A 72,089-nucleotide genomic window follows, 5' to 3' on the forward strand; every position below is an offset into this window, starting at 1 on the left:
ATTGGGTAGCCCAACTAAGTGAGGTCTCATACTGGATTAGAGGCCTGTAACAGGACCTAGATTAGATGTCCCCATAATTGGGTCAAATTGGCCCTTCGCATCAAGCTCACCCAAATGTTGAATTGGTCCTTTCCTCTTTTGCTGACTCTTGGTAAGAACGGCTAGGATACATTCTACCCAATTTATCAGAGGATCTCGAGGACCTTGATTTATTTCCTCCATTTTTTCTTGATTTTGGATTTGCTGATCTCGATTATTGAAATTGAACGGAGCATTACATTGCTAATAAGTATGCTCCAACTGCTTGCAATTTCCACAAACTAATGCATAATCATCACTACCTTTGGAATTGGGACATTCATTTGCATAATGACCAATCTGTTTGGAACGAAAATAACAAAGTGGTCTTCTTGCACCCCCATCAAGCATATTGGATGTCTCCACCGGTATATACCTACTAGGCTTGTTCCATGTAGGGTTAGAAAATGATCTTGATTATTCTGTTTGTACGGAGGGTACTTGGTTTGATGATGCCGATGGAGCATATTGCTGATACCTGTACTGCTCCTTCCCGTAGTTCTGGGGTTTGATGCAGACTCCTAATTAAAATTGGAACTTTAAAAATTATTGAATGTTTAATTTTGTCAATTAGATCGATTTCTATTCCATCCATATGTATTTCTCATTTGAACTTGATTGACTTTCTACTGAGTCGATGGGATCATGGTTTGATTACTAAATTGTTGTTGCCTTTGTAAATGCCAACAGTTTTGGGTAGGGTACTTTCCTCCACAAAATGTACATTGAACACCCATTTGTCTAGGTGATGGCCATTCCGTATCAAAATAAACTTGTCCCTTACAATTATTACACCATACATTAGATCTCGTATTAGAAGGCTTATGTCATTTCTCCTTATCTTTAGCCAAATTCACGGACAATTCTTCCATCTTCTTTGTTAGATTTAATAATAAGGCTTCATTTGGATCTTTAACAGTTGCATTTGTAAACAACTCTGATTATTGATAGGTTGGCGATGTAAAATAACGTGTCATCATTATTGGCGCTATTGCTTGGAGTGGTGTAGCATTAATTGGTTGTTGCAACATAACATTCTTCACATTGGAGGCAACCATTTGTGGATAATTATCCATTGACACATTTCTTGGTTGTATTTGTTGGCTTTCTGAACTTGGAATCATCGTGGCCCCTACTATTAATAATTGGTCATAATGACATTCTTTCTACATCTTTGCTTGTGCTAATGGTGCCTCTACTGTAGCTGATCAAGCCTCTTTTATAAACATTTTGAATTCTGGTGGATGTAAACCGTTAATTAATATCGACAATATAAACGCATCTTGCATTTGCTTATTTGACCATTTACAAAGTATATCTGCGATCCGGCCATAATAGGACTCTACGGATTCCTCGACAAACATCGTGCTATTCATAAAACTTTCTCGAAGTCGATCTTCAAATCCAATTGGTCTAAAATGGATTAAGAAAGCATTCTTCAAGGCCTCTCAATTGGGAAATCTATCCACTGGTTGCTGAATATACCATTCAAAAGCTGTATCTTTTAAAGTTACTGGCAACTATGTCAATCAAATATCTTCAGTTCTATCATTATTAGTAACGCAAGCTGTCAAGAATTGAGATATATGATGATGAAGATTAGAGCCCGATCAACTACTAAAAATAGGTAATGGTGCCACACTTGTAGTTTGGTCTCCTACTACTCTCATTTGTACTACAATTGGTACTTCTGGCACTCCTACGGCCATTGGTATTATCACTGATCTCCTTACTATTTGAATATGAATTTTTCTTCCTTTGATTTTTCTTGGACCTACAATTCCTTTTTTGTTGTTCTCGTAGGATATTTCTTATGCGTAATCGCTCTTGTCTTTTTTTTGCTTGTCAATTAATTCTTTTATATTCCTCTTTTTTGTGATTATCACTCATAATCTTTTATTCTTCTTTATAAAATCAATACTACCTTGAATTATAACTCATCTATTTGTGATCCTAAAACTAGTTCTTTTCACGTTCTCATTCAACATGTAATTCCATCTTCCATACTATCAATTTCTAACATTTCATATTGTTATCATTTCTCCGATAGCGGTGCCAAAATATTGTTCTCGTTGCATTCAAGCTTCAGTAGACCAAAGCAATTGAACTAATAGAGGTGGGTTTGAACACGGGAAAAGACTGGTTATATGAATTGGGTCTGTTAGTGTCACAATTGACTGTACTCTGGCTATCTGAAATCAATTATCAAACTACAAAATACCAAGGCTTATTACTTTCATCTTAATTCAACCCATAATCCATTCTACGATTATCAATTCAACAATACTTTTTTCAATCACAATTCTTCATAAGCAAATAATAAAGAAAACAAAGAGGTAGCACCAAGCTTATCCCGGCTTACGACTCTCAGTTTGGCTCTCGGCTTACTTTTCTTCAATCTATTTATCCTACCAAAAGATAATCTGTCAGCCAACGGATTCCAAGGTTATGACTCTTTGAATTCTTAACTATTTATTCCACTAACAACCTACTGCTACCAGCTAAACTGCCTAGCTATCAGTCTAATTCTTAAGGTTGTGAATAACCAACCTGTAACTTACCACAAAGTTTCTTTACCTATTCTACAGGCAATAATATATTATGTTAGATAGTTTATCCCTAAAACTAGACTTAAAAGATAAAGTAGAAGATAAGGCAAATATCACTACTATTAATAGTATCATTAGTTGTACCAAAGAGATAAAATAGAAGGAAGTTATGCAATGGGATACTTATTTCAAGATGGTTAGCGATTGATTGAAGGTGGATGATATACAATATCAAAATTAGACTCTTAATGAAGGCTTGCTCTATTTCAAGAAGCAAATTTATGTACCAAAAAATGCTAAACTCCAAACATACATACTTTAGGAGGAATATGATATCCCAATATTTCGACATCTAGGATGAGAGAAGACCTTAGAATGGATCTCAAGGACGTGATTTTAGACAAGTTTGGATTGTAATATTTGAGCCTTTGTACGCTCTTGAAAATCATGTCAATGTAACAAAGCATGCAATGCAACATCTCTTAGACTATTGCAGCCAATTTTGCTAATTATGACATGTTGAGAGCAGGTGACTATGGATCTCATTACGTGTTTGTTGTAGATGCCTCATAATCATATTGCGATTGTCATCTTTGAGGATTGACTCTTGAAGCAACTTCACTTTGTCGCATGGTGCCAATGCTTGCACAAGTCTTCTTTGATACCATCTTTTGTCAAGATAGATTATCTTGTGTCATCATTTCAGATTGGAATCCATGCTTCACTAGAAGTTTTTGGTAAGCCTTATTCAAACTAATATGTATATGACTTGCTATATCTACAATCTTCTATCCTCAAACAGGTAGACAAATAAAATGTGCAAATTAAACCTTGGATAATATGCTATAGGTATTTGTGGCGATTCATCACAATGATTGGAATGAATACTTGACACCTTTGGAGTTTTCATATAATGATAGTATTCAAGGAAGTACCAGTCATTCATCATTTTTCTTTAATATTAGTCAGTATTTGATTATGCCACCAAATCTTGATTGTCCCATTGTTACCAACAACCCAACAACAATAGAATTTATACAACAACTTATAATAGCCTTACAAGAAGCATGACACCGCCTCTTTAGTATACAAAATTGACAAAAGCAGTATGCATTTAACCATTGGCAAGACAAGATCTTTTGAGACGGTGATCAAGTCTTACTCTCCAACGCCAACTTGCCACTTGCTACATCAATCCAAATTCGTAAACTCGTTCCTTGGTGACTTGGAATTTTTTGCATTTGTGTAATGATTTCTGATATCACATATTGCTTCAATTTCTGCAACATATTTGAGTCCATTCAGTCTTCCATATTTTACAACTGAAGGAATTTTATATCGAGCCAAAGTACTTTCCAAATTGACATCAACTACCACCACTACCAGTTGTAGTTGAAGACCAATGAGAATATGAAGTGGACAACATTTTGGAGCATCGCTACTTTTATTGTGGCAGTGGATGTCTACAACTTCAATACAAAGTTCTTTGAAAAGGTTATCCTATTCAAGATGCAATGTGGGAATCTGCACAAAACTTCACCTACTGCCAAGAGAGAATTTGGAGATACCATTAGGAGCAAAACGAGGACATTCTATATTAATAGAAGGGAATTAATTATAATAAGATATAAATTAAATAATTATATAGATAATTAGAACCATGGAAGTTTTTAGATTTGGAATTAAGTTAATGAATCATATAGGATTTTTTGTAGAATGTTCTAAAAAAGATTTAAGGTGGTTATTTAGATGGAGCCTACCATAGAACCTTCTAGAAAAAAATTTAGGGCAGTTATTTAGGTGGAGCCTATTACCTAAGAATATTCTAAAAAGTATAAGGTGATAGAATAAGGTATAAATAGGATTGGCTAGGGCCTTTTGGATCATCTAGTCAAGTATGGCTTTAGACCCTTTCTCTTAGTAAATTTTGATTCTGCATCTTTTTGTTCAGATTTATTTTGTTCTATTTCTACTTGCTTAATTTTGTCTTGCATGTTCTATTTTGTTTAGTTCTATTTAATTTTGTTCTAATTTATTTTATCTTATTTTATGAGAAAGCATTATGTTGTAGATTAGAAAGATCTTTAATTTTTGAGATAGTTTAGTCATGTTTTAGAGTCTCTTTATTTAATATAATATCTTTAGGTAATCGATGATAGTAATAGGTATTGTTAAGAAAAAGCTTAGCCTTTTTTTGACTTTTGATAAATTTTGTACATGGTACAAAATGTACCATCTTGGTAAAATGATCTACTATCATAAATATAGAATCATAAGAACCTAAGATTGAAAGATCCATGATAAAATCCATAGAAATGAAAGACCATGGTTGTTCTAGAATAGATAATGACTAAAGAAGTCCATAAGGTTGATAGTAAGGAGTTTTGGATCTTGAATAAATAGTATATAATTGTAGTAAGTCTTTGACCACCTTCCACATTTGAAGCCACCAAAAATCTCTCAATATTAGTTCAAAAGTCTTGTTGTATCCAAAATATCCAGTTGTTGGAAAATTATGAGGAGTTTGAAGAAGACGTAATCATGCTCCACCTTCTAAAATATGTAATTATTCTTCAAAATAGAGTAGGTTATTTTTAAAATATCATGAGATTTAGAAGAATTATTTTTAATATTATAGATGAGAAGATCAAAGGACATATTTGATTGAATTTTCTTGACAAAGGTTGAATCAATAATCAATATTGATTTTATTGGTTGATGGTGAAATTACTCTTGCTTTAAGAAAATTGTTCTTTGTTGATCAAAAGATTCATCTTCTTTTTTTGGTGGAAAATAAAAATGTCTAGAAAGGGCATCCAACAAACCTTGTTTTTTTTTGAGTATATAAATGATCTTGATAAAAACATGCTCTAATAAGTTTAGCAACAATTCAAAATACATATTGACATCAAATATTCGAGGTTCTTATGATCTATATATACAATGATTAGACTCAAGATACCTTCTAAACAATAACAATAATCTTGAAATAAATCCACGATTATAAAGAACTCTTTGTCATCGATTTTATAATTAATCTTAACTCCTAATAATTTTTTAGAATAAAAAGCTACTAGATGGAATTTGATATTTACTCTCATTTGTAATAATTTTGCATCCAAAGCAAAGTCTAAGGCATTTGTTTCTATGAAAAATACTTTAGAGAAGTCAATAATATATAAGATTGATGCAAATATAAACTCCTTTTTTAAAGCATCAAACAATACTTTGGCTTCTTTACTCCACTTAAATTTATCTTTACAAGTCAAACATATAAGTAAAATTGTAACTTAAGAAAAATTCTTAATGAAGATCTAATATTAATTAAAAAATTCCAAAAAATATTACAAATCTCTTACTATTTTTAGAATCTTCCAATTCATTATAGTCTAGACTTTTTTTGCATCCATCATTAGCATTTCATTGGAAATGATGTATCCTAAAAAGTCAATTTGAGTAGTGTAGAATATGCACATTTCTAACTTTACATATAATCTTATCACTCTAAGTTTTTATAATACACAACAAACATGAAATTCATGCTCTTCTGTGTTCTTAGAATAGATTAAGATGTCATTCAAATAATAAATGAAAAAATCATCAAGAAACTCATAAAAGACATTATTCATTAGATGTTGAAAAGTAGTTAGTACATTTGTGAGTCCAAAAGGCATGACATTATATTCAAAATGTCCATACTTGGTTCAAAATATAATTTTCTATTTATCTTCTTTTTTAATGAATATTAGATTATATGCTCCTTATAGACCTATTTTTGTATAGATCTTTGCTTAATTAAGTTGATCAAGAAGTCTTGAAATCAAACGTAGAGAATACTTATTCTTGATAGTGATCTTGTTGAGTCATCAATAGTCAAGACACATCTATAGAAATCTATCTTTTTTCTTCACAAATAAGATAGGAGCCCTGTTTGGAAATCTATAATGACATATGAAATTCTTAGTCAAGTTTTCATTAATAAATTTCTTAAGTATAGCCAACTTTTTTTGTAATAGACTATACATTAGTCCAAATGATGGTTGAGCTTTTTTGTGAAGATCAATGGAACAATTATGAAGATGATGCTTTGGAAGAATATCTGCATTCTTTTTTTCAAAAACATCTTGAGAACCTTGATATTGGCTAAGAATACTACTTAACCTCTTCTTGCCATCAAAAATGGGTGTGGCATATAAAATAAAAGATAATCTTTCTTTTGTGGCATGCATAAAATCTCTCACACCTATCCATAAGGATTTGGATATACTAGACTTATGTATTTCTACTTGACTAATGGGATTTTGGATTAAACTATCAAAAAAATTAAGGTTACAAGAAATCCAATCTATTTGAGGATTATTCTTTTTTAACAAAGATAATCCTAAAATAACCAGATTAGATCTTATTATGTTAAATATTACTATGATATTATGATCTTTAATTGTTACATCTAAAAGAATAGTTTCTTACATAACATCTCCAAAAGATAGCAAACAACCATCTATGACTTCTACTTGTACATGTTTAGTTTTTTTGACTAATAACATTTTTTTTTTTTGATAAAATCTTCATCTATAAAACAAGATGAGGCTCCTAAATCTAACAAAGCTAAGATTTTGTGATTTTTTTGATCCTAAGTAAACTTCTATTGTAAAAGAAGGTGACAGATCTAAAAAAAGAATAGAACCTTGATTAGGAGTTATGTAAAATTCTATTTGCACTATTTCTATTATAGCTAGAAAAACTTGTTTTTTGACATCTTATCTTCTTTGGTAACTATGCTTCTCATTTTGTGATTGCATTTTTTCTTTGGACAATGTTGAGCAATGTGTTTAGCTTCTCTACAATATAAGCATAAGCCTTTTTGACATCGTTGAATCTTTTCTTACTATATGAAGGATTTAAAATGTACCATATTAATTTACATTGGTTTTGGTCTTGATGAATAAGTTTCTAAAAACTTGGAAGTTGCCATCATTATTTGATTTTTTCTTTTTCAACCAAGTCTTTGTTCTTGACGTCTTTCAAATATTCAATTGTTGCATGCAATGACTTGAGTAATAAATAGTTCAAAAGTTTTTGCCTTTAACATTGTCAATAATAAATCTTAGATATTATCATTCAGCCCATATCAAAATTGATTGATAAGGACTTTATCATTCCAATCCACATCATAAATTAAGTTTTGGAATTCAGTAACATATGTGGTGATTGATTGAGATCTTTACCATAAAGATAAGAGCTTGATTTCTACTACTCTTTTTTGATTACTTTTTCTACATGTGGTGGTGTTGTATTACGTGTTATTTTGCTCAAGAATGCACCAAGCACCTAGCTGAGGAAGGTGAGATTGTGTTTCACAAGTAGTCAAGAAATCCTAATAAGTTTTGTCCATACAAGGAGAATATAATCTGAATTTCAATTCAAAAATGCTTAAAACACTCTTCTTAGTATTCTTAACTATACATAAATCTCAATTATCTTATTGTTTTTATATTTAAGTAATTTAGATTTTTCTTGTAAGTCCCAATCTTAATCAGTGAGCTTTAACAAGCTATAACATCCAATCCGACCGTCCACTCGATGTGGAATTTTGCATGCAATTTTCAATGTAAGTCTTCTCTATGCTCAAGAATTTTTAGCCCAATTCAACTTACAAATTGTGAAAAAACCTCCAAAACTTGCAATGATGTCACTCGGCCGCTAACTTGAAAAGTGAAGCAAAAATCCTAGCAATGTTTTCTCCCTTTTCAACCATTAACTTTATCTCAAAATTTGTGTGTAGCTTGATCTTTAAGTCTTTAAATACCATGCTAATTTTCTCTTTAATCCGACTAATAGATCTTTAAATATCATAGAAATCCTACCCAACCTCAAACTACCACCTTCCGAAATTCTCTTGTGCTAACAACTAGATATCTCTAAACCATGCCGTTAGATTATCACAAAATTTTGTATACACTTAGCACACCCAATAATCCAAATAGTATCAAGTTTTCAATTGTAGGTGTCACATCAATTTCACAAACTAGCCAAAATTGCTAGCTCTAATTATATTATATAAAACTCAAATCATTGATACAAACCCTGACTTTGAATAACAATTGTTAAGTCCTCCAAAACCCTCTCAAAACAATTCTTATGTTTCTAAAAAGAACTTCAAGCTAGCTCTCAAATTCTAACCTTCGATCTTCAAATGAATGCCTAATTTGTCCTTAGCAGTCGTTTTAGTGATTAGAGGTCTGATTTCGACCCTGTCTCACAAATGGTCGATCCCCGGGTATCAATCTAACTTATCCTAAGGATTTTTTAGACCAAATCCTAGCCTTAACTTGATCCTAGTATCAACCATATCAACCATTTATCTCTTCTATCTTGATTTTATCAATTTATGGTCTTTCTAAGGTAGTAGAAGGGTCTCTATAACTTAGAAGGTAAAATTACTAACTAACCTTCAACCTACTTATTAAGATAAAAAAATAACCTAAGAGGCTTTTATAAAAGCCATGTTAAGATACTTCAAATTATAATTGAACTAAGATAATTAGATATTAATTAGAAATTCAATTTTAATTATAATTTTATTATTTAATTGTATTACATTACGACATCCATCCGCTCTTAACCTACGCATCCTCCGGTATGCGCCAAATGAACCATATGTCATAATTGGCATCACTTCATCTGTTCATTTTCTTTGTTAAATCCATCATTTTTATTTTCACCATCCTCTTCAAAACAATTGTCTTCTTCAAAAATATCGATTACTTCAGCATAATCTTCCATATTGATTTTTCTATCTCATCTTTTAAAAATCTTCACTCGCTTTTCAGCAATAGGTATTTTCAACTTGGTACCATCTAACTCCCTTCATGAATATGTGGCATTATCATGAACCATTATTACCTCATATGGTCCAAATCAACGTTTTGAAAACTTTCACAAAGTACTATGTTGGTTATCCAGACTACTATCATAAACAAGTATCCAATCACCTTCTTCAATTTCTCTAGGCTTCAATGAATGTTGCTTATCAAATCGAGTCTTATTTCCTAACCTTAATTTTTGTAATTTTTTTAATGTGAGTTCCACAACTCATTTAAAAAGAATAGCCAAAGGATATATCAGATACAACTGATTTCAATGTCATATATTTGAATACATCTGACAAGTTATACAAAATTCTACAAATAAAGTTATATCTCAATACATATTCTTCTACCAATATAGTTCTTTCATTTTAGCAAAAGTAGCTCAAATTCCTATATGTCCCGCCCATAGACTCTCATGAAACTCATTGAGTAGTCTTTGTTGATCTTCTTTGGTACCTAATACTCATCTTGGCATTCCAATTCCTTTCTTTGGTCTCTTCTATAAAAACCCTTTTTGAAGCAAAAATCCATAAGCCTTCTTTTTTATTTGATTAAATTTTTTTGTTGATCAATTTTCTTGTTTAGTCAAGATATTCAAATAAAGACCAATTTCTAATAATTCTCTTTCATAAAGTTCTTCAAAAAATATCTTATCTTCCTTATTAAGATTTGATACTAAATAGAATTTTGTTCTAACATCATCAATATCTTCAACTGTCTTGTCTTTTCTTTCATATACTGCTCAAGATAACATATCTACTATCAGATTGTCTTTCCCTGCAACATGTCTAAATTTTGGATTTAGTGATTTAATATAAGCAATCCATCTCAACATCGCAATATGTGGTATTGTACAATTGGTAATCATTACAAGTAAAGGCAAACAATCTGTTTCAATTACCACTATAGTTCTAATCAAATAATCCTTTTTAGCTTTCATAATTGAAACAACTCTCCATAGTTCTCTTTTCACCTAAAGATATGCACGCTGGTGAATACTTAAAACTTTAGCTCCAAATTGTACTGCAAATTTGTGTCCATTTGAGTCATCTTGACCTATAGTCCATCGAATGGCAATCCGACTAGTATCCAGAGTAAGAATTATTGATCTATTGCACTTATAATCAACTTTTCTTAACATTAGAGGCAATATCAATAATTTCTTCAATCTTTGCACTACTTTAACATGTTTTTCTTTCCATTTAAATTGATAGTCTTTGCGTAATAGTTCATACAATGGATCTGCTATGTGAGATTAATGAGGAATCCAAATATGATAAAATACACATGCACCTAAAAACCTGCAAATCTCTGTTAAAGAACTACAATCTTCTTTCATTCTCCCCTTTATAGAAACATCATCTAGAAAAGACATAGTCTTCTCTAGAATAAAATCTCTTAATATCTTATTCATTCCATTCATCATATACGCAACTGAGTTGGTTGCGCCTTGAGGAAGAGTATACATTTTAACTAATCTAAGTGGTGTCCTCATCAGTGTCATATCTCTACTTCCTTCTGCAAGTTGAAATTAGTCATAGCTTGAATACAAATCACTCATTGAATGGATTGCCCTTCTTACAAACGTCTCAGCAAATTCATCTATTATAGGTCCAATTCCTACATTCCTAATAGTTATTACATTCACTGATTGCATATTTTAAATAAAGTATAATGATCTATTTTTCTTAGGCACTAAAAACCATCAACTAGAATATGGTACAAAAGAGGGCTCTAAAATCTTCATCTTCATCTTTTCTTTTAATAATTCCACCAAGCTTGGTAAATATAACCTTGGTACTGGAATTGACCTTAGATTCCAAGGTATATGTGGTACAATGAAAATAACCATAGGTGTTACAATATTTGGATCCACACACCTAATTTCATAAGATTCAAAGGCAAATAATCTACCTTGTTTTACTAACATGTCTTTGAAGCAAGTAATTTCCTCGGGTAATAAAGAACCATCACAACCAATCTTTAATTCTTCAAAAGTCTCTTTAGTAAACTTGTGACTAATATTCTTTGGATCTCTTAAGCTCCTTTTTCTTGATGCTTCTCCCATTTGTTCTTTAGAATCTTCTAGTAAATGTCCTGCAATCGATTTGACTTTCTTATCTACTGTCTTATATTTTGTCTCAACTATAACCTTTGGTACTTGAAAAGATTCAATCATATCATAAACTGCTCTTGAATGAATTGCTATTACTTTGTCATCATTACCTAATCCAATAGATGCAATCAATTCCAAAGGATCTTCTAGTCTATTTTCTTCATAAATATTAGTAATCTTTTCATTATCTTCTAATATTCCTAGTTTATACAATTCTTTTTCAATAGTACTTAATTTCTTTGTTTCTTTTTTTTTTAAATCATTAATCTTCTTATACATAATGCTTTTATTTTCAAAAATACTAATAAATCCTCCATTAAAGGCACCTATATCTTGTGAGAGTATCTCTCTTTCTATACCTCTATAATCTTGCTTTATAGTAATACCTCCCAAAAATCCTTGAATTCTTCAACAACCCTTGGCAATCGATTTTCTGTCAATTTGTCTCAATTCCGCTCATGATTTGGAGGCACAATCAAAAACTGTATTACCCTCTTTCCATCCTTACTACAAATTCGTGCATAAGCTGAACCATCATCAAGTACTTTTGTTTTCATCCAAGTTGCAATAATATATGGTTGTCCCAAAATAAGAGGATAAGATGTTGCATCTTGAATAAAAAAAATTTTCTCCATTGCAACATCACCAATCTGAATTTTTACATCTGGTTAAGCACCATATAATTCTCCTTCTGTATTATTGGCTGCCCGTATTGCCCATCCATGCTCCATGTCAATGGACCACCTTTGTTTCATATAAAGATCTTTAGACATAAGGTTTATCTCTGAACCATAGTCAATCAAAGCAACAACCAATTCGTCCATATCTTCAATCTTTACTAATGCCTCTGTAGTTGCTCTAGCTCAATGCTTTCGAGTATAATGACTTGAAACCTCTCTATCTTTATTATCTTGATCATTAAAACATACCCTTTGATTATGACTCCTCCATTTACTTGCTAATTGTTTGTAAAAATTATCGAATACATCTTCTTCACCTTCATATATGTGTGCATTAATAGCATGATTTAATCCAGCTTCTCCCATTAATTACTTCTTTTATTTAATACTGTCAATAATGACATCATGGAATTCTTTCTTAGTAATTCTTAAAATTTCTTTCAATGTAAACTCAACCTTAGCATTGAACACTCGTTCTTCAAGCATTGCCTTCAAATCTGTTGACGCTTCAATATCAGAGAGTAGTTTATAAGTTGTCAATTTACCTTTATCTTTCATCTCCTTTGCTTTTTCTTCCCATATTATTGAAATATCTTTTATGGATAATTCTTATGAAGTCGATGCACGAGCCTTATCTCCTCGAATTTTCTTCTCTTGAATCATCAAAATTTTCTCTCCTCTTTTCTTCTATTAAAGCTTTATGTTGGCTTTTAGCAATATATGCATGTATTGACAAAGCTTCATGTTGGCTTTTAGCAATATATGCATGTACTGAAAAAGCTTCTACAAGATCCTCTCAAACCATAGCACCACGAATTGTTGCAACAGTTCTCAATAAAGCTTCCTATAGCATCTTCTCTTTTTGCATTGTAGAAATAGCAGAAGATCAAAGTCCACTTGATTGAATATTTCCAACAAAATTCTTTGGTACTTGTACCACTCTTTAAGTATCAAACCTATCATTTTTTTTTATTTTTTTTATTTTTTATTTTTGTTTTTTTGTAAATAATCCAATAGCATCTTTAAAAGCTTTCCACTTTATTATCAATCCTTCTTCTTCTTCTTTATCTTCAAGAAGAATCTCTAAATTCTCTTCTAATTCTTCATTAGTAACTTGAAGAAATAATTCAACCTTGTTTGATCTCAATGTTAACTTTTCTATTTTCAATAATCAAGAAAATTGCCTTTCAAATTTTCTTCATAATTTTTTAGCTTGCAAATTTTTGTTAGGTTGCTCAATCCATTCCAAGAATGATTTATTGGTAACTCGATCAATATCCTCCAAAAAATACTCATCCTTCAATGCATGTGAAAATACCTCTCAAGAACTTTGAAATTGCTCCATAATAGACCTTATATGCTTTCATATCTTTGGTACCAAAGCAAGCTCAAATAATTGAATCATCTCCTTCTTGGAAACGTGATTCAATTCCATTTCCTGCACATAACATCTTAAATATTTGAAAATATCCCTCCCATCAAATTCATCAATCTTGTAAACCATTGCTTACAATGCTTTGGTTGCCAAAGCCACTTTGTGATCATTGCCCTGTTCCTGATGCATAAATAATATAAATGCTTGAAAAAATTTTGTAGTATTTGGATCGAGGTATATATCTTGTTCACCAGTAGAAATTCCATTTGAAGTTGTGCTTAAAGATCCACTTGAAGCTCCATCCAAAGCTCCATCAAAAAGTCCAAATTCAACTTTCTTACCTTCTTGTGCCATCAAATCTAAATAACCACAAATATAATCCAATACCTTCTACCTCAAACTTTCATGTCAGATTCACCACTTAAGTCATATTACGTGTTATTTTGCTCAAGAATGCACCAAGCACCTAGCTGAGGAAGGTGAGATTGTGTTTCACAAGTAGTCAAGAAATCCTAATAAGTTTTGTCCATACAAGGAGAATATAATCTGAATTTCAATTCAAAAATGCTTAAAACACTCTTCTTAGTATTCTTAACTATACATAAATCTCAATTATCTTATTGTTTTTATATTTAAGTAATTTAGATTTTTCTTGTAAGTCCCAATCTTAATCAGTGAGCTTTAACAAGCTATAACATCCAATCCGACCGTCCACTCGATGTGGAATTTTGCATGCAATTTTCAATGTAAGTCTTCTCTATGCTCAAGAATTTTTAGCCCAATTCAACTTACAAATTGTGAAAAAACCTCCAAAACTTGCAATGATGTCACTCGGCCGCTAACTTGAAAAGTGAAGCAAAAATCCTAGCAATGTTTTCTCCCTTTTCAACCATTAACTTTATCTCAAAATTTGTGTGTAGCTTGATCTTTAAGTCTTTAAATACCATGCTAATTTTCTCTTTAATCCGACTAATAGATCTTTAAATATCATAGAAATCCTACCCAACCTCAAACTACCACCTTCCGAAATTCTCTTGTGCTAACAACTAGATATCTCTAAACCATGCCGTTAGATTATCACAAAATTTTGTATACACTTAGCACACCCAATAATCCAAATAGTATCAAGTTTTCAATTGTAGGTGTCACATCAATTTCACAAACTAGCCAAAATTGCTAGCTCTAATTATATTATATAAAACTCAAATCATTGATACAAACCCTGACTTTGAATAACAATTGTTAAGTCCTCCAAAACCCTCTCAAAACAATTCTTATGTTTCTAAAAAGAACTTCAAGCTAGCTCTCAAATTCTAACCTTCGATCTTCAAATGAATGCCTAATTTGTCCTTAGCAGTCGTTTTAGTGATTAGAGGTCTGATTTCGACCCTGTCTCACAAATGGTCGATCCCCGGGTATCAATCTAACTTATCCTAAGGATTTTTTAGACCAAATCCTAGCCTTAACTTGATCCTAGTATCAACCATATCAACCATTTATCTCTTCTATCTTGATTTTATCAATTTATGGTCTTTCTAAGGTAGTAGAAGGGTCTCTATAACTTAGAAGGTAAAATTACTAACTAACCTTCAACCTACTTATTAAGATAAAAAAATAACCTAAGAGGCTTTTATAAAAGCCATGTTAAGATACTTCAAATTATAATTGAACTAAGATAATTAGATATTAATTAGAAATTCAATTTTAATTATAATTTTATTATTTAATTGTATTACATTACGACATCCATCCGCTCTTAACCTACGCATCCTCCGGTATGCGCCAAATGAACCATATGTCATAATTGGCATCACTTCATCTGTTTATTTTCTTTGTTAAATCCATCATTTTTATTTTCACCATCCTCTTCAAAACAATTGTCTTCTTCAAAAATATCGATTACTTCAGCATAATCTTCCATATTGATTTTTCTATCTCATCTTTTAAAAATCTTCACTCGCTTTCCAGCAATAGGTATTTTCAACTTGGTACCATCTAACTCCCTTCATGAATATGTGGCATTATCATGAACCATTATTACCTCATATAGTCCAAATCAACGTTTTGAAAACTTTCACAAAGTACTATGTTGGTTATCCAGACCAACATATATTTCATTATATAGTCGTATAACATCACGACATCGGTAAACACTTCTAGGAATGAATTCAAATCATAAAAGAGTTACAAATCTTTTTTATTTAAAAGAAAAATCAAAATAAAACACTTCTTGATAGAAGTGTCCCTATGAATTTGACTAGAGTAAATCTATTGAAATATTAGAAGAGATGCAACCTTAGATAGAGCTTGACTTATTACATAAATCCTCAAAGTTTTGATCTTGTTCTATCAAACTTCTCAAGCATACTAATCCTTGTCCCTGTTATACTTATAGAAGCAAAACTCGCTAGATTTGGTTGTGAAGTTGATCTACTTACTTTGTTTAATTACACAATTTTTTGCCGCAGATTCTAAATTTTTTCTATAGGCATAGGAATAATACTTCCATGATTCACATTGGAAATATGTGTGATTTCTATACTTAGAATATTGACAAGCTCATGAAGATTTGCAATAGTTGTGAATCTATTCTTACTTCCACTCAAAAAAGCATCCATAATCTTTCTTTTTATAGATAGTTTGAATAAGTTCAAAAAGTTAAATTAAAAGAAAGTAATGTGCAACCTCTAATATCAAATGAAATTTTTTACGAAGAGAGATAATCTACTCTCTTTAAAGAAAAGATCAGTGTTAGAAAATAAGATTTTTTTATTTAAAGATAGATACTCCGCAATCTTTAAAATATAATAATAGAAGTGAAATAATCTATTTATTTCTTAAAAAAAAAAAAATAATAAATTAGCATTTTTATCAAATTTTCAAGGATATTAATTCAAAGAAAAAAAATTATCAATATAGTTTACATGTTTTTGTAGCTGATTAGTAGGTTAGCAACTTGATCAACAAATTAATCATGTATTGGTAGCTTGTGGAACAAGTTAACTATTTGGCATATATATAAAAAACTTGTCTTGTAAGTTAAGATACATGTCTTACAAAGTCAACACGTTTTGGAGGTCCTATAGGACATTTAAAATATATTTTGGAAGTCTATAAAGCTTCATAGACGTCAACACATTTCAGAAGTCTTCAATTACAAAACAAAATTTATGAAGCTTTTAGGAAGCTTTTTTAAAAGGTATTTTAAAATTAATCTACTTTTATCTATTTTTACCTACTTCTACCTAATCATATAGATATTTACTAGAGTATGTATATATATCTGTGACAATATGATATATATCATGTTGTGGAGGTGCTACCTCTATTATTTATGTTATTTTTAGAACTTCCATGAAAATATTTATTTAATAGAAAATAAACCTAATATACAACATATATACTAATAAAAAAAATACAAAGCATACAAAAAATCTAATTTGATTTCAAATTTTTATATATAAATAAAATAAAATATTAATTTTTTTAGTACCATAGATTAATGGATTTTCTTTTATTAAATATATTTTATATATAAAAATCTAAAATATAATTAATTTTTTAAATTTTATATTAATTTTATTAATACATCTATTATATTTATTTTTATATCTATCTTCTTTGAATGGACTTAATCATTGAAAAAGATATCTTTAATATTATTAAAAGAGTATTTTAATACATATATAACTTCCATTAGACATTATATATTTAACTAGTGAATAGATAGTTGGTACTAGATTACTACCAATAGCTAACTTGTAGCTGCCTTCAATTTGTGGTACTACCATATAGTCATAAATGATCTAACAAGACCATTATTTCCAAGTCAAATAGACCTTGATGATAAACTATAGTTAGTGTGTTTACACTAAAAAAAAAATCCTTATCATTAGATTTTAGACTTATGCTACTAGAATCCAAAGCCAAAGCTTATATTATGCAATTAGTTTTGTAAAATCCTCCTTGATTAGATGGTGAGTTTTTTTTGTATTTGTATCATTAAGCTTCTAGCTTGGCAATATACTTCTTTATATTTTCTCACAAATATAATAATATAAATTAGCTATGTGCTTTATTTCAAAATAATATATTTAATTTCTTCTAAGTATATAACACTTTGATTGTTATACTATATTAAAAGTTAACATTGTACTAAATCAAATTTGCTTATAAGTAAACTACTTTTATTTGCATTGAACTATACAAATTAAATTAAAAACTTAAATGTAATGATAAAAGTCTTTTGAATAAGGTGTATATCTAATTGTATTGAAGCAACATAATATACAAAACTATTTTTGAAAGTATGCAATACATAACAAGTTATGTCTATATTTATCAAATTCCATGGAATACAAACATTGTATATGCAATCTTATAACTTTTATTATTTATTATTAATACAAAAATAAAATAAAAAAAACTTAAAAAAAACTACTCTAATAACACTAAAAATCTAAGAATAAGACCACAACATAGAAAAAACAGTGGTTTTGCTATTGTTACAAACCAAAAAATTTATAGAGACATATATTTTAGACTTTGATTTTACTTCAACTTTAGAGCAATACAAAGTCATTAATAGTATGCAAAAACACCTATTATTTATTGAATAAGATACAAGGTGGTATATGTAACATCTTTTATGATGCATATATGTGCATTTACCTTAAAGTGTATTCATTTACTCTAAACTAGTAAGACAATAGATTATTGTCTTACTAGTTATTCTCTTATTAGTAGCAATAATTGCTACTAGTATGATAATAATCTTATAATTCTGATAATATGGTTGATAGTTTATTTATGTACCTTAATTTTATTTTATAGAATATATTTCTAAAAAATTACATAAATTGATTATTTTTTATTTAATTATTTATAATAATATGATTACAAAAATCATGGTATAATATATTAAAAAATTAAAAAGAATATAATGTTAATTTAAAAAAGAATAATCTAAAATAATTGTTGTAAAAAATGATTAAATAAATTTTGTAGCTCTATGTTTCTTGTATAAATCAAATAAAAGAAATAAGAATAAAAATACAAATTACAATAAAATTGTGATACTTTTTTAAAGTTAAAATATCATGTAAAATTAAATAAAAATAAATATTATTATGTATAAGTTAATTTTTTTATTATGTATATATATATATATATATATATATATATATATTTATATATTTAAAGTAGTTAAATTCTAAAGATGTAAACTTAACACAACCTTTAAATTTTAAAATTAAAGAATTGAAAAAAAATTACTACTTGTTGTAGTTTATAGATCATTTTAATTTATTTTCTAAAAAATCAAATTTTCATTAGATAAAATATAAAATTAAATATATGTTAAAATAATTATTTTTATTATAGCTTTATGTTGATTTTAACAAAAAAAATATTATTATGGCCATTTATTTTTTTATTAATAGTTTTGTGCAATATATATTTTTTATTTATTTATTTTATTCTATAATTTGCAAACATTATCTTGTTATTTGTTTTGAAATCAAAACCTATATCTGTATTTGTTTTCATGCATGTGTTTACAAAATAAAAGAATATATATATATATATATATATATATATATATAGAGTAAAAATAATTATATTGTAACAATTTTAGACCATAAAAGTTTAAAATATATCTTTTGTGTATTTCAAATGCCAAATAATGTATTATTATGTTATATAATTTATTTTTTAATATTCTAATTATTATTAATTTAGATAATATCTTGTTGAAGAACATAATATAGCTATTGTGATATTTAAGACATTAATTCATTATTTTTTTTTTAATTGACATGGTTATATCTTCCACTCCAATTTCTATAGTTTTTGTAAATTTAAAGTTAATTTTAAATTATTTTAAAGGGAAGAAATAATGATGCATAATTCTTGTTCTAGTCACCAGAGTTAATAAATTAACCAAATATTATATTTACATATTTTGTTTTACTAAAAATTTTAAGCAAAATTATATAATTTTTTAACATTTTCTTTTTAATAAATTGACTTTTAGTTCTTATCATATCTTTTTATTTATGAAATACAGTGGATAAACCATATCATATGCATATTAAATTTTATCCACTTAATTAAACAACTAAGATTTATTTTTACAAGCAATTTAATAAAAATCATAATGTCATTTTAAAATCTTTTTCTATTTGAGATTGTAAACACTCTCCAAATAAAATGTATAAATAAAAGATATAGTATTTGAAAAATAATAAGTCCAACAAATAACAAGTGTGAATGAAGTCCTCTTCAACATTATTGTGTGACAAAAGGAAGTAGAATACTTAAAAAATAGAAAATCTAATTATGAAAAAAGAACACACTTCTCCTTCCTCTACTCTTTCTTGTGCATACAAATAATTGTGATTGTCCTGTTTCTTCAAAAAAAAAGGACACACTAACAAACAAATGAATAAAACCAACAACCAAACCTGAAAAAGAGAAAGGAGACAGCAGCTCTGCTGTGGGAGGAAAACAACAAATAGGTAAACTAGAGACAAAAACAAGTATTGTCCTTGGCGTTTTCATTGGCTAATATTGTACTTTCATTTATTGTCTCACTTTTATTATTAGTACAATCGAGCTTACAATAGATGTTTCCAAAAGAGAGTAGTATAAATATTACATAGAGTGTAAAAGAAGTGTCTTCGAATTCTGAAGGAATGTTAACGAAGTACGCAATCAAGCAAAGTTTAGAAGAACTATTTTTACTTTTGTGACAGAAGGAAATAGAAAGGGTGCCTCCTAAAGCTTCTAACCTGCTGAGCGGCAATTTCTGAAAACCAAACAAGCAAAGATTAAATCGTACTCATAATCGCCTCAGTCGATTGCTTACCATGACGCTGGAGCCGGACACGCTTCTAAAAACTCTTCCCTCCGCTTGCGTTTTACTCGGGGATGTCGTGAACCATGGCGACGAATCTGTTCAAGACGTCTTGGTCCAAGTTTGCCAAGAGCAGCATATTCTCTGGACCACAGGAGCTCGGCAGAATGAAATTCAGTCCGTCCCACGCACCCATGGTGTTGCGCATTGCATGTGCAGGAGTACCAAATCCAAAGTCTAGCTCGTAGAAAGGAAAATGGATGAGGTATGAAACCGCCACTTCGCCGGCGGGTTTCGGGGCGTACTTGCCCGTGAGTGACGCACCAGGTGTCATCAATTGGACGAAGTCGACAAGATCCTGAAACCATTCGCCTGTGATGGCACCAACCGACGAATGGATTATCTTCGCGGTGGATGCAAATGGGTTGTCCCGAAGCTCCTTGGCAGTGGTTATCACTGTCATCATACCAATCACGTTGCCGAAGTAGCCGGGTGGCAAGTTCAGCATCTTCCTGCCCTCGACGTGAACCCATAGCCGAGTCACTGCGTTGCCAGGAAGATTACGAGCTTTGATTATGGTGCGCCACAAATGGGTCGAGACGCAGTCTGCTCTTGACAGATGCATACTTGGATTCTGCTCCAAAGCATGCGTCTTCAAGCTTGCTATGTCATTCTTCGTTAACTCGATTGCCTTCGGTGTGATATGGGATTTCTTCTTCGTTTCTTCCGCCGTTGAGGTCCTTCCGGATCCTCTAGCTTCTGACCCAATTCCCGAATTTGCAACAGACTCTTTTGAGTCCGAGTTGCCGTTCTCTGTCGTCGTATTGGACAAAGCAATTTCCGCACCAGGTGATACCGTCACGGGCTTAAAGGGGTTGGTCGAAACGGGAGGATTTCTTGGCTGAATTAAATCACGCCGATGATAAGGGAGTAGAGACACCTCCATGCCCCGTCCAATTTCGGACCAAGACTTCATGAAGTGGAGACCAGATCGGCCATCAGCAACTCCATGTGCCCAATTAACTGCCAAAGTAATACCCCCACACTTGAAATGTGTCACCTACAAGAGGACACATCGTCTCTCAGCGCACCTTCATGTCGCAATTGTAGCGCTACCATTGCAATTAAATTATAAAAAAAAGAAAAAAAAGAAAAAAAAAAAGAGACCTGTTGATAGTTGATGTTTACCTGTACAACAAGAGCTGGAAGACCACCCTCAACCGTCGGAAGAGCAGGGTAATACTTAAACCCCGCAGCTGCCATTCCCGAAAGCAAGGGTTGAGGCTGGAAATCGTCCATCTTGAGGTCGACAAGCTCCACATCCACGCTCGCTTCCGTGAAAACAGCACCCGCATCGTTGCAATGGATCCTCGGAGGGCCATCGCTCGTCACCACCCTCCCAGCCAGAGGGTAGAACAAAACCAGCGCATCAGCTAAAGAGCCCCTCAGGCGTTCCACCACAGCAGCTGCGGATCCAAACCCGAACTGCGAGGCTGGGAACGAGCAAATAATAGGGGTGTAATACTGAACCCACAAGTAGTCCAGCTTCCCCAGCAAAAGCCACTCGTTCTCACTAGGCGTTGCTGAGGAGGGCGCGACGAAGCTCGTTTGCACGTGCTCTAGCGATTTCCCTTGCAGTCTATCTTCGAGAACGACCCCACTATCGATCACACTAGAGCTCTCATCCGTGTTCGAACCCATGACACCCAAAATTTGAGAATGCCCACTGCTACAACAACGATCCGAAGACAAGACAAACACAAAGGCCAAAACTACACAAGGTAAAGTAGGTTTGACGGCCAGCAGCGCAACTGAGCTGGAGAGTCCTATAGGTCACGGCAGCACTACAGCCCCTCCTCCGATATTGACTATCTGGTTCCCATCGTTGTCACTGACGCCTGCGAGACAGAACGCAATGACATACGGGATGTAATGAGGTGACGAGGGCTTCAATTATCTCAGCAAGGCCATTCCATGTACGTCAGGCTTAAGCAAGCGATGGTGTACGAGGCGTTCCAGGACACCCACAGCAGGATAGGTACCCAGCTGGTACCTGGTGGTGGGTTGGGATAAAACCCAAGGAGCCCCCCGCACAAGAACATTGTGTGCTTTTTCTTAAAACCCAAATTGAAGCTGCCACTCAACACAGATGACGTAAAAACGTCAGAGTACAAGCTGGTTATCTGTTCAGCGAAATGACTCCAAGACGATTCAAAGTGGTGATGCCACTGCGACGCAGGAAACTCGTTCATCCCGATTTAGACGACATTCGTCATAGACGTTGTCCATCGATGCCAACATCGAATTAGAATGTGGATGTCTTACGTGAATAATATACTTTAATACAAAAATAAAAAATAAGGCCAAATATTTATGACCATGAAAATGTCTTTCTTTTTTATAATTGTGTGTCAGAGAAAAGGAAAAACATGTCATGTGATATGGAGCTTAGCAAATACAGCTGTGACATCATAGTATAACATCCTGAGATGACACGTAACGTCAATGAACCTAAAGTGCGTCAACTGCAAACACAAAAACAAAACATGTAAGAAGCCCAAACCTGGTTGACCTTGGAGCTCAACAACATAAGCTAAGAGAAATCAGTGCAGATTGTGGCTCAAACAAACTATCACATTCATACTTGTTGCATGCCCAAATACGATGAGAGAAGAAACCTGCACGATGAGACCAGGCCGCCCTGAAGATTTGTCGGGGAGCTTCGGATAACCACCCATTCCTGCCGCCTCCATGCCCGTCAGAATAAACGACGGCTGAAAATCCTCGTTGAATTGCACCTCGTCCACATCCGCATCGATGCTCGCCTCCACGAACACGGCGCCCGCATCGTTACAGTCAATCCCCGGCCCTTGCTCGCCGCCCGTCACTACTCTTCCAGCCAGCGGATAAAACAACTCCAGCGCCTTCCTCAACGACTCCCGCAGATGATCTCCCACATCCTTCCCCGCCGGCTTCTCCCTGTAAGCGCACAGCACGGGAGTGTAAAACGGCATCCACTCCAAGTCCAAATTCGAAAACGCCAGCCACCGCTTCTCGCTCGGCGTCTCCGACGCAGGCTTCACAAGGCTCTTGCTCAGCACCGTCAAAGACTTCCCTCTCAGTCGATCCTCCAACACCAGTCGCCCATCATGTGGCGCACTTTGCAACTCATCCGCTTCATGCTCCATGCCGCTCGTATCCCTCCCTCTCCTCTACACCTCGCGGCAATCAAACCCCTTCAGAAAGCTCCACCGCACCTCCAAAATTGCCCAAGGATCTCGAAACCACGGGACTCACCGTGCCATTCCCGAACTTGGAAGAACGCGACTTCGAACACCGAATTCCAGACCTCGAGAACTGTGGAGCTGCGGGGTCGCTGGAGGGCCGCGGAAGGCAATGGCGCAAAGGGGGACAAGGAAACCACAGGCGAAGGATATGCCGCATTCCGATGGCGGAGACAGAGACAGAGAGGGAGGGGGCCGGATCCGCGAGGTGAGCTCCGAGGGGCACAAGCATTGTATTGTGCTGGGGTATTGTACTGAAGAGAGTGACATTGCATTGCATGCCATTGCCATGAAGGCGGCACTTGTGAGCACGACGACGATGTGTTGCTATCCCTGCGTCGGAAGTTTTTCCGCCCATCTACGCAATTCAGGCGTCATGGTCTGCCCATCTACTCAACGATTGTCAAATTCAGGCGTCATGGCCGGACAAGTCGTGCACAAATCATTGGCGTACACTACGAGATATTCCTTTGTCATGTTTACAAGTGAGTGATCGACACTGTCGGACATGGTTGTTGCATTTGTTGTACATGTTTTGGTGTGCAAAAGTTTGAAAAAAACATCATTGCAATATATGTTTAAAAATATCATTGTGTCTTCCAATAATTAAATATATTGAACCATAGAATATTAATTAAGCTTCTTCAATTAATATAATATCTTGTATTAGTACAATAAAAGAAATTGTAGACATATGTTGGAAGAAGTTAGAAGTTTATTTTAGCAAAAATTACTTCAAGAAGATAAAAATTTATACTTAAAGAGATCTAATTGTCATCTTGGATTAAAATCACATCCTCAAGCACAAAATTACATACTTATGGTGACTCCACATTTCTTTTGCAAATCAAAGAGTGGAATTTGAAAGAAGACATTATAAGATTTATTAAAACATTTTTTTTGGAAGATTTGAGTTTTTAATAATTTTCTAAGAGCTTTGTAAAGTCAAGGTTGTTTTAGGTGACTCTAGGTTTATTAAAATAAAATAAGAATTATTATTTAGACAATTTCTTGAATTTTAAAGTAGATATATAACTGAAATTTTGTAGAGGTGTGAATATAGTTGTGTTAAATGTATATTGTAAATTTGAACTTAATCAAATGATTGGATTGGAGATTATTGAAGTTCAAATAAGTTAAGATCTTAAAAATTGGATTTTTAGGTCCAATAGAGTAATCTAAGATTTGTAATCTTTTGCTGATTGGATTGAGGTGATTTTTATTGGAACTAATATTCGACTTGACTTTCAACTTTTGTGCAAAAATTGAGAGCAAGTGAAGTGTTCAATTACAAGTTGTTATCATGGACATACATATTTACCTTGATAATTATCTAGATAATAAGAATAGGTAGAAGTAAGTCAAAATAAATAAATATGATAATATCTTGTGGAAAGCTTTCTAGAAGCTTCATAGACGTTGCTTTACCTTTATATATGTCTATAGATAATTGGTAGGTTGAAAACTTGGCCAATAAGGAGGCCATGTGTCGACATGTTGATCACTTGTAATATAAGTTGGACATATTGCGAACACTTAGGAAACTTGCCTTGCAAATTAAACATATGTCCTGCCAGTTGGACGTGTATTAGAGGTCCTATAGCATATTGCCATATAGTTTTTAATTAAGTAATATATATAGAGGCAAGAGTGAGGCCATCTTCACTCTTCTCAACACTTTTTTTTTCTTTTAGTCTAGTTTCAAGGATCTTATGTTTTCTAGACTTTGGCAATAGCTATTCCAATTCTTCCTTGAATATACATTCTTTCTTCTATTTTTTCACTTTTTTTATGACACAGATTCCACAAGTTTATGTATCTTCTTTCAGTTTGTATCCTAAACAGATTAACAAGAGTACACATACAATATCAGAGCTTTGTCTTTTCTTGATTTAGAGTGGATTACCTCTTTCTCTTGATAAGACATAAGCATATTAGAAGTAACAGATTACCCTCTTCTAAACTTATATTATTTATAGAATTTTTTTTCTTGATTCTTGAATATTGTATTATGTGAAAATATATATATATATATATATATATATATATATATATATATATATTTTTATTTTTTTTTGTGATAGCATGACAAAGCTTGCTAAAATGAAGAATGTAATGGCTCAAATGCAAGATCAAATGAGAGAGTTAATGCTTGCAATGCATTAATTCAATCTATTACCTCAAGAAACAATAAGAGTATTAAGCAATAAAGATATAGAAATGATTGAAGTTGCTTCAACATCTACACCAAGCCATATTACTGCTCGTACAATAGAACTTGTTCAAGTTTCAAAGAACCAAAAATTGGATTGCTTGAGAAGTTTGATGGCACAAGATCTAAGTTTCAAGGATTCATCAATCAAGTATAACTGGTGATTGAACTACAACCTCAAAGTTATCCAACTCAAGGATCATAAGGCAAGTTTATTGGAACACTACTTTCAAGTTTTGCTTTATCATGGTTTTTATTATTTCTTGAATGACATGATCCAATATTGAATAATTTGGAAGTATTCTTAGCGGAGTTTTGATCTATGTATAGAAAACATGATGCAATCCATGTTGCAACCAACTAGATTTGTATCTTGCAATAAAGCAATTAATTAGTGACATTATATGCTTCACAATTTTGATAATTAGCGATAGATATTAAATAGAATGATGCAACATTCATTAGCCAATTTTTCTATGGATTATATTATGAAGCAAAAAAATTGATGCTTAATTTACCTAATTGAATCAAGCAATTGACTTTACTATGAAATATGATAATCAAATTTTTGAGTTTCAATGTGAGAATCACACAAAGAAACCTCAATGTTATTACAATTCAATGATGACACCAATGACTTTTCAATCTAAACATTTGGAAGTAAAAGACATGCAAATTAATGCAATACATTTTAAACCTCTTATCAAACAAAAAAAGATTTGTTGTTGTCATGAAGGACTATGTTTATATTGTAGAGAAGCTAAGCATACTACTCAATATTGTCCAAAGAAACAATGCAACTACAAAATGAGGAATACTGTTGTCAAAGATGAAAACATGTTAAAAAATAAATTTGTCGAGCTACAATAGGGACCATGCGGCTAAAATCTTGTACAATTCCTAATAAAGGTCCTATTTTTTTTTTAGAACCCTCTCTTTATTTTACATAGATGTACGTTTAGGATTTAATAATTATAAAGCCTCTACTTTAATGAATTTAAGAGCCTTAGTTTGTTTTTTAGATGAAGAATTTATTAAAAGTCATAATATATAGTTAGTACAAAAAACTAAATCTGTACACATAGAAGTCATAGGCGGTCATCTGTTATCTTCTAGAAATATTACTTATGAAATACTTCTTATAGATGTAGTAATAAATGGTCATAATAGTCGCATAATTTTTAATGTAATTAGATCTCCTTCTAATCTAGTCATTTTAGGTTTATCATGGCTAAAAAATTATAATCCTGTGATAGATTGGATTTCTTGTAAACTTGACTTTTCTTCAAACATCATTAAGAGTCTTTCTAATCCAGTAGAAAGCCATGAGTCTAGTATAGCCAAATGTGTACTTGTTGGTACAAAAGTTTTTTTGCATGCTGCAAAAAAGAGATTGTCTTTTGTTATTTACACCACACCCATTTTAAATGATGGACAGATTTTAAGTGAAATTTTAAATAAATATTGAGATTTTCAAGATATTTTTGAGAAGAAAAATATAGATAGTCTCCCAAAGCATTATTCATATGATTGTTCAATCAATCTTAAAGAAAGAACTTAGCTGCCATTTGGTCCAATCTATAGTTTATCACAAAATGAATTGGTTGAATTCAAGAAGTATATTGATGAAAAATTAGCCAAGAATTTCATATGCCATTCAAAATCTCCTACAAGAGCTCCTATCTTATTTCTAAAGAAAAAAGATGGATTATTATAAATATAAGAAGATTATCAATGACTCAATAAGATTACCATGAAGAATAGATATCCTCTACCTTTGATATTTGGACTTCTTCATCACTTAAATCAAGTTAAGATCTATACAAAAATAAATCTATAAGAAACGTACAATCTTGTCTATATTAAAGAAGGAGATGAATGAAAGATTGTTTTTTGAGCAAGGTATGGATACTTTGAATATAATGTCATGCCTTTTGGACTCACAAATACACCAATTGCTTTTCAACATCTTATGAATGATGTTTTTTGTGATTTTTTAGATGATTTTGTTGTCTATTACTTAAATGATATTTTTATCTATTCTAGAAATGCAGAAGAACATAAAGTTCATCTTTGTCATATATTACAAAAATTTAGAGATACAAGATTGTACGCCAAGATAAAAAAAAGTGTGTATTCTACACTACTTAAGTTGACTTCTTAGAATACATTATTTCAAACAATGGTCTAATGATGGATCCTAAAAAAATTCACATAATCATTGACTAGAAGATTTCAAAAATAATAAGAAATGTACAATATTTTTTGAGATTTGCTAATTACTATCAGATCTTTATTTAGAATTTTTTTCAAATTATAGTACCACTTACATGCATAATTTGTAAAGACAAGCTTGAGTGGAGTAAAGAAGCAAAAGCATCATTTGAAGCTTTGAAGAAAGCTTTTACTTTTGTACCAATCTCACATCGCGTCAACTTCTCCACATCATTTTTTATGGAGATAAATGCATCTGATTTTGCCTTAAGTGTAGTCTTGTCACAAATAGGAGTAGATGACAAATTTCATCCAGTTGCTTTTCATTCAAGAAATTTTTCAATAGCCAAGTTTAATTATGAAATCCATGACAAGGAACTTCTTACAATCGTGGATTTTTTTTAAGAATGGCATCATTATTTAGAAGATGCTTCAAATTTAGACAGTGTATATATAAATTATAAGAACCTCAAGTATTTCATATAAGCACGTACTTTGAATGGTCGCCAGGCTTGTTGTAGCATATTTTTGTCAAGATTCAAATTCAATATCACTTATCAACCAAGAAAATAACAAGGTTTGTCTGATGTCTATTTTAAATATTTTTATCTTATACCAAAAGAAAAAAAAATAGCGTTTGACCAATAAAAGATAATTTTATTGAATTTAGAATAATTTCATCTCCAAGAAATGAAATCAACATTGACTATTGATTTGACTTTTTTCAAGCAAATCCAAGCAAATATGTCCTCAAAGCTTCTTGTTCATGATATTAAAAAAATATTCCTTTTAGCCTCAAGTTACTTCCAATTTTGAATTTAAAGAGAACCTACTATATTTTGAAGGACGTTTATATATTCCAAAAAAAGAAGCATAATTACATATTCTTGAAGCCATCATAATTTTTCTACAGTAAGACATTTTGGATTAATAAGTCTTTGGAGCTTATATCTAAAGATTTTAGGTGACCTCAAATGTGGAAGGCTATTAAAGAATTTGTACATATATGTGATATTTGTTCAAAATCAAAAATTCCTTGTCATTGATTTTATGGACTCTTCAAACTATTACCTATACCAAAACAACCATGGTCTTCTGTTTCTATAGATTTTATTATGGATCTTTCAATTTCAAGTTCATGTGATTCTATATTTATGCTTGTAGATTGTTTCACTAAGATAGCATATTTTGTACAATGTAGAAAATTTATCATAGGTGAAAGAACAACTAAAGTTTTCATTGATAACATCTATTGCTATTATAGATTATCAAGGGATATTATATTAGATAAAGAAACATAATTTTTATTGAAATTTTAGAAAATTCTTTTCAAGTTATTAAAGATGGATATAAAATTATCTTTAGCTTTCCACCTTCAAATTGATGGACAAACAGAATGGATAAATCAAGTTTTAGAGAAGTATTTGAGGTGTACCATCAATTATCAATAAGATGATTGGACAATTCTTTTGTCATTGACAGAGTTTGCTTACAATAATTTGATATATTCTTCTATTCAACAAACACCTTTCTTTGTCAATTACGATTATCATCCATGATTTGATACTTTTGACTTTTCAAAAGTTGATAAGCCTATAACGAAAGATGTGGCAAATCAATTGTTAGAGCTACATGCAACAATGAAGGTACAATTAAAAGAAGCTCAAGAACAACAAAAAGCCAACGCAGATGTTTATCATAAAGAAAAACTTCAATTCCATATGGAGGATAAGGTATGGTTACTTTGTAATAATATTAAAACTATTTGTGCTTGTGACAAGTTGGATTATCGTGGACTTGGACCATTTTCCATTTGTGAATATATGAATTCAATAGCTTATTGATTACACCTACAAGAGTCTATAAAAATCCATCATATGTTTCATGTATCTTTATTTGAGCCATACAAGACAATGGATATACAAGGAAGGAACCAAATGCCACCACCTCCTATAAAAGTAGACAATAATGAAGAATTTGAAGTGGAAGAAGTCTTAGATTTAAAGTAGAACCAAAATAGGTTAAAATATTTGGTACATTAGCGTGGATATGACATTAATGAATGCACATGGAAGCCATCTAAGAATCTTACAAATGCATTAGCCAAAGTTAAAGCTTTTTATGAATGACATCCATCAAAACTAAGATGAAGAGTCTAGAAATTCTTTGCTATAAAACAAAGTAAGCTCAATGGAGATTTCATTCTATCTTATATTATTGTTTCTTTGGATTTTTTAGTGCTTAAAAAATACAGAACCAACAACCAACAGATTCAACTCAAGAGCTATCATTTATTGAACTACTAGACAAGACATTGCGACCATGACAACCTTTATGGTGGCAAAATCAAGATGAAAATCCTCAAAAATGACATATTCTTCCTCAAATAGATGGCGAGATATAACGCATTTGGTACTACAACCTTAGAAGGGACTCCCGGTGTTTAGTAATACTTTTGGAGGTAGGAATCAGTCTTGATGGTATTATTAATGTTTTTTTTGAAAGATGTTATGAAGGCCTCAATAATAATCAAATATCAAGGTCGCCTTCTTGCTCTAATATGGGACATTATTGATAGTTGAAGGGACCTATCAACTACCTTCAAAAGAAACAAAAATTAGAATATGTAGCAAATATAATTTGGTACATCTTGGACTTCATGTCAATGACATGAACTAAAAGATAATGCATAAATCAATAAAATCCGTATCAAAGAAAGAATGATAAAATAAAAATAAGAAAATACATATATTAAAAGATACTTCAAAGGCTTATTACAAAAAGACAAAAAAACTTGAGATTCTTGTAACTAGTCTAAAAGCAAGAAAGGAGTTGATAAGAGTGAAGAGGGTTTTACTCTTGTCTCTATATATACTATCTAACCAAGGGTTATATGGTGATATTCTATATGACCTTTAATATGTGTTGATTTTATAGGACACATGCCTTGATATACAAGGCAAGTTTTTCTACATGTGAGCTACATAGTTAGTTTGATCTTCAAGCTAACATGTGTGGCATATGGCCAACTTGTTGACTACGTTTCTAATCCAAAAAGTTAATTAAAGACACCTATAAAGTCAAAAAAATATTTATGAAGCTTCTAGGAAGCTTCTATAAAAGATATTATAGAATTAACTTATTTTTATTTATTTCTACCTATTTATATAGGTAATTATTGGCTTATATGCACATATCTATGACATTACCTTCCCTTCTAAAAATGAGTTCCACGAGGAGCAATCATAATATATTGAAGAAATCTATGATGCGATGAATTGTATTTGCTACATACTCAGAACTTTGTTTTCTTCAAAGATGGTTGATATAGCCTCTCAACCATCAATAGTGTCCTTTACTAAGGCGGGAAGACCACTATGTTATCTAATTATTGTTGAGGCCTTCATAACTTCCTTCAAATAAAATATTTGGAATACCATCACGAGTTGCTCTTACTTCTAATAAAATTACCAAACATTGAGAGTCTCTTCCAAGATCGTGATACCAAATCCGTTGTATCTCCACTTCTATTTGAGAAAAAATATGTCGTTCTTGAAGATCTTCATCTCGATTGCGTTGTCTTGAAGGTTGTGACAATTGCAATGTCTCATCTAGTATGTTAATAAATAAAGGCTCTTCAATCAAATCCATTGGTTATTGATTCTCCATCTCTTTAGCATCACAACTACAAAGAAGCTACAAACAAAGATTGAAAGTAGAATATTATCTTACCTAGATCTTATTTCTTTTATAAGGAAGGTTTTTATCTTGATTTTGATGGATGTCATTGATGAAAAGCCTCCTCTTGCCTTTGTTGCATTTGCAAGATTCTTTACTAGCTCTCATATGTGTTTAATAATATCATATCCGTACCAATAGACAAGATATTTCAATTTATTTTGGTGCCACCTTAAATCTAGTACTTTGTGAGCTCTCAATTATACTCTAAAATTTAAATTTTTGTTATTTTTCTCTTTTATGATAATTAAACATGTTAGATTAGGATTTATATAAGTAGAATTTAGTTTTATAGAATTTTTAGGATTACAAACCTTGATAGTATAAATCATAGTCTAATTTCTTGAATTAAGTTAATTAGGACTAAAGTAATAAGAGTTAGAAAATTAGAATAGTAACTTAGTTAATTTAATAATTTAGAGGTTGTTAGTCATTACAATAAGGGTTGACTAAAAGCCTATGAGTGCATCTATAATCATTCACATGATTTAGGAATTGGAATTATAATTCTCTAAAGGATTTATGAAAGTTAGCAATGGTAATTTTGGATTTTCCTCCAAATTCGACAAGTTTAAGCGGCATGGTGGTTCTTCTACTTAATAGGAGTCTTTTTAATGCAATGGTGGCACTGGATTTACCTCGTGGAGTGAAAAAAACAAGATCAGCAACCTCTCCTTCAAAATACAAGAGAAGCAATGAAATTCTCATTTTGAAGAATTTCACAAAAATTGCCAAGATCCTTGTAAGTAAAAACTTCCATGAAAATTATAATTGAGCATGGATTAAGGTATGTAAGTAATCAATCTTAGCTTAAAAAGTTTTTTTGAACACATTAGTGAAGTTAGATTTACAAAAAAAATGCTTTTTTGACCACTTACAAGAGCCATCAGCCTTGGTAACGAGATTGGTTCTTGGATGAATGAAGGCCATAGATCTAGATAATGGATCTTTAAAATCAAGGGTGAAGATATAGCCACCCTTTTACAAGCCTCCATTCAATTGTATAAGAGAGGCTTGGTTTTCCAAGCCCTCTCTCTCTCTTCTTTTAGGTGAAGGGTGGAACCATACCAAAATTTGACTGAAACCATAATCTTAATTTTATTTAGATTTTAATTCTTATTTTGAACCTTGTGATTGTGTATGTATGGATTTTTTATTGTGAAGGATGGTCATTAAGTTTTAAAATATTTTTCATCGAGGTAGATATATCCTCGGCCTTTCAAATATCCCAAGGGTCTCAAGGGCCTCGGATTTTCTTCAATCAGTCACTCAATTTCTGTTGTTTCAATGTGAGATTTTAAAAATTTTTAGCTTTTGTTGTTAGCTTTCCAAAAAGATAAGAATTACTTGATTTGAAGTAAGAAAGAATTTTTGGTGAATTTTTGAGTTTGAGGGAGTCGACTGCCTTTGCAGTTTGAATCAATCGAGTTTGGAAAGGCATGATCCAATGCTTAGTGATTGGATTTATTTTAAATTTTGGAAGCATCAACTTTTATAAGCTAATCTCTAAAAGGCACAAGTTTTGGTGAATTTGAAGACAACCTGAATTTTTAGTAAATTTCTAAGTAAAGAGTGTTGGTCACCGTGGTAGTTTGGATCATTCAACTTCAAAGGGGGAATTCTCACGATTGGATCATTAGATTGCAATGAGGATTATTGGATCAAAAGCATCTTCAAGTCAGCCTTGCAACAAGCTAAGAATCATTCAAATTGAAGCTGATTACAAATTTTGGAAAATTTTGGAGTAGAAGGGGGTCGCTGTCTTCAATCCTTAAGTGTTGTCAAGGTACCTTTGCTTTCACCTCTCTCATTTTATTTTTACTATCGTCTTCACAGTGACTTGTAAGCTCCACATTTCACTTTTTGACTAATAAATTTTAAGTTTAACTTTTAAACTTTAATATACTCACTTTAATTTTCAACTTTAATTTTTAATTTTTAACTTTTAAACTAAACTTTTAATTTTAATTTTTCACTTAATCTTTAATCTTAACTTTTAATTTGATTTTTTTTACTTAATCTTTTAATTTTAGCTTTTAACTTAACCTTTTAATCTTAATTTTTAACTTTAACTTTTTTTAAACTTAACTTTTAACTTAGCTTTTAATTTAAACTTAAATTTTTATTCTTATGGTCAATTAATAGTAATAACTTAGTTAGTTATTTTTATTGCATTTATAAAGTAAATTTCATTTAACATGTTAATTTAATGTTGGAAACCATTGCTTGGAAGGCCTAAAACTAATTGAATTTTTATATAAAGATTTAAATTAGTCTAACAATTACACAATTGGGAGCTCTCCAATTCCACCTCTTAGACTTGTTATGTGGTATAGGTTTCATCAAGAGGTGAAATTTGGCCTCACAAACTTCTTCCACTTCAAACTCTTCATTATTGTCTACTTCTATAGGAGGAGGTGGAGCTTGTCTTCTTCTTAGTATGTCCATTGTCTTGTATGATTCAAGAAGAGATACATGGAATATTATATGGATTTTTATTGATTTTGGTAGGTGTAAATGATATGCAACTGGATTGATTTGTGGAGAAATAGGAAATGGTCTAAGTCTATGATAATTCAAGTTGTGACAAGGACTAGTAGTCTTGATATTGTGATAGAGTAACCATATCTTATCATCCATGTGGAATGGTGGTTGTTTCTTTTGATAGACATCTGTATTGATCTTTTGTTATTCTTACACTTCTTTTAACTACACCTTCATTGTTGCATGTAGCTGTGATAAATGATTTGCCAAATCTTGTGCCATAGGATTATCAGCTTTTGAAAAGTCCAAAGTATCAAGTCGTACATGATAACCATAATTGACAAAGAAAGATGTTTGTTTTGTAAAAAAAATGTATTGTATTGTTGTAAGTAAATTCTGCTAATGACAAAAGAATTGTCCAATCATCTTATTGGTAGTTGATGGTACATCTTAAATACTGCTCTAAAACTTGATGAACATGCTCCATTTGTCCATCAGTTTGAGAATAGAATATCGAAGATAGTTTTATATTTATTTTTAGAATCTTAAAAAAAAATTTGCCAAAATCTTGATACAAATTGAGTTCTCCTATCCGATATAATATCTTTAGATAATCCATAATAGCAATAGATGTTGTCAAGAAAAAATTTAGATGTTTCTTCACATGTGATAGATTTTGTACATAGTACAAAATGTGCCATCTTGGTAAAATGATCTACTATCATAAATATAGAGTCATAAGAATCTGAGATTGGAAGATCTATGATGAAATTCATAGAAACAGAAGACCATGGTTGTTATGGAATAGGTAATACTTGAAGAAGTCTATAAAGTTGATGACGAGGAGTTTTTGATCTTGAATAAACATTACATGACTGAAGAAAGTCTTTCACACCCTTCCACATTTGTGGCTACCAAAAATCTTTAGATATAAGCTCTAAAGTCTTATTGTATCCAAAATATCTTGCTACTGGAAAGTCATGACGTACTTAAAGAATACATAATCATGATTCTTTTTTTGGAACATATAATCGACCTTTGAAATAGAGTAGGTTGTTTTTGAACTCAAACTTAGAAGTATTTTGGGACTTAGAAGAAGGATTCTTAATGTTATCAATAAGAGGATCAAAAGACATACTTGATTGGATTTGTTTCACAACAATTGAATCAATAGTCAACATTGATTTTATTACTTGATGATAAAAATGCTTTAGCTTCAAGAAAATTATTCTTTGCTCATTAAAAAATACATCTCCTTCTTTTAGTACAAGATAAGAATGTTTAGAAAGGACGTCTGATAAACCTTGTTGTTTTTTGGATTGATATGTGATCTTCAAATTAAATCTTGATAATGACATGCTCCAACGGACTTAGCGGCAATTTAAAACATATGCAGACATAAAGTACTCGAGATTCTTGTGATCCATATATACGATGATTATATTAGAAGTGCCTTTTAGATGATGATGCCATTCTTCAAATGAATCCACAATTGCAAGAAGCTCTTTGTCATAGATTTCATAGCTAATCTTGGCCACTGAAAAAAATTTCAAATAAAAAGCTAGTGGATGAAGTTTATCATCTACTCTTATTTGTGATAATACAACATCCAAAGCAAAGTCTAATGCATTTGTTTCTATAAAAAATGCTTTAAAAAAGTTGACATAATACAAGATTGGTGTAAAAATAAAGATTGAATTCAAAATTTCAAAAGATGCTACAGTTTTTTTATTCTACTCAAGTTTGTCTTTGTAAGCCAAATATGTAAGTAGAGCTGCAATTCAAGAGAAGTCTTTCATGAAGATCCAATAATAGTTGGCAAAGTCCAAAAAATATTGGACATCTCTTACTCTTTTTGGAATCTTCCAATCCATAATTGTTTGAACTTTCTTAGGATCCATCATAAGTCCATCATTTGAAATGATGTATCTTAAGAAGTCGACTTGAGTAGTTTGGAATACACACTTTTCTATCTTAGCATAGAGTCTTGCATCTCTTAATTTTTGTAATACACAATGAACATGAAGTTCATGTTTATTTATATTCTTAGAATAGATCAAGATGTCATCCAGATAACAAACAACAAAATCATCTAAAAACTCTCAAAAAATATCATTCATTATATGTTGAAAATTTGTCGGTGCATTTGTAAGTTCAAAAGGCATGACGTTGTATTCAAAATATCCATACTTAGTTCAAAACGCAGTCTTCTATTCATCTCATTTTTTAATACATACTAGATTGTATGTTCTCTGTAGATCTATTTTTGTGTAGATCTTAGCTTGATTCAATTGATCAAAAAGTCTGAATATCAAAGGTAGAGGATAACTATTCTTGATGGTGATCTTATTGAGCCCTCGATAATCAATACTTATCTCCAATGATCCATCTTTTTTCTTCACAAATAAGATTGGAGCTACTGCTGGTGATTTGGAATGGCATATGAAATTCTTGGCCAAATTCTCTTCAATATATTCCTTGAATTCATCCAATTCATTTTGTGATAAACTATAGATTGGTCAAAATGGCAGTTGTTCTCCTTCTTGAAGGTCAATTGAACAATCATAGGGACAATATTCTGGAAGAGTATCCACATTTTTCTTCTCAAATATATCTTGAAATTCTTGATAGTGGTTGGAAATGAGACTTGAAGTCTTTGCATGATTAAAATCAAGTGTGGCGTAAATGGCTCAAGGTGATCCTTCTTTTACAGCATGTAAAAAAGTTCTTGTAGCTACAAACATAGGTTTAATTGTACTAGACTTATGACTTTCTACAGGATTAATTTTACTCTTAATTATGCTTTTAGAAAAGTCAAAGATACAAGAAATCCAATCTATGCGAGGATTATATTTTTCTAACCATGATAAATTTAAAACGATCAGATTAGAGAGAGATCTAATTATATTAAAGATTACGCAATTATTATAACCATTTATTGCTACATCTATAGGAAGTATTTCATGAGTAACATCTCCAGAAGACAATGGACGACCATCTATGACTTCTATATGAATAAGTTTGATTTTTTGTACTAATGATATTTTATGACTTTTAATCAATTATGCATCTGAGAAACAAGCTGAGGCTCCTAAATCTATCAAGGTCGAGGCTTTATAATTATTAGGTCCTAAATGCACATCTACTATATAATAAAGACAAGATTCTATTGAGAAGATAGGACCTTCATTAGAAATTGTATAAGATTTTAGCTACATAGTCCCTATTATAGTTGGACAAATTCATTTTTCAACATATTGTCTTCTTTAACAAATGTGCTTCTCATTTTGTGATTTTTTTGCTTCTTTGGATAATGTTGAGTAGTGTGTTTAGGTTCTTTATATTATAAGTACAATCCTTCTTAATGACAACGAGTCTTTTATGGCTCAATAAAAAGTTTAAAACATACCATATCAATTTGCATATCCTTTGCTTCTCAATATATGTGTTGAAGAGATGTTGGTGTTGCCATCGAATTGTAGTAATGTTGAGGCCCATTTGTACGACTCTCAGATCAAAATTCAAAAATTTGATTTTTGTATTTCATAGCAAAGTCAATTGCTTAACTCAATGTTTGAGGATCAGATAAGTTGAGCATCAATTTCTTTACTTCATATTGTAATCCATAGAGAAATTGGATAATAGGTGTAGCATCATCCGACTTAATATCAATTGCAAGTTGTTAAAATTGTGAAGCATATAACGTTACAAATTGATTGTCTTGTCACAAAATATAGATCTTCTTGGTTGCAACATGAATTTCATCATGTTCTCCATACATGGACCAAAATTTTGCCAAAAATGCCTCCAAGTTATTTAATATTGGATCTCGTCATTTAAGAAAAGATAAAAACCGTGATAGTATTGAATCTGAAAGAAGTGTATCAATGAATCTAACATATGATTCTTCAGTTGGATAACTTTGATGGTTGAAGTTCAATCATAAGTTGTACTTGATTGATAAATCCTCAAAATTTGGATCTTGTACCATCAAACTTCTCGGGCAGGGCAACTCTTGGTTTTCTAATACTTAAAAGATATTCCACTATGGATGGAGGGACATGATTTGGTAGAGATGTTGAAGCAGCTCTAATCATCTCTATATCCTCACTTCTTGCCATTCTTATTGATTTATGTAGTGGTAAGCTAAGTTGATGCATTGTAAGCATCAACTCTCTCAATTACTCTTGCATTTGTGCCATTGCACTCTTCATTTCAACAAGCTCTAATAAAATAACACTCAAAAAAATATCGAGTATCGCTCAAGACAAGTAAAAGAAAGGACTTGAGAATAAAGAAAATACTAAGAATAATATCAGTTTAAAAGAAGGTAATCTTTAACTTCTAATATGCTTATGAATTATCATGAGAAAGAGATAATCTACTTTTAACCAAGATAAGACAAAGCTCCGATATTGTAAGTATACTCTTGTCAATCTGTCAAGGACATGAACTAAAAGATGATGCATAAATCAATGAAATTTGTGTCAAAAAAAGAGTGACAAAATAGAAATAAGAAAGTACATATAATAAAAGATAATGTAAAGGCTTATTGCCAAAAGATAAGAAAACTTGAGACTCTTGAAACTACACTAGAAGTAGGAAAGAAGTTGACAAAAGTGAAGAGGGCTTCATTTTTGTCTCTATATATACTATATAACTAAGGACTATGTGGCAAAGTTCTATAGGACCTCTAATATGTGTTGACTTTGTAAGATATATGCTTTGACATACAAGGCAAGTTTTTCTATGTTTGAGCTACATAGTTAGCTTGGTCTTCAAGCTAACATGTTTAGTACATGGCCAACTTGTTGACTACGTTTCTAATCCAAAAAGTCAATTAAAGACACATATAAAGTCAAAGTAGCATCTATGAAGCTTCTAAGAAGCTTATATAGAAGATATTATAGAATTCACTTATTTTTATTTACTTCTATATATTTATATAGGTAATTATTGGCTTACATGTGTATGCCCGTGACACTTCATCAACATATAATTACCGCTTTTCATAGAACTCGTCCCTAGAAGGGAAGATAATGTCACAAACATACATATTTATCATAATAATTATCTAAATAATAAAGATAGGTAAAAGTCAAAGTAGATAAATATGATAATATCTTGTTGAAAGCTTCCTAAAAGCTTTGTAGATGCTGCTTTGCCTTTATACATGTCTATAGGTGATTGATAGGTTGAAAACTTAGTCAACAAGGAGGCCATATGTCGACCTGTTGACCATTTGTAGTATAAGTTGGACATATGGTGTACACCTAGTAAACTTGCCTTATAAATTAAATATGTGTCTTGCAAGTTGGATGCATATTAGAAGTCCTTTAGTATGTTGCCACATAGTTTTTAGTTAAGTAGTATGTATAGAGGTAAGAGTGAGGCCCTCTTTACTCTTGTCAATTCTTTTTTTGCTTTTAGTCTAGTTTTAAGAGTCTTATGTTTTCTAGTCTTTGGCAATAGCCATTCTAGTTCTTCCTTAAATATAGATACTTTCTTCTACTTTATTAATTTTCTTTTGACATAGATTCTATGAGTTTATGTATCTTCTTTTAGTTTATATCCTTGAAAATTATTGCTATTAGAAGATTAATATTAAGATAAAAAAATGGAGGCCAACGAACATTCAAATGGATTATGATATTTTTTTTCAATTTCATAAATTCAATTCTCTTTAAATTTATTACTCTTGTTATTAACTAAAAGATCAAGAGGTATATAAAATTTTAAGTAAGATCAATAATTTAATCAATAGATATTGAGATTCTAAAACTGTTTCAAGATTGATTTGAATTGATTAGGTTTTGGTTAGGTTTTGTTTAAGAGTTGATTAAGATTTGATTTAGGATTTAGAATTTGATTAGGTTTAATTTAGAATTTAGGATTTAATTAGGATTGATTTAGGATTTAAGATTTTAAGATTTCTTAAAGATTTCTTTAAGATTTTTATGGATTTATTTTAGATTTTTTAAAGATTTTTTTTTATTTCTTTTGGATTTCTTTAGGATTTTTTATGATTTTTTTATATTTATTTTATAATTTATTTAAATATTTAATAAAACTTAATTAATATTTGATTACGTTTTAATTAATATTAAAATTTAATTGTAATATATATATGATTCAATTATAGTTGTTAAGACTTATTGTTGCAAATTTCTTTTATCTTCCACAACTAAGTGCTTAGCATATTTTTAAGCAAGACTTCAAATAATTCAACAATGAACATACATATTTATTCTAATAATTACCTATATGATTAAATAGAAGTAGATAAAAGTACATTAATTTCATAATATCTTCTAGAAAAGCTTCTTAGAAGCTATATAGATGTGGCTTTGACTTTACACATGTTTGTAGTTGATTGATAGATTAGAAAATTGGTCAATAAGTTAACCACATCTTACACATGTTGATAGCTTTTGGAACAAGCTTATTATATGACATATATACAAAAAACTTACCTTGTAAATTAAGACATGTATTTTGCAAAGTCAACACATAGTAGAAGTCTTATAGAATATTATCACATAGCTTCTGGTTAGAGAGTATATATAGAAAGAAGAATAAAGCCTTGTTCACTCTTGTTAATGCTTTCTAGTCCTTAGTCTTATTTCAAGACTTTTTAGTCTTATTATCTTTAATAATAGCTATTCTAATTCAATATATTACTATCTTTGAAAGACTTTATAATATTTTTGAATGGCACAATAGTGTATTCAATTTTTTTTTATGAGATTCATATCTTTAATATAGTATAATAAAAGTCCTTTCAATGGTTGGTCTTTATGGTATGTCTTTGATCACCAATTCTATTTTTTCTTCCAAACAAGTTCTTGAAATTTACTGCTCAATAATTCTTAAATGCCTTGATTTTTTTTTCATCTTGGATTTTAATTTTTGAATAATTATACATTGGAGCATCATCTAAGTGTTGGAAGAATACTTACCATATTTTGAAAAAATTGAATTCTAGTCTTTTCTCAACTTGGTCATTACACCAAGCTTCAAACTTAATGATAAAATCATCAAGGTCAATAATATCCATGATATTAAAAAATCTCTACATACCTTCACTATCCACATCATTTTTTCTTTACTATTGGAATTCAGTATACAATCACTAGTTTCTTTGTCTTTGAATGAGAGATTAAATTCCTTTATGATAAGTGATTCTACTTTCTTTAATAATTCTTTTACTTCCATGGAGTAGGTCTTAATTTCCAATTGTTCTACTTTTTGCTTTAATCCATCAATCTCTAAAAAATTAGAGATTAAGGCCTATTACTTCTAATCACATCCATATATAGATCTAGTTTAGAATTTTTTTTAAATCTCCTATATCACTATTTTATTGAAGTTATTAAAGTTGTTGAAGTTTTCTTAATAAACTATCATGATGTATAAACCAAAATCCAATTGATTTTTAACTTGTTGCAAAAATCCTTTGATTTTCAATATGTTTTCCAATATCATATGGCTTCCAAGTTGTTGCCAAATTCTTTGATTTCCAACTTATAGCTAAATCATGTAATTTTCAACCTATTGCCAAATCCTCTAATTTTTTCTACCAATCAATGACTCAACCAAAGCCACTTCTACCTTCATAGATTGCTTATTGTTAAGGTAGAATCTTGCTATGCACTATACATCTATAAATAAGTGACTTGGGAGACTTATTAAAATTTTAAACTCTTGAAATTTTGTCTTTACTTTCTATCCAAAGTACTCTACTACTCCACATTACACATTCCACATCTCCATATTGCACACTCCATAGCTCCATGCCACTCATTCCAAAAATTCTATCATAATGTGGTTTGAATTAAAAACTAAAGATTAATATAGGATGTAAATGGTGGAAACCTATTATTTACCATATGTAACAATCCGTATTGCAAAAATTCCTATGTTTTCTATCACTTATCTCATAAAATTCAAACCGAAATGCAATACTAAAAATTATATAAATAAGTGTTTTTCCACACAACATATGTTGATAAAAAAATAAAAAATAAAAGTAGTAAGAAGAATGGCTAAAGGAGAGACAAAGAAATCCCTATCCATTTCTTTTTACTACTAACACACATAAACACACACAAATATATATATATATATATATATAAAATTAAAAACCAATCACAAGACTGATCAGTTCCTGAGCACAAGATCAGATGACTGGTTGGTCCTGACCTGCGGTCTCCGATCACCTTTCGTATATGATCGCAGATCATCTGCTCCGAGTTGACCTTCTATATCCGGTCAGAACATGTGTCATGACCTGTTGGGCCAATCACTTCGTCTACTTATGGTCACCAGTCTTCCAACCTTAGTGACCTGTGATCACGAATTTGGGTTGAGAAATCTATGGTTGGATCTGATTTCAATTGCAGGACTTGGATTTGAGATTTGTGACCTAGATTGGAGACTTGAGATTTGGGACCTAGATTTTGGGACTTGGTCCTTGTTTGTAGACCTCATTTGAAGTTTAGGACTTGGCGGTGCACCGTGCCTGTCCAGGGAGTCGCCGAGGCTGATGGCGTAGAAGGGCGACGTCGGCAGGTTTCCACTTCCCCACTGCCTCTGATTCCGCCCCTGCGCTCGCCACCAATAGCTTCACCTTGCGCAATACCACTTAAGTGACCACCTTGGCGGCGACCTCCGTCTCCTTTGCCTTCTCAGCCACCGAGCAAAAGGTGCCTTGGATGCTTAGGGTGCATCAGCCTTTGTCACTGGATCTGCAACCTTTGACACAACCTCGGCCTTGAACCAATTTACAAAAAACTTGGATGAGAACCTCGCCACCTTTGCAACAATATAGATCCTTTCCTCATGCTAATTGCAGCAATTTGATTGAGAGGCGCGTGTATCCAATAGTAGCACCTGCACAACCCAGCAACTGGAGTTTCCTCCTCACGCAAGCCACTAAAAACTGTGAGACTCCATAAACCAAATCTGATTGCAAAGCTCCTTCAATAACGGTAATTAGCGGAGCTTGTATGGGCCTCCCATCGGCTTGTTGGTGTAGGAGGCACGATCCTTGCTCAACCACGAATGGATAGCAGGATGCACCTCCTGCGCTTGCTCGGTAGTGGCAACTTTGTTAGTGCCAATAGCCCACACTGGCTCATACGCTATGACGACTTTAGACCAGTCTGAAATCTCGTCGGTGTAAGGTTGCAGCTGCTGGAACACAACCGTAGTGGTGCGGCTATCTTCATGCTCCATAAGCTTATCAAGATTCAAAAAATACTGAACTCCGCAAATGACACTACTACTGCAATGAGATTTTTATAAAAGGGAGTGTTTGTTGAGAGTACAAGTGGAACAAACAACAACATACGAGCGTGCGTGCGCAAAACCTGAGGGCCAAGCTTCACCATGTTCCAGCCTTTAAATGCCACAACTGTCTCAGTTATGAACGACTCTCTTCAAAGCTAACAGCAGGCTCTTTGCCATAATAGCCGCAGTTGTGGACGACCTGCTTCAAAGCTAACAACAGGTTTTTTTTAGCACGCTTTCAACCACTCTACACCGAAATTGCACCCTACACAGAAATTGCAATTTTTTTTCAACACACTCCCTCCCTCAAGTCCAAGCACACCAGGCGTGGACTTCCTTGCGAGGAAGATGGATTGTATCAATCCAATGTAAAATTCCTTTCTATGAATGATATCTGTCTGAATTGGATGTAATTAGTTGACTTCGGATGAAAAATGATAAATCATCCATGTAGGACACTCAAGCATATTCCATACATTCTAAAGTCAACGAATGAAAGCTATGGTGTCATTCAGCTCAAAACCCTTGCAATTCCAGCATTCATTAATTTCCACAAAATACACCAAAATTCAAGTTTTTGGCTAAAGTAAGTGCACAAATCCACTATGCTTGCACTACATACATACTGGGATACTTTTCAAGTGATAAATAAGTGGAAAAAATTGCAATGGAGTACAAAAATTCCATAATAAATACAAAAAGTCAAATCACATATAAACACTAAAAAAGTGTGCTAATCTACAATGAGAGAATCTAAACACTCAAAATTATCCTCTAAAGGCTCAACTTAAAAAAGATGATCATTTTTAGGATTTTAGAATATTTAAATGCACTAGGACTTAAATAGGATGTCAAGGACCTCCATGACCCCCTTCCAAGACCCCTTCTAAGATTTAAGACTCAAGTCTTACACTTATGGTGGCTCCATGCCTCACAATACACCTTGGTATAAATCACTACATTATTAATAAATTCTATATGATTTTTTCATCTATTATTTTAAAATATCTTAATTTATCCCAAAACCAAAAAAAAAAAAAAAAATTCATAATTTTTGTATACTACAAAAATTCTAAAAAGCACGATTATATGCCAAGATGGGAAAGTGTGTATTTTACACAACTCAAGTTGACTTCTTAGGATACATCATTTCAAATGATGGTCTTATAGTGGATTCCAAAAAAGTTCAAACTATCATAGATTTGGAGATTTTAACAATAGTAAGAGATGTGCAATATTTTTTGGAATTTGCTAATTACTATTAAATCTTTATCGAGATTTTTTTCAAGTTGTAGCTCCACTTACATATTTAATTTAAAAAAACAAACTTGAGTAGAATAAAAAAAGTTGAAGTGATATTTGAAACTTTGAAGTCAACTTTTATTTTTACACTAATTTTGTATTGCATCAACTTTTCTAAGATATTTTTTATAGAAACAAATATATTATACTTTGCTTTGGTGCAATATTGTCACAAATGCAAAAAAATAAAAAAAATTATCTAATAGCTTTTTATTTGAGAATTTTTTTAGCAATTGAAATTAATTATGTAATCCATGACAAATAACTTCTTATAATTGTGAATTAATTTAAAAAATGGCACCATTATTTAGAATGCTTGTTTGATTCAATTATTATGTATATGAATTACAAAAATCTTAGATATTTCATATTAGCACGTCTTTTAAATCATTGCAATATCCGTTGGAATATGTTTTTATAAAAATTTGAATTTAATATTACTTATCAACCAAAAAAAAAACAAGGTTTCTTAAATACCTTCTTTAGACATATTAATCTTATATCAATAGAAGCAAATGCAACTTTTGATTATCAATTAATCATTTCTTTGAAGTTAGAGTAATTTCAACTCCAATCTTTAAAATCAATATTAAGTGTTGATTCAAACTTTTTTAAGTAAATTCAAATAAGTATGTCTTCAAATCTTATAATTTATAATACTAAGAATAATCCTTCTAAAATCCATGATATTTACAAGTTTGAATTCAAAAATAATATACTCTATTTTAAAAGATGCTTATATGTTCTAAAAAATAAAGTAGAACTATGTATTTTTCAACTCCATTATGACTTTTCAACTATAGGATATTTTAGATATAATAAGATTTTGGAGCTAAAATCTAAATATTTTTGATAGCTTCAAATTTAGAAGGTGGTCAAAGACTTTGTATAATTATATGACCATGTTTAAGATTAAAAAATTTAAGTGCATCTCTTTGTTTTGATGTAAGATAAGAATATTGAGAAAGGACATTTAATAAACCTTGTTATTTTTGTAGTCAATATGAAACAAGATTGAACTATTTTTAAGACCTAAGATTCTTTCAATTCATAGTAATATAAATCTTGTCACAATGTAGGATAATTTAGATCAAAATAAAATTGAACAAAATTAAATAGAATGGAATATGAAAGTCAAAATAAAGTTAAAGAGAATAAAAAAAAATTAAACAAAAAAATACAAAATCAAGCTTTATTAAGAGAAAGGAATTGAAGCAATACCTAAGTGGATATCCAAATGGACCTAACCAATCCTATTATACTTTGTCCAACCATCCTCAAACTTTTTAGAATATTTTTAATGATGAGCCACATGTAGATAATTTTCCTAAGTCTTTTTTGGAATATTCTATGGTAGATCCTAGATAGACCACTAATCTAATTTCAATTCTAAAAAATTCTAAAAACTTTCGAAACATGGCTCTAACTACTTATTTTTATACATCAATACAATAAATATCTTATCCATATTCCATTGTACTTAATCTCCTTCCACTAATGTAGAATGTCCTCGTTTCACTTCTAATGGTATCTCTAAATTATTTCTTGATAATAGATGAGGTTTTGTACTGGTTTTGTTTAGATTTCCATATTATATTATGGATGGAATAATCTTCGCAAACAACTTTGTACTGAAGTTGTAGATGTTTATTGCTATAACAAAAGTAGTAATGCTCCAAAATGCTTTCTACTTCATATTCTTATTGGTCATCAATCACAACAATTAGTAGTAGTGGTCATTGGTATTAGTCTAAAAAGTATATAGAGTGGGCAAGAATTGGTTTTTGTTAGACATTGATTAGATATTGATAAAATTGATTAATCATCTATAGGACAGTGAATTCAAGAAGTAGGATTGATGGTTTAGTTGAAAAAAGTGATTAAGTAAGAAATATTTGTTAAAAACTTTGTTTTGGAGTAAATATTAATCGGTTGAAGAAGTAGACAAGGCCAGACTGTAATACTCATGAGCTGGAATAAGCTTGGTACTACATCTTATTTTTATTTTTTACAAAAGAAAAAAATAGATAGAATTTAAATAATGTAAAATTTTATAATTAAAGAAAGATTTTGATTTATATGATGTCAAATGGAAAATTAAATTTATTGTGTGCTCAATTATAAGTGGATAATTAAAAAGTCAATAATTGAAGATGTTTGTGAAGTATGGATATGATTGGAAGAATCATAATACATTGATTTTTGAGAGTTGAGAGTGTGCCATAAAAAGAAGTCTATGGAGTTTGGAATTGTGTGAAGCAAATTCTTGAGAATGACAGTTAGTTTTGGAGAATTTCAATGATTAGATTATAGAATGTTTTATGTAGTCTTTTAAGACAATGCAGTATTACATATTGTTGTCATAAGTTTAGAGAAGAGAAGAGATAATGAATGCATAAGATAGAATTATCAATTCCAATATTTTATTTGTTAAAAGATGAATTGATAGAATGTGGAAGGCATTGTAGCTTTGTTGGGTGTTTTTAGCAATCAAAAGACAGTTAATTGTGTGACCTTAATGTGTAAACTCATGTAAATAGACTTTCCCTGTATTTAAACTCCTCTTTATAGATTTATTCTAAAAAGATGTTTGAAGAATAAGTAAAATAAAAATTACAAAGTGCCTTGGCTTAGTATGAGATTCCTTGAATTAGAAAATATAAAAGATCACATACATCTAAATATATGGCAGAAGCTCAAGGCAATAATCAATATTAAAATTATTACAAAAATATAAAAAGATCCAAGCCATCAAGGTATCAACTTATAGATTTGAGTTGATGTATCAAGTGAAAAGTTGGCATTAGAGAGTAAAATCTAGTCGCCCTCTTGAAAGATCTTATATTGTTGGTGATTATCCATATAATGCTTCTATCAATTTTGGGCAGTAAGGAGGCAATGTAGTACTTTCTATAAGGTCATTGTAAATCGTTGCATAAACTCTCCTATTATTGGATTATTGCTGACAATGGGACAATAGAAAGTTGTTGGCATAATTAAATTTTGATTGGTATTAAAAAAAATGGTGAATGATTGGTACTTGCTTGAATACTATTATTGTAAGTAAACTCTAAGGGCATCAAATATTCATCTCAATCATTATGAATAATCATCATAAAAGCCCATAACATATCTTCTAAGGTTCGATTAGTATGCTTTATTTTTCCATCTATTTGAGAATAGAAGATAGTGGACATGACAAGTTGTTTGACTAATAGCTTGAATAAAGTCTATCGAAAACTTCCCATAAAGCATAGAACTCAATCTGAAATGATGACACAAGATAATCCATGGTGACAAAAGATAATATTACAAAAGTTCTATGTAAGTGCTGAGGCATCAATATCAAAGCACATCATAGTCAAATGAAGTTTATTCAAGACTTGGTCCACAAAGACAGCAACTGCAATATGATTGTAAGGCGTCTACAATAAATTTATAATAAGATCTATAGTCACATACTCCCAACATGCCGTAGATAGTAGAATTGGTTACAATAGTCTAAGAGATGTTACATTTCATACTTTTTTATGTTGGCATGACTTGTAAGAGCACACAAAAGCTCAAACATCATAATCCAAACTTGCGTAAAACCATGTCCTTGAGATTTATTTTAGATTCTTCTGACACCTTAGATATCTAAATATTGAAATATCATATCTCTCTTGAAGTATGCATATCTAAAATATAATATTTTCAGATATATAAATCTGTTATTTGAAATAGAGTAAGCCATCACTATGATGGTAATCTTCATATTACACATCATCTATCTCTGATTGATTAATAATCATCTTGAAATATGAAATATTAATATATAAGTTTCTTCCATTTTGCTCTTTAAGTTGGATTTAAAATATACTACTAGTATTAGCGAGTTTTGCCTTATCCTTTGATTTGAACTTCAAGTCTAGTTTGTGCAATAAGATGTCTAACATGATATGTTATCATTCTTGCTTGTATTCAAACTCAGTGTTAAAGATCTATAATTATTCTTCTCAACAATGATATCATGATTTCATATTTTTTAGATACAAATCATGTAGTAAGAGTTGATGGTCAATTCAAATAGTCATTGGCTTTTTTAATAAATAATATTGTTATATCTTTGTGACATTTATAATTGCTAGTTTCTCTTGATTATGTGCAAAATAACTAAGCTTTGTCCTTTTGAGCTTGTATAATTTGTATACTATAAATTGAAGGCTCTTATGAAAGTCTTGTTGAAAAACCATACTAATAGCAAAAACAGAAGCATTAATATCAAGTCTACAAATAAAGTTAGAATCATACAATTGTAATATTAGAGTAGTAATAAATACCTCCTTCAACTTTTCAAAGGTCCTTTTCTACTCTAATTTATATTTAGATGAAGCACCTTTCTCTAATAGGCTTCTCAATGAAGCAGCAATGTGTGTAAATTATTGGATATTATATCTATAATATCCAACAAATAAATATCTATAATATCCAATAAGGTCTAAAAATAAGCGGACTTCATTAGCATCCTTGAGGATTGACGAATCTTTTATTGGACTTATCTTATCTTACTCTATATGCATGCCTTTAAATGAGGGTGACTGTCAAGGACATACACTAGGAAGTTGTAGAAGATTCTAAAAGGTTCTACAGAAGCTTTATAGTTTGTAGAAGCTACTTGAGAAGTTTTCAAGCTTGTGCAAGCTGCTTGAGAAGCTTCCCAACTTATAGAAGCTACTTAAGAAGCTTCCTAGCTTATAGTATATATATAAGTCGAGAGTGAGAGGATCTTCAGTCTCAACAATACACCTCTTAGAGCTCTAGTTCACCTCTCTAGTATTTTTCTTGTACTAATCTGATTAATCTAGTTCTTGTCGATTCCTCTTCAACTTCTTGTTTAGATTTCCAGTTAGTATTTTAAATTTGTGACAGTTTGTCGAGATTGCATTCATCTTTCATATCAGAGCTAATTCTTTCTTGTTAGAGTGTAGATAATTCCTCTACTTGAAGGTGCTGGTATTTTAGAGGTTGCAGATTACCCTCTTCTAAACTGATATTTCTTCTATTATAATATTGGAGTCTTATATTTCTTAAAGAGAGTGGATTACCCCTCTTTTTGAAGGTTTTAAGGCATTTTAAAGGTTGCGGAGTACCCTCTTCTAAACCAATACTGTCCTCTTATAGAGTCATTTTTTTTTTTCTCTTAGAATGGCCGGAGGTCAAGATATTAGTATGGCTGAAAGTTCGGAGTCCAAGTTGGATACCATTATGAATGCTCTTGCTACGTTATCACAGAGAACTATAGAGATTGAAAGAATCATTACAAGACTTCATAATGATGGAGCATCCAGGATTGCACAATCGAGGATTCACCAGCCTCAAGCTTCAGCATGAAGAGAAGCAGCTTTGCCTCTAGTTCAACAATGGCCGTTGATCTTATAACGAAAGAAATCCCGAATTAGCCTTCCAAACAAGTTCGATGGTATGCGTTCCAAGTTTCAAGGTTTTGTCAATCAAATTAAATTGATAACAGCTTTATAGTCTAAATGCTATCCGACAAAGGAATCATGTGTTGGATTGGTTGGAACTTTGCTCACGGAGCAAGCTCTATCATGATTTGTTCCTTTGTTTGAGAAAAGATCATCAATTTTGAATAACTTCGAAACTTTTTTGGAGGTGTTTGGAGAAGCATTTGATGAACATGATGAGGCGCAATGGACTACAACAAAGATCCAGTCACTACGACAAGGGGCACGCTCTGTGTCAGTCTATGCATCAAATTTCAGACAATTAGCGTACAATATCAACTGAGATGAGGAAGCATTGATGAGTCAATTGTATTAGGGCTTGAGGGATGATGTGAAGGATTTGTTATTATCTCTTCCTGATCCACAAACACTCAACAAAGTCATTAGCCAAGCTGTGAAGTATGATAACCGCTTATTCCAACATTGCCAAGACCAATGCTCAAGACAACATTTGGCTCATCCCGCTCCAACTATGTCAGCAAGCAACCTAAATTCACAATCAGAGGTGGAAGATATGCAAATTGACATGGTACATGTCAAATTCTTAACTCTAGAAGAAAAAAAGCAGCGTTGTCGTATTACGTGCTTTCCTGCTCGAGAACGCGCCGAGCGTCTGGTTGTAGAAGGTAGTATGGAGATTTGCCAATAGTCAAGTAGTCTATCAGTTTTTGACTGTTAGAATATAAACGACTGCAAGAATACATCGTAAATCTATACGGATGCCCCTTCGATTGCTCGCCGAAGTCCTTTTTGTCCCGGCCGGTAGGTCTCTAAATGTTACAGAGAACCCCGAACAACCCAAACTGTTAATCTTTGATACCGCTTTGTACTTACAATCTTGTATCTACTGACTGTCTTGTTAGATTAACCCAATAAATTTCATTCACTCCGCATACTCAATCCTATAGACACCCTTTTAATTCTTCAATCTCAAACGTAACTCGATTTCACAAAACAGTCAAGAGTAATCAAATCCACTTCATTAAAAATCTTGATTCACCATTACAACACTGACTTCAGCAACGATTGCCTCAGTCTTCCCAAAATCCTATGAAGAAAAAAAAACCCAATTCTCTGTCTTCTTTCTCCGCTCGAAGCATGAAGCTCGTCTCCCTCGATCTTCAAAAACCCCCCAAAAACTTATTCTCTCCTTAACCTTATCCTCTGAATTTCTTCAATCTTCCATCTTGGATCCGAAATTGGTTCCCACCGTCAGAGCTTAGATCCAAAATTGGCTCCCGCCGTCAGAGCTTTCTCCTCCGTTTTTACTTTTAAGAGATCTATTTACCGAAAATAACGTTTCCTGAAACGGCACAGAGAATAGGACAGCCTGAAACAGAATCAAAACCCCGTACTCGGGTCCACATTGAGTCGTCCGACCAATTCAGGTCTCATATTGAGTAAGATGCCCATAGTAACCTGGATGTTCGCGTAATTGGGTCAAATTGGTCCTCGCGTCAGATTGGCTAAGAGGCCCGTAGTAAGACCTAGATTTTCCCGTAATTAGATTGCATTGGGTTGCCCGACCAATACAGGTCTCATATTGGGTAAGAGGACCTGGATTGGATTCTTGAAATTAGATCCAATTAGCTCTTCAAACCAGGCTCACCCGTCGTGTGAATTGGTCATTTCTCTTCCTACTGACTCCTGTTATTGGAATCGAATGGAGCATTTGAATATGCCCCGGCTGACTGTAACGGGGTGACTGAACCTGGCCACTCAGTATTTGCACTGGAGTTGGTCGTTGCTTTCAATATTCAAGGTAATTGAAAATTAATAAAAGTCTCCTTTCTTTATATTTTCACGGTATACTCGTGTTACAACACCACATCGACCCCCTCTGAACTTGTGCATCCTCCGGTATGCACCAATTTATCCAATTGCTATTTGATTCAGAATATATCCTCTACATCTTTGTCATGTTCGTCTTCGTCACCTTCATTATCCAAATCACTTTCATCTTCTTGCTGTGGAATCTCTATACCTTCATTAAGGTCTTCCATATTCATCTCCGCATGTCTTCGTTTAAATATTTTTACTCGCTTCCCTGCAATTGGTATTTTCAATTTTGTACCATCTAACTCCCGTAACGAGTAAGTCGCATTATCATGAACAGTTGTTACCACATATGGTCCAAACCAACATTCTGAAAATTTTCGCAAAGTACTATGTTGATTATCCAGACTATTGTCATAAACAAGTACCCAGTCACCTTCCTCGATTGCTTTTGGTCTCAATCGATGTTGCTTATCGAATCGCGCCTTGTTTTGTAACCTTGCTCTTTTTAACCTTTCCAATGCTATCTGGACATCTTCCGTTCTTTGCTCCAATTGTCAAATCTTAATAGCCAGAAGTTCTTCTCTTATCAATCCATCTTCCCATGGTAGCATACTCCAAGTAAGTACCTTTTTTTCAATCGACATAATTGATTTTCGACCTGTCATAAGTTCTACTGGCATATATCCTGTCATCAAACTATGTATTGTTCGATCAGCCCATAATGCAAATGACAAAAGCCGTGGCCACTCTTTAACTTTCCCATTACAAGATTTAACCAATGCTTTCACAATCGGTGAATGACCGAGTTCGCTTTTTGCATTCCCTTCTGGATTATAAGCAATAGTCAGTGATAGTTTAACTCCACATCTTTGAAAGAACTTACGAGCTTCTTGTGCATTTAATTCTCCACGATCTGCAGTGATTTTTTCCACGCATCCGTAGCGGCAAATGACATCTTCAAGCAAAAACCTACAAATCCCCTCTATAGATTTTATCCTCAATGCTCTTCCTTCTACTTGATTTGATAAATCTTCGCGAGCTAAAACCAAATATCTCATCTGCCATAACCCAACCGGTATAATAACCAAATCAACAACCCATTTAAAATGAATAGCCAAAGGATACGTAGGGTGAAGACCATCTCGATGTCGGATATTAGAATACGATTGACAGATTTCACATGACTCTACAAATGAGAGTACATCTCGATACATATTTTTCCACCAATATCGTTCCTTGAGTTTAGCAAAAGTAGCCCAGATTCCTCTATGCCCTGCCCATAAATTATCATGAAACTCGTTTAATAATTTTAGTTTTTCTTCCTTTTTGCCTATCACTCGTTGTGGCATCTCAATTCCTTTCTTCCGTCTCTTCCATAAGAATCCATCTCGAAGCAAAAATCCATATGCTTTTTTTCTTATTTGTTTGAATTTTTTTGTAGACCAATTCCCCTGCTTAGTTAAGGTATTCAAGTAATGACCAATATCCAATAATTCTCCTTCATAAGATTCTTCAAGAAATAGCTTGTCTTTTTTGTTGGAATTTGATATTGAATAGAATTTCAATCTGATGTCATCAATGTCTTCAACCATTTCGTCCTCACTCTCGTATCTTGTTCAAGATAGCATGTCTGCTACTAAATTATCTTTCCCAGTAATATGCTTAAATTCTGAATTTAGTGACTTAATATAAGCAATCCATCTCAACATTGCAATATCTGACGTTGAACAGTTAATAATCATTCCAAGCAATGGCAAGCAATCTGTTTCAATTACTACTACTGCCCCAATCAAATAATCCCTTTCAGCTTTCATAGCCGAAACGACTCCCCAAAGTTCTCTTTTGACTTGCGAATATGCATGCTGATGAATACTTAAAACTTTAGCCCCAAATCGAACTGCAAATCTATTCCCACTGGAATCATCTTGACCCACAGCCCATCCAATGATAATTGGACTAGCGTCCACAGTAAGAATCACTGGTCTATTGCACTTATAATCAACCTTCCTCAATATTGGAGGTGACATCAATAATTTCTTCAATCTTTGCATTGCCTGAATATGCCTTTCTTCCCATTTAAATTGGTAACCCTTGCGTAACAGTTCATATAATAGATCTGCTATGTGAGCAAAATGAGGGACCCAGATTCGATAAAATACACATGCACCCAAAAACCTGCGAACCTCTGTTAAAGAATCACAATCCTCTTTCATCCTTCCAATTGCATGTCAAGGACAAGAACTCGATGAAAAAAACAATTCAGACAAGTGAACCTTCACTCAAAGAGAAGTAAAAAAATATATATAAACAAGTATATATATTAAAAGAGGAACTGGAATGGCTATTGCCAAAAGACAAGAAAACTAGAGACCCTTGAAACTAGACTAGAAGCAAGAAAGGAGTTGACAAGAGTGAAGGAACCTTCACTCTTGTGTCTATATATACTATCTAACTAGGGGCTACGTGGCGACGTTCTATAGGACCTCCAATATGTGTTGACTTTGTAGGGCACATGCTTTGACTTACAAGCCAAGTTTTTCTACGTGTGGGCCACATAGTTAGCTTGATCTTCAAGCTAACAACATCTGTGGTACATGGCCAACTTGTTGACCACGTTTCTAATCCAAAAAGTCAATTAAAGACACCTATGAAGTCAAAGCAGCGTCTAGGAAATTTCTAGGAAGCTTCTATATTAAATATTATAGAATTAACTTACTTTTATCTACTTTTACTTACTTCTACCTATTTCTACATGTAATTATTAGCTTACATGATTATGGCCGTGACATTACCCCCCCCTTCTAGGGACGAGTTCCACGAGGAGTGGTCATCATATGTTGAGGAAATCTATGATGCGACGAATTGAATTCGCTACATACTCTGATCTCTGTTCTCTTCAAAGATGATTGATAGGGCCTCTCAACCATCGGTAGTGTCCCATACTAGGATGGGAAGACCACCCAAATATTTAATCATTGTTGAGGCCTTCGTAACTTCCTTCGAATAGAATATTTGGAACACCATCAGGAGTTGTTCCTACATCTAGCAAAATCACCAAACATCGGGAGTCCCTTTCCAAATCGTGATACCAAACGCGTTGTATCTCACCCTCTATTCGAGGAAGAACATGTCATTCTTGAAGATCTTCATCTCGATTGCGTCGTCTTGAAGGTTGTGACAATCGTAATGTCTCGTCCGGCAGTTCAACAAATGAAGGCTCTTGAGTTAAATCTGTTGGTTGTTGGTTCTCCATCCTTTGAACGCCATTACTACAACGAAGCTAAGAAAAAGAATTGAAAGTAGAATGTTATCTTGCCTAGATGTTGTTTCTTTTATAAAGAAGGTTTTTATCTTGATTTTGATGGATGTGTTCGATGAAAAGCCTCACCCGCCTTTGCTGCATTTGCAAGATTCTTCATTGGCTTCCATATGCATTCACTAATATCATATCCGCGCCAATGGACAAGATATTCTATTTTATTTCGCCGCCGCCTTAAATCTAAGACTTCTTCTACTTCAAACTCTTCATTATTGTCCACTTCTATAGGAGGAGGTGGAGCTTGTCGTCTTCTTGGTATGTCCACTGTCTTGTATGGTTCAAGAAGAGACACGTGGAATACTGGATGGATTTTCATTGTCTTCGGTACATGTAAACGATATGCAACTGGATTGATTTGTGTAGAAATAGAAAATGGTCCCAGCCTTCGATAGTCCAACTTGTCGCAAAGATGAGTGGTCTTGATATTACGATGAATTAGCCATACCTTATCATTCACGTTGAGTTGTGGTTGCTCCTTATGATATACATCTGCGTTTATCTTTTGTCGTTCTTGAGCTTCCTTCAATTGCGTCTTCATTATTGCATGTAACTCTGACAACCGATTTGCCATATCTTCTGCTGTAAGATTATCAACTTTTGAAAAATCAAAAGTATTAAGTCGTGGATGATAGCCATAATTGGCAAAGAAAGGTATTTATTGCGTGGAGGAATGTACCGTATTATTATAACCAAATTCTACCAATGGCAGAAGGGTTGTCCAATCATCTTGTTGGTAGTTGATGGTACACCTTAAATACTGCTCCAAGACTAGGTTTACGCACTCTGTTTGTCCATCAGTTTGAGGATGGAAAGCCAAAGATAGCTTTATGTCCACTTTTAAAATCTTGAAAAGGGTCCTCCAGAATCTCGACACAAATTGAGTTCCCCTATCCGATATGATATCTTTAGGTAATCCATGATAGCGATAGATATTATCAATGAAAAGCTTAGCTGTTTCTTCACCTGTGATAGATTTTATACATGACACAAAATGTGCCATTGTCACGGACATACATATAATTACCTATATGAATAGATAAAAGTATGTAAAAGTAGATAAAAGTAGGTTAATTGTGTAATATCTTCTAGAGAAGCTTCTTAGAAGCTTCATAGACGCTGCTTTGACTTTATAGGAATCTATAGTTGACTTTTAGGTTAGAAACTTGGTCAACAAGTTAGCCATGTGCCACACATGTTGGAAGCTTAAAGAACAAGCTAACTACGTGGTTCATCCATAGAAAACTTGCCTTGCAAGCAAAGGCATGTGGCCTAGAAAGTCAACATATATTGGAGGTCTTATAGAACATCGCCATGTGGCTTCTAGTTAGATAGTATATATAGAGGCAAGAGTGAAGTCCTCTTCACTCTTGTCAACTCCTTTCTTGCTTCTAGTCTAGTTTCAAGGGTCTCTAGTTTTCTTGTATTTTGGCAATAGCCATTCCAGTTTCTTTCTTAATATACATATTTCTATTTTGTCCTATTTCTTTTTGAAAAAAGTCTCACTTACTCTTTAGCTTTCATCGAGTTCTTGTCCTTGACAGATTGACAAGAGTACACTTACAATATCAGAGCTTTGTCTTTTCTTGATTAAGAGTGGATTACCTCTTTTTCTTGATAAGACATAAGCGCATTAGAAGTTGCGGATTACCCTCTTTTAAACTGATATTGTTCTTAGTATTTTCTTTGTTATCAATTCCTCTCTTCTATTTGTTTTGAGCGTTATTAGACATCTTCTCTTTTCTAAGTGCTACTATGGCAGAGCTTGTTGAAATGAAGAGTGCAATGGCACAGATGCAAGAACAATTGAGGGAGTTAATGCTTGCGATGCATCAACTCAATTTACCACCACAAGGAGCAACAAGAATGGTAGGAAGTGAAGATATAGAGATGATTGGGGCTGCTTCAACATCTGCACCAAACCATGTCCCTTCTCCCAGAATGGAACACCCTTCGAGTGTTAGAGAACCGAGAGTTGCCTTGCCCGAGAAGTTTGATGGTACCAGATCCAAGTTTCGAGGATTCATCAATCAGGTCCAACTAGTGATTGAACTTCAACCCCAGAGCTATCCAACTCCAGGGTCACAAGTTAGATTCATTGGTACACTTCTTTCAGGTTCAGCATTGTCATGGTTTTCATCTTTTCTTGAACGACGAGATCCAATATTGGATAATCTGGAGGCTTTTTTGGCGGAGTTTCGATCCATGTTTGGAGAACATGATGCAATTCGTGTTGCAACCAACAAGATCCATATTTTGCGACAAGGCAATCGATCAGTAACATTATATGCTTCGCAATTTCGACAACTTGCAACTGATATCAAGTGGGATGATGCCGCACTTGTGAGTCAATTTCTCTACGGATTACAATATGAGGTAAAGAAATTGATGCTTAATTTACCTGATCCTCAAACATTGAGTCAAGCAATTGACTTTGCTGTGAAGTGCGACAATCGACTTTTTGAATTTCGATCCGAGAGTCGCACAAGTGGGCCTCAACGTTACTACAATTCAATGGCAACACCAACGTCTCCTCAACACATACCTTCAGAAGTAGAGGATATGCAAATTGATGCGGTACGTTTCAAACCTCTTACTGAGCAAGAAAAGTCTCGTCGTCGACAAGAAGGATTGTGCTTATATTGTGGAGAACCTAAGCACACTGCTCAACATTGTCCAAAGAAGCGACGTAACTACAAAATGAGGAGTACGGCTGTCAAAGAAGACAGTATGTTGGAAAACGAGTACGTCTAGCTACAATAAGGACCGTGCGGCTGGAATCTTGTACAACTTCTAATGAAGGTCCTATCCTCTCCTCAAAACCATCTCCTTGTTTTATAATAGATGTGCGTTTAGGACCTAATAATTACAAAGCCTCTGCCTTGGTAGATTCAGGAGCCTCATCTTGTTTTTTAGATGAAGAATTTGTTAGATGTCATAGAATATCATTAATACAAAAAACTAAACCTGTACACGTAGAAGTCATAGATGGTCGTCCGTTGTCTTCTGGAGATGTAACTCACGAAACACTTCCTGTAGATGTAGTAATAAATGGTCATAGTAGTTGCGTAATTTTTAATATAATTAGATCTCCCTCTAATCCAGTAATTTTAGGCTTATCATGATTAGAAAAGTATAATCCTCGAATAGATTGGATTTCTCATAAACTTGATTTTCCTCAGAGCATTAGTAACAGTTCTATTAATCAAGTAAAAAACCATGAGTCTAGTATAGTAAAACTCGCACTTATAGGTGCAAAAGCATTTATACACGCAGCAAAAGAAGGATCAACTTTTGCTATTTATGCTTCACCTATTTCTGAAAGCGTAAAGACTTCAAGTGGCATTCCAAGTCAATATCAGGATTATCAAGACGTTTTTGAGAAAAAGAATGCAGATATTCTTCCTGAGCATCGCCCATACGATTGTTCAATCGATCTCAAGGAAGGAACTCTGCCACCATTTGGACCAATTTACAGTTTATCGCAAGATGAGTTGGCTGAACTTAAGACATATATTGACGAGAATTTAGCGAAGAATTTCATACGCCATTCAAAATCTCCAGCAGGAGCTCCAATTTTATTCGTAAAGAAAAAAGATGGATCTTTACGAATGTGTGTTGACTATCGAGGACTCAAGAAGATCACAATCAAGAATAGGTATCCATTACCTTTGATATCAGGACTCCTTGACCAGTCAAATCAAGCTAAGATCTATACAAAAATAGATCTAAGAGGAGCATATAATCTAATACGGATCAAAGAAGGAGATGAATGGAAGACTGCGTTTTGAACCAGGTACGGGCATTTTGAATATAATGTCATGCCTTTTGGACTCACGAATGCACCAGCTGCTTTTCAACATCTCATGAATGATGTATTTCGTGAATTCTTAGACAATTTTGTCGTCTGCTACCTAGACGATATCCTGATTTATTCTAAGAATGTTGAAGAACATGAAATACATGTTCGTCAAGTATTACAAAAACTCAGAGATGCAGGATTGTACGCCAAGATGGAAAAGTGTGTATTTCACACTACTCAAGTTGACTTTTTAGGATACATCATTTCAAATGATGGTCTTATGATGGATTCTAAGAAAGTCCAAACAATCATGGATTGGAAGATTCCAAAGACTGTAAGAGATGTCCAATGTTTCTTGGGATTTGTCAATTACTATCGGATCTTCATCAAAGACTTCTCACGAGTTGCAGCTCCACTTACACGCTTGACTAATAAAGATAAATTCCAATGGAATCAAGAAGCGGAAGCAGCATTTGAAGCCTTGAAGACATCGTTTGTCTCTGCACCAATCTTATATCGTGTTGACTTTTCTAAGGTATTTTTTATGGAAACAGACGCATCGGATTTTGCCTTGGGTGCATTTTTATCACAAATGGGAATAGATGAGAAACTTCATCCGATAGCTTTTCATTCAAGAAAATTCTCAGCAGCCGAGATCAATTATGAGATCCACGATAAAGAACTTCTTGCAATCGTGGATTCCTTTCAAGAATGGCGTCATTATCTAGAAGGTGCTTCTAGTCCAGTCACTGTGTATACAGATCACAAGAACCTCGAGTATTTCATGTCAGCACGCGTGTTGAATCGTCGTCAAGCTCGTTGGAGTATGTCTTTGTCAAGATTCGACTTCATTATCACTTATCGGCCAGGAAAACAACAAGGTTTGTCCGATGCCCTGTCTAGACGTTCTTATTTTGCACCAAAAGAAGGAGATGCAGCTTTTGAGCAACAAAGAACGGTCCTCTTGAAACCGGAGCAATTTCATCTCCGAGCAGTGAAATCAACATTGACTGTTGATTCAACTTTTCTCAAGCAAATCCAGTCCAGTATGTCCTCAGACCCTCTTGTTCATGATATCAAGAATAATTCTTTCAAGTCTCATGATTCTTCTAAGTTCGAGTTCAAGAATAATCTATTATATTTTGAAGGACGCCTATATGTTCCAGAAGGAAAAGCACGTTTGCGTGTTCTTCAAGCACGTCATGACTTTCCAGCAGCAGGGCACTTTGGATATAATAAGACTCTGGAACTCATATCAAGAGATTTTTGGTGGCCACAAATGTGGAAGTCAGTCAAAGACTTTGTACAATGATGTGATATTTGTTCAAGATCAAAAATTCCTCGACATCGACCTTACGGACTTCTTCAGCCATTACCTATACTAGAACAACCATGGTCTTCTGTTTCTATGGATTTCATCACAGATCTTCGAAACTCAAGATCTTATGATTCTATATTTGTAATAGTAGATCGTTTTACCAATATGGCACATTTTATGCCATATACAAAATCTATCACAGGTGAAGAAACAGCTAAGCTTTTCATTGATAATATCTATCGCTATCATGGATTACCTAAAGATATCATATCGGATAGGGGAACTCAATTTGTGTCGAGATTCTGGAGGACTCTTTTCAAGATTTTAAAAGTGGACATAAAGCTATCTTCAGCTTTCCATCCTGAAACTGATGGACAAACAGAGCGCGTAAACCAAGTCTTGGAACAGTATTTAAGGTGTACCATCAACTACCAACAAGATGATTGGACAAACCTTCTGCCATTGGCAGAGTTTGCTTATAATAATACGGTACATTCCTCCACGCAACAAACACCTTTCTTTGCCAATTATGGCTATCATCCACGACTTGATACTTTTGATTTTTCAAAAGTTGATAATCCTGCAGCAGAAGATATGGCAAATCGGTTGTCAGAGTTACATGCAATAATGAAGGCGCAGTTGAAGAAAGCTCAAGAACGACAAAAGATAAATGCAGATGTATATCGTAAAGAGCAACCACAACTCAACGTGGGTGATAAGGTATGGCTACTTCGTCACAATATCAAGACCACTCGACCTTGTGACAAATTAGACTATCGTAGGCTTGGCCCCTTTTCTGTTTCTGAATAGATCAACCCAGTTGCATATCGGTTACATCTACCGGAGTCAATGAAGATCCATCCTGTATTCCACGTGTCTCTTCTTGAACCATATAAGACAGTGGATATACAAGGAAGAAGACAAATGCCACCGCCTCCTATAGAAGTAGATAGTAATGAAGAATTTGAGGTGGAAGAGATATTAGACTCAAGGCGGCACCGAAATAAGCGGGAATATCTTGTTCATTGGTGCGGATATGATATTAGTGAGCGCACATGGGAGCCATCCAAGAATCTAGCAAATGCATCAGCTAAAGTCAAAGTTTTTCATCAACGACATCCATCAAAACCAAGATGAAAACCTCTCTTATAAAAGAGACAAGATTGAGGCAAGATAACATTCAATTTCCTATCCTTGTTTGTAACTTCTTTGCATTTTGTGACGCTAATTAGATGGAGAGCCAACAACCAGCGGATTCAACTCAAGAACCTTCGTTTGCTGACTTACCGGATGAGACATTGCGATTGTCACAACCTTCAAGACCACGCAACCGAGATGAAGATCCTCAAGAACGACATGTTCTTCCTCGAATAGATGGTGAGATACAACGCTTTTGGTATCACGACCTTGGAAGAGATTCTCGATGTTTGGTGATATTATTGGAGATAGGAACGACTCCTGATGGTGTTTCAAATGTATTATTTGAAGGAAGTTATGAAGGCCTCAACAGTGATCAAATAACAGGGTGGTCTTCTCGCCCTGGAATGGGACACTATCGATGGCTAAGAGGACCCATCAACTATCTTCGAAGAGAACAAAGATCAGAGTATGTAGCAAATATAATTCGCCGCATATTAGATTTTCTCAATATATAATCACCGCTCCTCATGGAACTCGTCCCTAGAAGGGGGGGTAATGTCACGGACATACATATAATTACCTATATGAATAGATAAAAGTATATAAAAGTAGATAAAAGTAGGTTAATTGTGTAATATCTTCTAGAAAAGCTTCTTAGAAGCTTCATAGACGCTGCTTTGACTTTATAGGAATCTATAGTTGACTTTTAGGTTAGAAACTTGGTCAACAAGTTAGCCATGTGCCACACATGTTGGAAGCTTAAAGAACAAGCTAACTACGTGGTCCATCCATAGAAAACTTGCCTTGCAAGCAAAGGCATGTGGCCTAGAAAGTCAACATATATTGGAGGTCTTATAGAACATCGCCACGTGGCTTCTAGTTAGATAGTATATATAGAGGCAAGAGTGAAGCCCTCTTCACTCTTGTCAACTCCTTTCTTGCTTCTAGTCTAGTTTCAAGGGTCTCTAGTTTTCTTGTATTTTGGCAATAGCCATTCCAGTTTCTTTCTTAATATACATATTTCTATTTTGTCCTATTTCTTTTTGAGAAAAGTCTCACTTACTCTTTAGCTTTCATCGAGTTCTTGTCCTTGATAGCCATCTTGGTGAAACGAACTACTATTACAAATATAGGATCATAAGATCTTGAGCTTGGAAGATCTGTGATGAAATCTATAGAAACAGAAGACCATGGTTGTTCTGGTATAGGTAATGGCTGAAGAAGTCCGTAAGGTCGATGACGAGGAGTTTTTGATCTTGAACAAATATTACATGATTGTACAAAGTCTTTGACTGACTTCCACATTTGTGGCCACCAAAAATCTCTTGATATGAGTTCCAAAGTCTTATTATATCCAAAGTGTCCTACTGTTGGAAAATCATGACGTGCTTGAAGAACACCTAAACGTGCTTCTCCTTCTGGAACATATAGGCATCTTTCAAAATATAATAGATTATTCTTGAACTCGAACTTAGAAGAATCATGAGACTTGGAAGAATTATTCTCAATATCATGAACAAGAGGGTCTAAGGACATACTGGACTGGATTTGCTTGAGAAAAGTTGAATCAACAATTAATGTTGATTTCATTGCTTGGAGATGAAATTGCTCCGGTTTCAAGAGGACCGTTCTTTGTTGCTCAAAAGCTGCATCTCCTTCTTTTGGTACAAAAGAAGAACGTCTAGATAGGGCATCGGACAAACCTTGTTGTTTTCCTCGCCGATAGGTGATAATGAACTCGAATCTTGACAAAAACATACTCCAACGAGCTTGACGACGATTCAACACGCATGTTGACATAAAATACTCGAGGTTCTTGTAATCTGTATACACAGTGACTGGACTAGAAGCGCCTTCTAGATAATGATGCCATTCTTGAAAGGAATCCATGATCGCAAGAAGTTCTTTATCGTGGATCTCATAATTGATCTCGGCTCCTGAGAATTTTCTTGAATGAAAAGCTATCGGATGAAGTTTCTCATCTAATCCCATTTGTGATAAAACTGCACCCAAGGCAAAATCTGATGCATCTATTTCCATAAAAAATGCCTTGGAAAAGTCAACATGATATAAGACTGGTGCAGAGACAAACGATGTCTTCAAGGCTTCAAATATTGCTTCCGCTTCTTAATTCCATTGGAATTTATCTTTACTAGTCAAGCGTGTAAGTGGAGCTGCAACTCGTGAGAAATCTTTGATGAAGATCCGATAGTAATTGGCAAATCCCAAGAAACATTGGACATCTCTTACTGTCCTTGGAATCTTCCAATCCATGATTGTTTGGACTTTCTTAGAATCCACCATGAGACCATCATTTGAAATGATGTATCCTAAAAAGTCAACTTAAGTAGTGTGAAATACACACTTTTCTATCTTGGCGTACAATCTTGCATCTCTAAGTTTTTGTAATACTTGACGAACATGTATTTCATGCTCTTCGATGTTGTTAGAATAGATCAAGATATTGTCTAGGTAGCAGATGACAAAATTGTCTAAGAATTCACGAAATACATCATTCATGAGATGTTGAAAAGCAGCTGGTGCATTCGTGAGTCCAAAAGGCATGACATTATATTCAAAATATCCGTACCTGGTTCGAAATGCAGTCTTCCATTCATCTCCTTCCTTGATTCGTACTAGATTATATGCTCCTCTTAGATCTATTTTTGTATAGATCTTAGCTTGGTTCAACTGGTCAAGGAGTCCTGATATCAAAGGTAATAGATACCTATTTTTGATTGTGATCTAGTTGAGTCCTCGATAGTCAACACACATTCGCAAAGATCCATCTTTTTTCTTTACGAATAGAATTGGAGCTCCAGTTGGAGATTTTGAATGGCGTATGAAATTCTTCGCTAAATTCTCGTCAATATATGTCTTAAGTTCAGCCAACTCATCTTGCGATAAACTATAAATTGGTCCAAATGGTGGCTGAGTTCCTTCCTTGAGGTCGATTGAACAATCATATGGGCGATGCTTAGGAAGAATATCTGCATTCTTTTTCTCAAAAACGTCTTGATACTCCTCATATTGACTTGGAATGCCACTTGAAGTCTTTATGTTTTCAGAAATAGGTGCAGCATAAATAGCAAAAGTTGATCTTTCTTTTGCTGCATATATAAATGCTTTTGCACCTATAAGTACGGATTTTACTATACTAGATTTATAACTTTTTACTTCGTTGGTAGAATGTCACGGCCGTAATCATGTAAGCTAATAATTACATATAGAAATAGGTAGAAGTAAGTAAAAGTACATAAAAGTAAATTAATTCTATAATATTTAATATAGAAGCTTCTTAGAAACTTCTTAGACGTTGCTTTGACTTCATAGGTGTCTTTAATTGACTTTTTGGATTAGAAACGTAGTCAACAAGTTGGCCATGTGCCACACATGTTGTTAGCTTGAAAATCAAGCTAATTATGTAGCCCACACATAGAAAAACTTGCCTTGTAAGTCAAGGCATGTGTCCTACAAAGTCAACACTTATTGGAGGTCCTATAGAACGTCGCCACGTAGCCTCTAGTTAGATAGTATATATAGAGATAAGAGTGAAGGCTTCTTCACTCTTGTCAAATCTTTTCTTGCTTCTAGTCTAGTTTCAAGGGTCTCTAGTTTTCTTGTCTTTTGGCAATAGCCATTCTAGTTTTCTTTTAATAAACATACTTGTTTATATTTTGACTTATTATATCGAGATAGCCTTTTTGTGTATATTTTCCCTCATCGAGTCTTTGTCTTTGACAGATTGACAAGAGTACACTTACAATATCAGAGCTTTGTTTTTCTTGAGTAAGAGTGGATTACCCCTTTCTCTTGACAAGACATAAGCGTATTAGAAGTTTACAGATTATCCACTACTAAACTGATATTGTTCTTAGTATCTTCTTTGTTATCAAGTCTTTCTTTTCTTTTGTCTTGAGCAGTATCACACAAATTTTTCTTCTTAGTGTCATTATGGCAGAGCTTCTTGAAATGAAGAGTGCAATGGCACAAATGCAAGAACAATTGAAGGAGTTAATGCTTGCGATGCATCAACTCAATTCACCAACACAAGAAAGAACAAGAATAGCAGAAAGTGGAGATATAGAGATGATCGGAGCTGCTTCAACATCTGCACCAAATCACATTCCTTCTCCAATTGTACAACACCCTATAAGCACTAGAGAACCAAGAATTGCTTTACCCGAGAAATTTGATGGTACAAGATCAAAGTTTCGAGGGTTCATCAATCAAGTACAATTGGTAATTGAACTTCAACCACAAAGCTATCCAACTCCAGGATCACAAGTCAGGTTTATTGGCACTCTACTTTCTGGTTCTGTATTATCGTGGTTTTCGTCTTTTCTTGAACAACGAAATCCAATATTGGATAATTTGGAAGCTTTTTTGGTGGAATTTTGATCTATGTATGGTGAACACGATGCAACTCGTGTCGCAACAAACAAGATCCGAATTCTACGACAAGAAAACCGCTCAGTAACAATGTATGCTTCACAATTTCGACAACTTGTAATTGACATCAAGTAGGATGATGCCGCACTCATCAGTCAATTTCTTTATGGATTGAAATACGAAGTAAAGAAATTGATGCTCAACTTACCTGATATTCAAACTTTGAGTCAAGCAATCGATTTTGCGGTAAAATGTGATAATCGACTTTTTGAATTTCAATCGGAAAATCATTCACGGGAACCTCAACGTTATTACTCAATGGCAACATCAATATCTTTGCCAAATGTACATTCGGAAGTAGAAGACATGCAAATTGACGCGGTACGTTTTAAACCCCTAACTGAGCAAGAAAAGATTCGTCGTCGTCAAGAAGGATTATGTTTATATTGCGGAGAACCTAAGCACACTGCTCAACATTGTCCAAAGAAATGACGCAACTATAGAATGAGGGGTACAACGGTCAAAGAAGAGAACATGTCGGGAAACGGATTTGTCCAGCTACAATAGGGACCGTGCAGCTGGAACCTTGTACAATTCCTAATGAAGGTCCTATCCTCTCCTCAAAACCCTCTTCTTGTTTTATAATAGAATTATATTTAGGACCTAAGAATTACAAAGCCTCTGCTTTATTAGATTCAGGAGCCTCAGCATGTTTTTTAGATGAACAATTTGTTAAAAGTCGAAAAATACCTTTTATACAGAAACCTAAACTAGTACATGTAGAAGTCATAGATGGTCTCCCCTTGTCTTCTGGATATGTCAATCATGAAATTCATCCTATAAAAGTAACAATAGACGGTCATGATAGCTACATAGCTTTTAACATAATTAAATCCCTGTCCAATCCAGTTATTTTAAGTTTATCCTAGCTAGAAAAATATAATCCTCGAATAGATTGGAATTTGCATAAACTTGACTTCTTCCAGAGCGTTATTAATATTTCTACCAAACAAGTAAAAAATTATAAGTCTAGTATAGTTAAACCTTTAATGATAGGTGCAAAAGCATTTATCAATGCAGTAAAAGAAGGATCAACTTTTGCTATTTATGCTTCACCTATTTCTGAAAACATAAAGACTTCAAGTGGCATTCCAAGTCAATATGAGGAGTATCAAGACGTTTTTGAGAAAAAGAATGCAGATATTCTTCCTAAGCATCGCCCATATGATTGTTCAATCGACCTCAAGGAAGGAACTCAGCCACCATTTGGACCAATTTATAGTTTATCGCAAGATGAGTTGGCTGAACTTAAGACATATATTGACGAGAATTTAGCGAAGAATTTCATACGCCATTCAAAATCTCCAACTGGAGCTCCAATTCTATTCGTAAAGAAAAAAGATGGATCTTTGCGAATGTGTGTTGACTATCGAGGACTCAACTAGATCACAATCAAAAATAGGTATCTATTACCTTTGATATCAGGACTCCTTGACCAGTTGAACCAAGCTAAGATCTATACAAAAATAGATCTAAGAGGAGCATATAATCTAGTACGAATCAAGGAAGGAGATGAATGGAAGACTGCATTTCGAACCAGGTACGGATATTTTGAATATAATGTCATGCCTTTTGGACTCACGAATGCACCAGCTGCTTTTCAACATCTCATGAATGATGTATTTCGTGAATTCTTAGACAATTTTGTCATCTGCTACCTAGACAATATCTTGATCTATTCTAACAACATCGAAGAGCATGAAATACATGTTCGTCAAGTATTACAAAAACTTAGAGATGCAAGATTGTACGCCAAGATAGAAAAGTGTGTATTTCACACTACTTAAGTTGACTTTTTAGGATACATCATTTCAAATGATGGTCTCATGGTGGATTCTAAGAAAGTCCAAACAATCATGGATTGGAAGATTCCAAGGACAGTAAGAGATGTCCAATGTTTCTTGGGATTTGCCAATTACTATCGGATCTTCATCAAAGATTTCTCACGAGTTGCAGCTCCACTTACACGCTTGACTAGTAAAGATAAATTCCAATGGAATTAAGAAGCGGAAGCAATATTTGAAGCCTTGAAGACATCGTTTGTCTCTGCACCAGTCTTATATCATGTTGACTTTTCCAAGGCATTTTTTATGGAAATAGATGCATCAGATTTTGCCTTGGGTGCAGTTTTATCACAAATGGGATTAGATGAGAAACTTCATCCGATAGCTTTTCATTCAAGAAAATTCTCAGGAGCCGAGATCAATTATGAGATCCACGATAAAGAACTTCTTGCGATCATGGATTCCTTTCAAGAATGGCATCATTATCTAGAAGGCGCTTCTAGTCCAGTCACTGTGTATACAGATTACAAGAACCTCGAGTATTTTATGTCAACACGCGTGTTGAATCGTCGTCAAGCTCGTTGGAGTATGTTTTTGTCAAGATTCGAGTTCATTATCACCTATCGGCGAGGAAAACAACAAGGTTTGTCCGATGCCCTATCTAGACGTTCTTCTTTTGTACCAAAAGAAGGAGATGCAGCTTTTGAGCAACAAAGAACGGTCCTCTTGAAACCGGAGCAATTTCATCTCCAAGCAATGAAATCAACATTAATTGTTGATTCAACTTTTCTCAAGCAAATCCAGTCCAGTATGTCCTTAGACCCTCTTGTTCATGATATTGAGAATAAATCTTCCAAGTCTCATGATTCTTCTAAGTTCGAGTTCAAGAATAATCTATTATATTTTGAAGGATGCCTATATGTTCCAGAAGGAGAAGCACGTTTAGGTGTTCTTCAAGCACGTCATGATTTTCCAACAGTAGGACACTTTGGATATAATAAGACTTTGGAACTCATATCAAGAGATTTTTGGTGGCCACAAATGTGGAAGTCAATCAAAGACTTTGTACAATCATGTAATATTTGTTCAAGATCAAAAACTCCTCGTTATCGACTTTACGGACTTCTTCAGCCATTACCTATACCAGAACAACCATGGTCTTCTGTTTCTATGGATTTCATCACAGATCTTCCAAGCTCAAGATCTTATGATTCTATATTTGTGATAGTAGATCGTTTCACCAAGATGGCACATTTTGTGTCATGTACAAAATCTATCACAGGTGAAGAAACAGCTAAGCTTTTCATTGATAATATCTATCGCTATCATGGATTACCTAAAGATATCATATCGGATAAGGGAACTCAATTTGTGTCGAGATTCTGGAGGACTCTTTTCAAGATTTTAAAAGTGGACATAAAGCTATCTTCGGCTTTCCATCGTCAAACTGATGGACAAACAGTGCGCGTAAACCAAGTCTTGGAGCAATATTTAAGATGTACTATCAACTACCAACAAGATGATTGGACAATCCTTCTGCCATTGGTAGAGTTTGCTTATAATAATACGGTACATTCTTCCACGCAACAAACACCTTTCTTTGCCAATTATGGCTATCATCCACGACTTGCCAATTTTGATTTTTCAAAAGTTGATAATCCTGTAGCAGAAGATATGGCAAATCAGTTGTCAGAGTTACATGCAATAATGAAGACGCAATTGAAGGAAGCTCAAGAACGACAAAAGATAAACGCAGATGTATATCATAAGGAGCAACCACAACTCAACGTGGGTGATAAGGTATGGCTACTTCGTCGCAATATCAAGACTACTCGACCTTGTGACAAGTTGGACTATCGTAGGCTTGGCTCCTTTTCTGTTTCTGAACAGATCAACCCAGTTGCATATCAGTTACATCTACCGGAGTCAATGAAGATCCATCGAGTATTCCACGTGTCTCTTCTTGAACCATATAAGATAATGGATATACAAGTAAGAAGACAAATGCCACCGCCTATTACAGAAGTAGATAATAATGAAGAATTTGAGGTGGAAGAGATATTAAACTCAAGGGGGTACCGAAATAAGCTGGAATATCTTATTCATTGGCGCGGATATGATATTAGTGAACGCATATGGGAGCCATCCAGGAATCTAACAAATGCATTAGCTAAAGTCAAAGTTTTTCATCAACGACATCCATCAAAACCAAGATGAAAATCTCTCTTATAAAAGAAACAAGATTGAGGCAAGATAACATTCAATTTTCTATCCTTGTTTGTAACTTCTTTGCATTTGTGACGCTAATTAGATGGAGAGCCAACAACCAGCGGATTCAACTCAAGAACCTTCGTTTGCTGACCTGTCGGATGAGACATTACGATTGTCACAATCTTCAAGAACGACATGTTCTTCCTCGAATAGATGGTGAGATACAACGCGTTTGGTATCACGATTTGGGAAGGGGCTCCTGATGTTTGGTGATTTTGCTAGAGGTAGGAACAACTCCTGATGGTGTTTCAAATGTATTATTTGAAGGAAGTTACGAAGGCCTCAACAATGATCAAATAACTGGGTGGTCTTCCCGCCCTAGTATGGGACACTACCGATGGTTGAGAGGCCCTATCAATCATCTTTGAAGAGAACAGAGATCAGAGTATGTGGCGAATACAATTCGTCGCATCATAGATTTCTTCAACATATGATGACCGCTCCTCGTGGAACTCGTCTCTAGAAGGGGGGGTAATGTCACGGCTATAATCATGTAAGCTAATAATTACATATAGAAATAGGTAGAAGTAAGTAAAAGTACATAAAAGTAAATTAATTCTATAAAATTTAATATAAAAGCTTCCTAGAAATTTCTTAGACACTGCTTTGACTTCATAGGTGTCTTTAATTGACTTTTTGGATTAGAAACGTGGTCAACAAGTTGGCCATGTGCCACACATGTTGTTAGCTTGAAGATCAAGCTAACTACGTGGCCCATACGTAGAAAAACTTGCCTTGTAAGTCAAGGCATGTGCCCTACAAAGTCAACACATATTGGAGGTCCTATAGAACGTCACCACGTAGCCCCTAGTTAGATAGTATATATAGAGACAAGAGTGAAGGCTTCTTCACTCTTGTCAACTCCTTTCTTGCTCCTAGTCCAGGTTCAAGAGTCTTTAGTTTCTTGTCTTGTGGCAATAGCCATTCCAGTTTCCTTTTAATAAACATACTTGTTTATATTTTGACTTATTATATCGAGATAGCCTTTTTGTGTATATTTTCCCTCATCGAGTCTTTGTCCTTGACATAGAACTATTAATAATACTTTGGAAAAAGTCAAGTTTACGAGAATTCCAATCTATTCAAGGATTATATTTTTCTAGCCAGGATAAACCTAAAATAATTGGATTGGACGGGGATTTAATTATGTTAAAAGCTGTGTAGCTAACATGACCGTTTATTGTTACTTTTATAGGGCGAGTTTCATGAGTGACATCTCCAGAAGACAAAAGATGGCCATCAATGACTTCTACATGTATGGGTTTAGTTTTCTGTACAAAAGGTATTTTATGATTTTTAACAAATTGTTCATCTAAAAAACATGCTGAGGCTCCCGAATCTAATAAAGCAAAGGCTTTGTAATTCTTAGGTCCTAAATATAATTCTATTATAAAACAAGAAGAAGGTTTTGAGGAGAGGATAGGACCTTCATTAGGAATTGTACAAGGTTCCAGCTGCACGGTCCCTATTGTAGCTGGACGAATCCATTTTCCGACATATTGTCTTCTTTGACCGCCATACCCCTCATTTTATAGTTACGTTGTTTCTTTGGACAATGTTGAGCAGTGTGCTTAGGTTCTCCGCAATATAAACATAATCCTTCTTAACGACGACAAATCTTTTCTTCCTCAGTTAGGGGTTTAAAACATACCGCGTCAATTTGCATATC

The 72,089-nt window shown here is 33.2% G+C and overlaps 1 protein-coding gene and 2 long non-coding RNA genes across 3 annotated transcripts; 1 reads left to right on the forward strand and 2 right to left on the reverse strand.

Annotated features, from left to right (window-relative positions):
- Positions 1–20,224: 20,224 nt before the first annotated feature.
- Positions 20,225–23,714, reverse strand: LOC112278247 (shikimate O-hydroxycinnamoyltransferase). The gene is made up of 4 exons (XM_090247796.1): positions 23,133–23,714; positions 22,986–23,051; positions 21,715–22,356; positions 20,225–21,586 (listed from the first exon to the last, which is right to left on the reverse strand). Exons 1-4 carry the CDS (start codon positions 23,712–23,714, stop codon positions 20,591–20,593), a joined length of 2,286 nt encoding a protein of 761 aa, XP_090103922.1. The 3' UTR covers positions 20,225–20,590.
- Positions 22,357–23,123, reverse strand: LOC149986267 (uncharacterized). Its single transcript, XR_016500826.1, has 2 exons — positions 22,580–23,123; positions 22,357–22,424 (listed from the first exon to the last, which is right to left on the reverse strand). It is a non-coding gene; the product is annotated as an uncharacterized LOC149986267 (long non-coding RNA).
- A 35,925-nt stretch (positions 23,715–59,639) lies between the features above and the next one.
- On the forward strand, positions 59,640–62,949 carry LOC149986268 (uncharacterized). Its single transcript, XR_016500876.1, has 2 exons — positions 59,640–60,501; positions 61,052–62,949. It is a non-coding gene; the product is annotated as an uncharacterized LOC149986268 (long non-coding RNA).
- The last annotated feature ends 9,140 nt before the right edge of the window (positions 62,950–72,089 follow it).

Source organism: Physcomitrium patens, chromosome 25 (genome assembly GCF_059467195.1).
Source record: "Physcomitrium patens ecotype Gransden chromosome 25, ASM5946719v1, whole genome shotgun sequence".
Taxonomy (NCBI): domain Eukaryota; kingdom Viridiplantae; phylum Streptophyta; class Bryopsida; order Funariales; family Funariaceae; genus Physcomitrium; species Physcomitrium patens.

Bases quoted from the DNA above. Each gene is read 5' to 3' on its own strand.
- LOC112278247 (XM_090247796.1), bottom strand. From the start codon at position 23,714: ATGGAGCATGAAGCGGATGAGTTGCAAAGTGCGCCACATGATGGGCGA. The intron at 23,052-23,132 runs TGATTTCTCTTA...TTGTGTTTGCAG, and splicing joins GTTTGAGCCACAATCTGCAC to TTGACGCACTTTAGGTTCAT. The intron at 21,587-21,714 runs GTAAACATCAAC...GTCCTCTTGTAG, and splicing joins TTCCAGCTCTTGTTGTACAG to GTGACACATTTCAAGTGTGG.